Genomic DNA, 72,089 nt, shown 5'->3' on the forward strand with positions numbered 1-72,089 from the left:
TAAAACTTTCTTGATAAGCCAAGACATTTTATTCATTTACGCAACACTATTTTCTGATGTAGCTCTCTCTTGTCACATTCTTTACAATTCCCATTATCGTCCAGTCAACATATTTGTGGTGGTTGCTGCTTTGGGATTATAAAGTCTGGATGACTATAAGTATTACTTCTACTATTCCTGCACAGCATCACCCCAATCTCTGCATTTACATCCAGAGCAGAGGCATTACTTGCTTTCCCATTGGTGGCTTGAGTTCAATGACCTGTGGGGCCTTCTCAGTGATAGCTCACTAATTATGGAATTCTTTCCCAAGTGAAGTTTGTCTAGCCTCTCCCCATGCTTCCTTTTTCAGAAAACAACTGAAGATGTGCCAGAGATTTATAAGTGAGCAACTAATCAGAATTGGATATTTTACATTGCTTATTGTTTTCCTTTTACTATTTTCAAATGATATTTACTTTTTAAAATATATTGTTTTTAAGCTCTATTTTATTGGGTTGGGGATTTTTTTTTTATTCTATTGCTGAGTGCCTGGTTTACAATGACCCGAAATCAAATAATCCAGAGGCACACCAGATATAAATTCCCATCTGGATCTAAAGGTGGTCCAATCAGTGCATATAAGCAGTACAAAACTGATAGAGATATGATGTAAACATTTTTCCCATTAGCTCAATGTTTGTAGTATGTCTTAACAGTTAAGTTCAATTTTAAAATCTTTACATCCACTGGTTCCACTGGGAGATTTAAATGTATGCTTAACAGTCCTATTGCTGAAATTAATGGGACTTATTTAGCTTTGGCTGAATTCTGTTCGTAGATAAGGATGTTGTAACAAATTGAAGAGATAAAACAAGAGTGTTCTTGAACAAACTTTTTTTTTTGAAAACTATGTTCCCATAATATACCAAACTAGCTGATTCCATTTGCAATTAGCCTTGTTCTACTGACATTCCATATCAGAATTCTTTAAAATGTCTTGACTTGTTCTCCTTTGGTGTTTCCATTCAGTAATACCATAATACCATATCCTTCATTCAAGAATGTAAACTCACGTAATTCTAAAGGTGATTATAAAACAACAACAACAGGAAGACAAGTCCTGCTGAATCAGTCCAAAGATTGATCTACTTCCCAGATTGGATAATCAATTGCTTTTAAAAAGCCCACAATGAAAAATTCAGTGGAAAAATAAATCCAATGTAAATGATTGGGGTATTCAATGGCTATGTTCTCAAAACACACTTACTACTGTTTAATTTGATTTAAGGTTACTAATCTTTCTTTAATCCAGCAATAATTAGGTCAAAGCTTGGTTGGATAATGTCGGTCAGTGTGCAATGCAGCATGTTAATTAATTAATTCAAAAATCTATCAATAAGTAGGACTTCTGCAGTGGAGAAATCTCCACATTATGTCCATTTGTGATTGCTTGGCACTATGTAACTAAAATGTTCATAAATTATTTCTTGTGCCCACAGCAGCCTTATCAACATACATGCATACCCCAAAGGAGATCAGCCACAGATGGTCCTTTGTTGTCCACTGTCTTAACTCCAGTTGCAACAACCAGCTAAAATTTCTATCTGTTCCCACAATCCATTTTTGAATGGGAAAAGGAGCTAAGGGATAACATTACAAAGTACCTTTATTGGACAGATATAACACATTAAATTGAAATACAAATGATTACAGTGGATTGAAACCTTTTTTAAAGTAAAAATATACAAACTGTATTCAAAAGAATAGAAACTTTTATACCAAAAGCTGATATTTAAAGTGTCCAGAAGATGAATGGCTAGTTGTGCAGTGGAAAAAAGTTGACCTAGCACAAAATCTTAAGCTGTGTCCATAACAACATATGACATAGTTTTAGTAGATTCACCCCAAAGCCTAGATTCACCTGAGTCATAAACAATGTGGACTGACTGGTCCATAAATTGATCAAGCCTATTTTTACTTATCACAAGGTATGAACTAGTCATAGTCTTTCAAATTCCAATTTCAAATTCATCCCAATTCCATGAACAAAACATGTAGAAAAGATTTTACACATGATTTAAAGTGTTAAAGTAGAAAAGAAGATTAAGATTGCAGGCTGCAGCAGAAAGTGTAATTTCAAATCATTATTCACTTTTGCTCTGGACAGATTACAAGAAAGCATAATATTTACAAAATGGGCTTTCAGGAGAAAACCAATGCTGCATACAGTGCCAAACTATACACTGTACAGAGCCACTGTGAGGTATAATAGATTGAAGATGGGCTTGAATCCTTGTTTAGACCTGAAATCACTAGTCGACTTGAATGAGTCATCCATTCCCTCAGAACATTCTAGGCAACAATTTGCGCAGAATTCCCACGAAAGTGGCAAAATATAACAAACCAATTTGAAGTTAGAAATCTGTAACAGTTGTGCAATTAACATTAAAATGTGCCATGCTATGTAATGGTTCGGGACATTAAAAACATAAATTGTATTTATTAAAGCAAATCTTAAAAAAAAAATAAGTTGAAATGTCAAAACAAAGGTTGGCATAATAATCTACAGAGAAGTGATTTGTTTCTTTTTGATTATATAAATGAAATACTGGCATGAAATCCATGCCAAAGCTTAAATTATTACAGAAATAATTTGCTTCCCTGTTTTTTTTAAATAATGCTTGGGAAGGATATTAAAGTAAGTTATGCAATGGAAGGAAAAAAGTACAATAATCCTTGTTAAACACATCTCCATTATTTTTATAGAAATGTAATGAAATGTTTAATTGCTACCAGAATTTAATAAAGCTAAAAAGTAACTAATATTGGCTCAATACGTCTCTCAACATCAATACATACATCAAAAAGTGTATTACTACTGGAATTTTCTATCAACTGTGTAAGGAAGATCAAACTTGAAAAAACAAATCCCCTTTATGAAGAATTTACCAAACCCAGATAAACCAACACATTCCAGGAAACAATTTGGTCATTGTGACATGAAATCAAATAGATCTTTCTGGTACATTAAACAGTAAAAGAAAAGATCAGCAAAGGTGCATTCCCCATGGTATTCAACTATGTTAAACATCTTATTAGTGTTGTTATATCTGCAGATCAAATGTTACACTTTGGTTTGACTTTATTTCAAAGAAAACCATTTTAATACGTGCATAAATTTCTTGGATAACTAAAATGAAACTTAGCGTGACTAATTTAGAGTGTTAAATTAAGAGAGACTTTCAGTGGGTGCTCTGTGATCTGTATATTTCTGCAAGGGGTTAAACTGGGGATAGAGCCCCCTTTAAAAACTCAACTCTCGGAAATGGCTTTTGAATACCAATAATATGGGCCTGAAAGACAGGGTAACTCACTTTCTAATATTTATCGAAACCTGGGCATCTGTGGGATTGGAGCGCCCTCTATTGGAGTTGACGAAGGGACTGCTAGCAGATGCCCGCCGTGCATTCTCTCATTTACACGGAGTTCACATCCATCCTGAAGCATTCGAATGGCTATTCGTGCAATGTTCTTGGAATCATCCAGCCCACTGTGAGGCCGTCCATCATAGTCCATCCCAAGTTTTTCCAACATGGTTGACAGCTTTGTTTGGCATCTAGGAACCTGGAAAATGAATTGAATCATTACTGTTGTGGCCTGCCTGCTGCCAGGGGAGTTGATGGCATACTCGGACGATGAGAAGGTTGGGAGGAGGAACTTGGACCAGTCTTGGAGTCTGGGGAAGGTTCTGACGAGGGCTCTGCATCAAAAGCAGAGATAGAGCCAGGGAAGTCCAACATTTCCCACCTGCATTTGGAGTCGGAAATAAGTGGGGAGGACAAATAGCTGGGGCCTGTTCCAGCTGTTAGGAGAGAACAACTGAGGACAAGGTGCCGACTCAGGGAGAAAGGCACACATGGATGCTGAATGGCCCCTCCCTGGCTGGAGAATAAATAGGAGGAAAGGGGAGGGCTTCTTGCCGGAGAAGCATTTGGATTTCTTTCGCAAGATTTGCTTATCCTGGTTCGTGCCTCAGAGACTGCTTGCCAGAACTTAATTTGCAGCTTTGCAACTGGAAGCTCCCAGCCTGGCAATTATCTCAAGAAACTGATAAGGTCTGTTACTGCAATTAAGTCTTTGAAGGATTATTGCCTGGACTTTTCAGTGTGTGAATGGCAGTAATTCACAGGATCTAGATAAAAAGGAGGTTTTCGGGACAAGGAGTCTGTTTCTTGGTTCTGCTAAGGCTGAGTCAGAACAATAACCATATTTTTGGAGTAGGACACCAAAAATCTGAGTGCATCTTATACACTGAATACAGCATTTTTTGCCTCCTGCAACTCCACCCCATCACAAAATGGCCATGCATAGCCTTTAGGCTTTCAGAGTGCTCCTGGGGGCTGTAGAGGGCAGAAATGAGTGAAAAACGGGCCATTTTGTTTGCTCAATTTTGCCCCCCCCCCTGCCCCCAGGAGCACTCTATAAGCCTCCTAAAAGCTATGCATCCCCTTTTTTGAAAAAACACAAGTCCATTTTCACAAAAAACTGCCGTTTTTGGGAGGTCTGCAGAGTGCAAAAATGTTTTTTTTTTTAAATTGCCTCTTCAAAATCTTGGTGCATCTTATACTCCAAAAATATAGTACTAGCTGCTCTAAATTCTACCACATGTGTGAGATGGCAGTGGGCTTTTGCATATTCCAGCTATGCTCTGAAGTCCAGCAGATTTCCTACATGAAGGGGTGTAATTTTAAAGTAAACTGATTTAATTTAAATAAATAAAAGGATAATATTTGGCATACCAAACCATTTCCCATTTTTTTTCTGAGAATGTCTCTTAGGCATTCTTAGAAAACAGAAATGGGTAGTCCTTGGTTTTATTTGAAAATATGTCCACTTGCACCAAAGAAGATCAAAAAGGGTAAAGTTGGAGAATTAAGAGCATACCCTGGAGGGGAATACTAGGAAGGATAGTGGAGAGCAAGAGAACCAGTTTTCCTTCAGCAAAGGGATCTTTTACAACAGACCACGTCCTTCAAGCTGCCCATGTTATAAGAGCACATAGGACTCGTTCTCACATTTCAAATAATGCCTATTGCTCCAAAGAATGTTTGTAGGTCTGTTGTTCCAGTTGCTGCAGTTGTACAAAAGTGAGGAATGGGCAACAAAAGGCAACATTCAGATTCTGAGTTTCATAAGTGCAGTATCTAGCAGAGGTAGGCAGGGTATTTGTGCTCCTAATAAAATCTACATGGTCTTCTTCAATATATAGTCCTCACTTAACCGACTTTGAAGTTACAACAGCGCTGAAAGAGGATACTTATGACCAGTGCTCTAGGTTGTAGCCAGTGCAGTGTCCCCACATTCACATGATCACAATTCAAGCAGTTCACAACCATTTACGATGGTCACAGCGTCCCACAGTCAAGCAATTTCCATTTGGGATCTTCGTAACTGGCTTCGGACAAGCAAAGTCAATGGAAAAGTCAGCAGGAAATCATAAATCACAGTCACATGATATTGCGCTTAGGGACCTGTGGAAGTCCTTAAGATCTGATTCACTTAATAATTGTAGTGGAACTGACATCAAAAGTTCCACATAATTACGTGACATTTCATTTAATAACCATTTAGTGATGGTGTTGCTGTCCCAAGTGTGATCAGTGAGAATTGTCTGTATTTTAAAGTTACAGGAGTGATCTATGGACATCACCAGAATCAGAGGGATACTTAAGGCATCCATTTCCCTGCTTAAAATGGATCCAAAACTATAAAAAAGAAGGCATCCCTTTTCCATCTCATTTAGGGGTTGCAGAAGGGCTATTGAATGGCAATATAAAACTCCATTTATATCCTATCTGTCATACAGATCTCAGTAGGGGCAATCGTTAGCCCAAACTTTATATAGTTCTCCTAGCTCAGTGATGATAAACCTGTAACATGTGTGACAAATTTGACACATCACGAAGTTTTTGGTAACACACCAGCATTTACCAACATTCAAAAACTACTTTCAAAAGCACAATTTTGAGAAGCTGAGGAATTGGAATGGTGCAAAGTGGCCTTTTTCAGCGACAACATAAGTTAGGGCTGAAGCGGAGGTCAGACCATGACTCCAGGCCCAGCCTTAGCACTGCTGCCAAGTGCCAATGCTCAAGATGTGAGGTGGGTGGGGAATAGAAAATTGTTTCTCTTTCCTCTCCAATGTGTATGTATGTGACATGCCATCAGAATGAACTTGTATTTTCTGAGTTTTTGACATGCAAAGCCCCAAAGATTTGCCATTGCTATCCTAGCCGCAGCACATAGATAAATTCATTACTGCCAATTATTATAACCCTATTTCTAAATTTCTACTTTTCTCAACTAGAATCTGAATGCTTCAGGAAACAAGGAGACAACAAACCTTGTAGAAGTTTCCATAGGATTTGCGGATATTAATCCACTTCTTAGCAAATGAAGGATACTTCAGACGACTAATACGACACTGGATATTTAAAAATTTACTCATATCCCAGGACCTTTAACAAAGAAGCAAACAAATAAATCACAATATTTTAAGGATGCCAATTTAGCTTTTCATCAGGAGGCTCTTTTAAGCTTCTTTTGCAAATTATTTGAATATTTGTTTGATTATTTACCCAATTTTTCTGGGACAATTTGTTAATCTTTTTTTAAAGAGTCCCTGAATCTTAAACAGACCACCAGTTTTATTTCTGGCAACACCTACTGTTAAATTCCTCTTTCAGTGGCTCAAATATGCACTAAGAATTTTATTTGCTTAAATTTTCTTACGGAAATATTGTCTTATTCCATGCTGTTGATTTTTTTTCTGACATTTTATTGATTATATTTTTCATTAGTTTTGTAATTCATTAATTTGTACAATTGTACTATGATTTTGTAGTTTATTATTGTCTTATTACTAATGATACTTTTTATTAAAATGTAAAAGATATGTCCCAAACATTAAATAATCAACAGATATATGAATGTACTCCCTTTTAAGGTTCTGCAAATGGCATTCTTCAACTATCTTTGTCAAAGAGAAAGTTAGCATATTTATAATCCCCTGCTCATGTATAGGCACTTATTAAAAACAGCTGACTTCAATGCTCATTTATGAATGTTAATGAGTTACCTATGCAGATTACTTTTCTTGAATTCAACAAGTTGTAATCTATTACACGCTGGATTTTAATCAAAGTACCTTTGCTATAACCTTTTCAGAATAGAAAATATTTCTTCTAATCATGTGGTACAGCAAGTAGGGAAAACATCCAAGGGGATCTGACATTCCAGTCACAGTATCCTATTTAGCTTATTGTTGCAAATACAACTAAACTGAACAATTCCAGAGATACAATTCTGTCAAAACTAAAGAATGGTTTTAAGAACACTGACATAATTCAATAATTGCAATTAAAAAGTAAGTATGATTCATCAACTGAACATATGTATATCTCTCCCTAACACATACCCATCTGTTAATATGCAATAGCTGTATTTGCTTCCTAGTTCTTTCTGTTTCATCCAGTCTACAACACATTGCAGCACTTTTGGGAATTCATCAGCCTTCTCTACCAGCTCCTAGAAATATTATGAATGAAAATACAATTACTGTATATTAAGAAACTCAAATATTAATTATACAATGTGAGAATAATATAAAGAGGGCTTCTGTCAAGTCATATTATTAAAAATCTACTATACTCTCTTTGGTTTTCTACAATAACGATTAATGCAACAAAATATCCTATATACATTCTTATTATATTCAGTGAGAAAACTTCGTTATAACTACTGAAGTATCTGCATTATGTTAATATTCTTTAATGGCTGAGGGGGGGGGGGCAGGAGGGAAGGATCTCCTAGATCCAACTCTTGCAAGTTGTATTTTCAAAAATCCTGCAGCCTGTCAACCATCCTGGTTATTCTTTTCTCTTCTTCCATCCCTTCTCAGCTTGGGAAACTGGAAGAAAATTGCAATTTATGGTAGAAAAGACTTTTTTTTTTTTGCTCCACAGAGCTTAACTGTAATGTATAAGAAAAGAACTAAGGCTTTAAGCAGTAGCAAGTTAACATCAATATTAAGAGTCTTTATCTCAAAAGCATCTAAAATGTCTATTGCTCTATATCAGATTAATATCGAACAAACCATTACAAACCAAAATTTATACATGTACATTTTTCTGGTGCTTGTAACTTACTAAGTTACTAAGAATGTAACTAGGTAAATTACCCCAAGCAGTTTTTGCATTAGAGCCGTGGTGGCGCAGTGGTTAGAATGCAGTACTGCAGGTCTAACTCATTGCTCACACCAAGAGTTCAATTCTGAGAGCTCAAGGTTGATTCAGCCTTCCATCCTTCCGAGGTCAGACCCAGATTGTTGGGAGCAATATGCTGACTCTGTAAACCACTTAGATAAGGCTGTAAAGCATTGTGAAGTGGTATATAAGTCTAAGTACTATTGCTATTATTCCTGCAACTGGCCATAAGGAACCAATAAAGTGGTCATCAAGATACAGTAGTGGCCAAAATTGTGGAAACCTTTTGGGAAAAGTGTATTTTTGAGGTCTGATGGCTAATACCACTTTTTTGGGGGGGTTTCAAGATAATCATATTACACTGCTGGAACGGCCTGAGAATAGCCCAGACCTTAACCCAATTGAAAATCTATGGGCCGACTAAAGAAAATGGTTAGTCAGAAGCGACCCAGCAATAAAATCCAGTTAATAGAAGCAATCATTCAATCTTGGTTTCACATTAGAACAGCTGCAGAACTAAAATACTTGGTTCACTCCATGGGAAGATGTTGTAATGCCATAATTCATGCTAAAGGTTACCCAGTATTAACTATAAAAGTATTAACTGATGTGATAATTTTTGTACATCTCATTTTTTCTACATGTTTCACTTTTCTTCTTTATACTGTAACTGCTATTCTAATAGCAAATCCTTCATAAAAGTTATTGCATTACATTCTTCATTAAATTATCTTTCCATTGATATATAATTTTATGGTACTACTAAAAAAAGTGGTGTTATTAGTTGAGTAGAAAATAGTAGAAAATACTCTTTTCCCAAAAGGTTTCCACAATTTTGACCACTACTGTAGAACTCTCATAAGAATTACATACAGTCCTTGGCTTATGACCACAGTTGAGCCCAAAATTTCTGTTGAAAAAGTTGCTAAGTGAGTTTACCCCATTGTATGACCTTTTTGTCGCAGTTAAGTGAATCACAACAGTGAATCTTTGTTAAACTAGTACCATGTTTGTTAAATGAATCTGGCTTCCCCATTGATTTTGCCTATCAAAAGGTTGCAAAAAATGATCACATACTCCCAGAACACTGCAACCGTCATAAACATGAGTCAGTTGCCCAGTCTCTGAATTTTGATTGCATGGCCATGGGGATGCTGCAACAGTCATAAGTGTGAAAAATGGTCATGTCATTTTTGTTCAATGCCATTGTAACGCAAACAATCACTAAATGAACTGTTAAGTCAAGGACTCTATGTATAGTATCCTCTTCTAATCAATACATGTACCATTTGAACAATTCACATTACTGATTGTACAAGCAAGCTGTCCAAGTGCATAGGGCACTGACTGGACATTAGATTTTGCCTCTGACTCAGCCAAATCAGGCATAGTGATTGCTACTAGTATGGTGTTAGAAATGGTGAGGTGTGTTCAGTTTTGCTCAAATTGTTCAGAGAAACTCAGAATTCTAATCTATAGAATAGTTATACATTTCTTTATCACAATCACTTTACTTACAATCATGGTACTGATTTAAAATAAATGCATTTGTAAAGAAAAAGAGAAATCTGAAAGCTTAAATCTGAGCACACCTCATTTACATGCTGTGCTTGCAGCCAGGTATTAGGAGTATATCTAATGCCTAAACGTTTATCTTTTAAAAAGGTTTTGCTTAATGAGTGTAGTCTGACAGACTATTTACCTGAGAGATTCCCGTCAAATTAATGCAGAAATCTGAGAGTTGAGGATTAATCTCTGGTTTCACATATTGCTGGAAAGTGTCTTCCTACAAAATTGAAGTTAAACATTTCATGATGATACAGACAAAACACAGATCTGCTCCTTACATAGCTCATTAATCCAAAGGAATAACCACCAGTCAAACATAACAATATAACAACAACAACCAGTGATACACATCAAGAAATTGCAGCTTCCTGCAATAACACCAGTGGAACTGCAAAAAATGAACTACTCAGAACATTGTGCATCTTAAGAAGGTACTGGATTGATACCTAGGACACTGGCAGCAACCCGTATCAACTATCAGAGCCAGTCAATGATATTTATGACACATTTTTAAATGTTCAGTTGACTGAGTTTCATGTTTAATAAATAAGTTTATAACAACAACAATAATGATTAGTTGAATCTTAGCAACAAATACCGCAGTACCATACTTGTGCTTTAGGTAGGATATTCTGCTGTTCCTGCTGCTATGGTTAAGGGCTTTCTTATAACTCCCACTTCAGTTTCAGGTTCACAAAGAGTACCAAGAGTTATAACACAGAGAAGCCCATAAGGAACGATATACAATCATTATACACTTGTCAAAGTATATTAGGGGCACTGTATTTGGACAGCTATGAGAAGATAACCAAGAAATACAGAAAGCCCCATCTGATGTGATAGGAATACACCTGTGATTCCACGTCATACCCACAATTGATGAATCCTTACTCAAGCCAGCATAGCCATTGAACCATGTATTGATGCCTTTTTTATTATTATTACATGTTGTGTGAATACAGGATGCAGACTATGTTCTTTTCAGCCAAAACAAATCAGAGAACATAGCCATAAGCCACATACATTTCCTGTTTTTTCAATTTATCCTGCTAGGAATGTAGCCCATATTGAAACAACATGATTAATACTAAACAAAAAAATGATGGGCAACTTGCTAGCCACACTCCATAGCAGAAAACTAATGAGTAGGAGCATGTGCATTTGTGCTACGCTTTATGGCTTACCATGATATGCAACTGCATCAGTGTTAATTGCCTGCAGAATATTAGAATCAACATTTTAAAAACAAATTGAAAAGGAGCCTCAGGATGGCATCATTTAGAGCAGAAGAATAGCAGAGAAGGGCATTTGGACTATTCTATTCAGTCATTTTCCTTTTCTCAAACTGTCTACTTGTGGGAATCTAGCCATGTATTTACTTCTGTTATGCTTGTTCCATTTAGCAAGAGAAAAGCGAAGGGATTTTTTCTTACACAAAATGCCTGTACATTAAGCAGCATATATATATAATTATTTTCTTATGGATATAACTTAAGATCTAAAAATGGTTATGGCAGTCAGAGTCATAAACTGCCTAATTTGTTGATCAGAATGCACACAAGGCAACAATACCTTTGATTGCCTATCAGTTTTCAAAATGAAAAACTCAATTTCTCATGAATTTATTAAACTATCTAGTAATTAGGGAGGACAGAAATACTTACTATTTGTAACGTCTGTGTATTTAGTAAAACAATAGGAAATTCGATTATTTCATGTGTAAATTCAGGCTGATTTTTTTCTTCACAAGTTGCTTCAAAATCAATAACACAGATATAATTGTAGTAGTCTTCTGCATTTGGAGGTTGCTTGTGCATTAATTTTTCTTTCTTATAGTAATTTTTCAGCCTCTTCTTTAATACGTCTTTTACTCCTCTGTTAAAAAAAATAGTGGTTATTTCTAGGATATTTTAGTATACTGTTGAGTTAGACCAGAAATGTAGCCTTTCCTAATCCAATTGGACATTATCTCTCCATGAAAATGCCAGTCTGGTTTTTAATAACTTCCTCCAACAGAAATGACAAGAATTGCCTACTCTGATCTGTTTGCACCAAACTAGCCTCAAAAGGAAGTTGCTCCTACTGTGCAATTTTCCACTGAGAAAGAGATAAAACATGAACAGAAACATTCGATGGGATTATAAAATTCCCTATGCTTTTAAGAAATTTAAGAGATTATTTTTAGACAAAATATATTCCAGTTTTTACTTAAGTTGTTTGCAATGACATGAAAAGTTATTTCTGCACAAACAAGTAATCTTTTCATTTACATTTCAGATGAATTAAATGGTCTCTAGGGCAGAGAATAGAAGTAACACTTTCATGTACACTATTTACAAAAAAACAGTATATAAAAAATTGTAATGCTATTACATAACTGACATAGGAAGCTATTTTCTAAAAAAAATCAGACCAAAGTTCCACCTAACCCCAATAATGTCAATTATAGTTGAGAGGAATTCTAGGTGGCCCAATCAAGAGTTTCTTTCAACTCTACCTGAAAATGCCAAGAATCACACCTGGGTTAATTTGTCCATGAAGCCTACATTCACTAAACGACCACTAAATTACTAAACCACCACCAACTGCAAAGTATTATTTTTATTCTTCTTGTTCCAACTTTAATTTAGGTATGCAATTTATTCATAGCCTCAGTCCAAGTTGATATTTAGGATGATGTCAAATTATTAAAACTAAATATTGTACTGTATGTACATATAAAACAACAAATGTATATAAGCCTGTCTCCAAACACATTATAGAAAAGTCAGGTTTTTACTAGCCTCTGAGAGGACATTAGGGTAGGGGCCTTCCTTGCCTAGGAGTCAGGCTGTTAGGATGACAAGGAAATGTTTGCTATTGGAATTCCTCTTATCACTCAACGAAGAAGAAACTCTTCTACCATTTAGGTTTTCTTTTTTTCACAAAAGATTTTATTTAATTTTTTAAATTCAATTTTCACTGAATTCTTTCTTTTTTTCTATCAGATGAGCCTTTCCAAAAAGTTCACCTGAAGCTATTTCCATGTATCCCTTTAACAGAAGATATGGGCCCCACTTTCTGCCTCCGTGCACCCCATTTTCTACCCATTCCGATCCCCGCCACTCAGAACGGGCGGAAAATGGGTTGTGCAGAGGCCGAAAACGGGGCAGGCGGAGGCTGAAAACAGGGCGTGTGCAGGACTCAATGTTCCCTCTAATTTTTTTTCAGTGTGAGCAGAAAAGTATAGTGTTTGAGCGGCATATTTTCATGCCTGAGCACCTGAATTTTTTTCACAGATGTCACCTAAGACAACAACAAAATCAGTATTATTTGAAACTTAAAGTTATGTTTATTCAAGGTACCCGCTTAATTAAAAGTGTTATATAATATCAGTATCACTTAACAACGGTCCTGCTTAGCAACCAAAATGTTGGCTCAGAAACTCTGGCATTGAAGCATGCAAGTCTTAAAGCTGTCAAGTTACAAGACTCTTGCACCCCTAACCCTTTAGAAAAAAAAAACCAGGGGTCTTCAAACCTGACAGCCTTAAGATTTGTGGACTTCAACTCCCAGAATTCCTCCTCCAGTCATGTTGGCTCAGAAACTCTGGCATTGAAGCATGCAAGTCTTAAAGCTGTCAGGTTACAAGACTCTTGCACCCCTAACCCTTTAGGAAAAAAAAACCCAGGGGTCTTCAAACCTGACAGCTTTAAGCTTTGTGGACGTCAACTCCCAGAATTCCTCCTCCAGTAATGTTGCAGCAACGTCATCTGCGTGGATCTGCTCCATCTTCGGGTTTTTTCACAGGGGGCAGGGCTGCCGCTGAAGATGCCAATGAGTCCCCACCGCCACTAGAATAGCTTCTGCCACCTCCTCCTCCTCCAACAGCACCAACATATTTGCTGCCCAGCGCTGCAGCTGAGGTGAAGCCTCCAAAGCTCCCGCTGGTGCCCCCGCCCATGACAGCAGCGGCAGCGCCTCCCCCTCCGCTCGGAGCACCTCAGCTGGGCTCTGGGTTAACCCTGCCGCCGCCTCCACCTCCGCCGTGCTTTTGAGAAGCCATGAGGCCTTTTTTTCTGCTCCCGCCCCCTCCGCCGCCTTCCTACTAGCGCCCGCGGCTAAATGGCTCCTCAAAAGCATGGCGGAGGAGGAAGGGGGAGGGATAACGTGGGGGCCAGCTCAGGTGCTCTGCGTGGAGGGAGAGGCACCACTGCCACGGGCGGGGGTGCTGACGGGAGCTTTGGCAGCTTCACCTCAGCTGCAGGGTTGGCGGCAAATCCGGCAGTGCTGTTGGAGGAGGAGGAGGCGGCAGCAGATATTCCCCTCAGCTTCCGGAGCCTGTGACAGAAATCACTCCGCAGTTAGAAACGGCTGCGCGGTGTTTTCTTGCCACGTGTTCGGCCGCGCAGTCGCGCACCTTAGAGGGAACAGTGGTGCAGGTGGCAATAGGCAATGGCAATCCCTGCAGCCTGAAACAGTTGATGATTGGGAGGTTGATCCAACTGACAATCAGCTGCTGTGCTAATCAAGCTGTGCTGAAATTGAAATTGAAACACTATTTGCTACAAGGAGGCAAATTGCTGGGAGACAGACGCAGATTTCTTTTTTCCTTGTGTTAATCAGGCTAAACTGAAACAGGCTGTCTTCTGTAAGGAAGCAAATTGCTGGGAGGCAGAGGCAAATTGTTTTTCTTGTTTTCCTCCCCAAAAGCTAAGTGCGTCTTATACTTCGGAGCATCTTATACTCCGAAAAATACGGTATATAATGCTACAATTCAAATTCTAGCATCACAACTTCACATAAGATTTCATACTGAAAAATCTGCTTAATGACTTTGCAGTGTGAAATCATTCTTTGCCAACAAACTCTTCCAACGACAAAGCCTTGTGCAGAAATAATTATTCATAATGTAGTTTCTTCTTTCTACAAATGATAAAACATCTCAGAAGAGAGATCCACAAGAGGTGGCTTTATTAGTGCTACCTTTATATATGTAGTAAGAAACACATCAGAAAATGTATGCACTCACACATAGTTACCTCGTGTCAAGTCTGAATTCAGCGAGTTTAGCTCTCAGCTCTTCTCTATTCATTCTATTGATATAGCCATTTGTCAGAGAAATCTCTTTGTAGATTGGATCGCTGAAATCACTTGAATTAGATTTTTTATTATTTTCTTCTTGAAAATCAAATTTGCAGCACTGCTTATGCTGACAGAAAGTCTGTATGATTAGAAAAAAAGTTGTGATGGTTATAATTGTCTTTATCTTCAAAGGTTTGAATAATAATCTTATTCAACATTATCTAGAAACAATGACATTAGGTAATTTTCCAAAGGCAGGAATGATCATAGTATTATATTGAAAACGCCTTTACATATACTGAGAGGTGTAATTTATTCAGTTCTAACATCCAGCTTTTGAAATGCATTCTTTTAAAGACGGGAACCTGTTACCATAATTGCTATGTGAGCCTAATCTTGTTTATGGCCTATCAATTAGTCAAATTTCCTACTTTGTCATCAATGTGGCACCATGTAGATGAGCATAACTCCTATGGTTAAGGAATTTAGCAACATTTCAAAACAGGCCCAAAGGCAATACTATTTTATTTTAAATTTTAGAACTGGGAATAGCATATAATAGGCATCTGTGTTTAACTTGCTACATTCCTTCTTTACAGTATTTTTACAGGTTCTTATATTCTATTTTTTGAAGATAAGCTTAAAGGCTTGTTGATCAGAAGGTTGGTTGTTCGAGACCCAGGTACTGCATGACGGGGTGAGCTCCTGTTCTTGCCCCAGGTCTTGCCAACCTAGCAGTTCAAAAGAATGCAAATGCAAGTACATAAATAAGTACCACTTTGATGGGAAGGTAACAGAAGTCTGTGTTCCTTGGTGTTTAGTCACGCTGGCCATATGACCACAGAAGCATTTTCAGACAACACTGGCTTCCTCGGCTAGGAAATGGAGATAAGCACCACTCCCTAGAATTGAACACAACTGGGCAGGGGAAACCTTTATCTTTTTAAACTTAAAGTCATCAGATAAATATCATCAAAGGAAATTGTAGAAAGTATAATAAAACATCCTGGTGCATTTTAGAGGTCAACAATTAAGAATAGGCAAATATGGTAGATATAATTTAAAAGTTACAAGACCCTTATGAAAAAGTTTTCTCAAGTATGAATTTGAAGAAATTAAACCACTGCATGCTTGTGGATTGGATAAAGGCCGGCCTTAGTTCCACATGAGAAAAAATTCAATGGTGGGGGAAGGAGCCAGTAAGCCTGAGGATGCATTGTAATACCAATGGAAAAGCACAAGGGGCTTTTCAAGGGTAGAGAAACAAGAAGAATGTATGGAGGCAGACTTATCCTTTTCTAAAATCCAAGATAGCCTTGAGTAGAATGAAGTATGATGAAGCAAGAATAACTACAACTGGGACTGCGTCTGTGACTTTCCAGATTAGCAAGAAACCCCTTTGCCCTGTGCTGATGAGCTAGGTTGGGCCTGGAGTTCATACTGTGCTGCATCTTAGGAGCTTCTTGCAGCCACACAGCTGTGGCACACCAAGAAGCCCCTTTGTGCTTCCTAGGCGAAAATGACTTTCTGCTGTGCGGCAAGGTTGGTTGAAGCGTCCAGGAACATCTATGGTTTCATGCTGCAACTGTGGAGCTTCTTACAGCCAGAGATGTAGTGCACCAAGCCCCTATATTCCTTCCCTAACCTCAAGGCATTTTCACACATACCTCCCCTTTCCCTGGCCTTCCTGCAATGTGGAGCCTGCCAGTGTGTGCAGGCTCCACACTGCAGCACATCCACAACTCACGTGTGGGCTCTACTGGGCCTTCCCTACAGCCCTTACCTGAGACTCCCACCAGAGCAGTGGTGGTACAGTGTTAGAATGCAGTACTGCAGGCTAACTCTGCATTCTACTGCCAGGAGTTTGATCCTGACTGTCTCAAGGTTGACTCAGCCTTCCATAGTTGGTAAAATGAGGAAATTTTACCTCATTGGGGGCAACATGTGGCTCTGAAAACTGCATAAAGCTGTAAAGCATCGTGAAGCAATATATAAGTCTAAGTGCGATTGCTATTTCCCACTTAACGGCCCATGCATCTGGAGTTACAATTACAGCTGGGATTGCCAGGACTGCAATTGCTAAGTAATATGTGTCACTAAGCAAAATACATTCAGCACTGTAGCACTGCAAATTTCTTGGGTATTTCCAGGTAACACAAACAGCTTGCCTCACCATCGTTTTTACTAACAGTTCAAGCAAGGCATTGTCACCTTGTTTGCCCATGCTATTTTAAAAAAAATCATGATTTCACCTTTTAATATTAACACTACCCACCCTATGGTTTTCCCAGTTGCAATGTATGGCTGCAAAGGTTGGACCATAAGAAAGGCTAAGTGCCAAAGAATTGAGGCCTTTTAACTATGGTGCTGGAGAAAATTCCTGTAAGTCCCTTGGACTATAGGTTGGATGATCCTATATTCCCAACTTATCCCTTCCAACCCATCCACCCACAGCAACCCAACAGCATGTGGAAGTTTTATAGTATATCTATGATATATTATAGCAGAGACACCACCCTGACAACAAAAGTGTATATAGACAAGGCTATGGTTTCCCCAGTCGCAATGTATGGTTGTGAAAGTTGGACCATAAGAAAGACTGAGTGCCAAAGAATTGAGAATATGGTGCTGAAAGTGTCCTGTGAGTCCCTTGGACTGCAAGGCGATCAAACCGGTCAGTCCTAGAGATTAACCCTGATTGCTCTTTAGAAGGCCAGATCCTGAAGATGAAACTCAAATACTTTGCCCACCTAATGAGAAGGAAGGGGGCAAAAGAAGGGGATGACAGAGAATGAGGTGGCTGGATGGAGTCACCGAAGCAGGCATGAGCTTAAATGGACTCCAGAGGATGGTAGAGGACAGGAAGGCCTGGAGGAACGTTGTCCATGGGGTCGCGATGGGTCGGACACGACTTCGCAACAGCAACAAACTCTCCAACCCTCTTGGAAGTGTAACGAGGTTGGGTTTGTTTGTTTTAGCACCGATTCCTCCTTTGGGCAGTGATCCACCCTGGTTAGATGCAAAACCCAACTGGAAAGACGAAACTCAACGGACTACAAAAAAAACCAAAAACCCAACCCTTTATATGGGTTTTCTTCAAAGGCCCAAGGATCTCCCGTGCAATCGCAAAAAGAAGATTCCGCGGGAGACCCCCGTTCACCGGGAAGCACGAGCGCTTTCCCGCCGCGGTCCAATGGCTTTCAGTCTCTGGCGCCGCTTGCCCCGCCTTCGGCGAGGGAGGAGCTCCGAGCCCTTCGACCGATGACGGGAGGAGCTCTCCAGCCGGGGCGGTTGGTTTTCTGGGCGCCAAGCGGCTAGCCTGGTGGCCGCGGAGGGACACTCACCGAGGCCTCGCGGGTTTCCGCGTTCTCCTCCCCGGTGTGGTCTCGTCGCGGCATGTTCTCTTTCTGCACCTCCATTTGGCGGCGGGAAAACCTCGGGCTCTTGTCTTTCTCGGGCTCCTGCAGAGGAGAGGGGGGGGGGGAAGAGAAGAGGGAAGGCGCCAACCCCTCTTTTTTTCCCCCAACCAGACAAAACACCGCACCGGATTGGGTGACGTCAGGACGCCCCTCACGCTCCTTCAATGGTGGATCGGAGGCGGGGTTCGATAGTGGGAACGCCTCCCCGCAAGGATGGGGCGGCAATGTAATGTGACGTCAGGGCCCGCCGGAAAATAACGAACGTGGCTCCTCTGAGCCGCTCTGGGAACTGGGCGAAAGGCGCGGCCTCCTAGGCTTTTACTTCTGTAATTTCGCGGGAAGGGCCAGGCAGGTTCGGGCCGAAGGGCTCCTCTCGTTCGCTGCTTTCTAAAGTCCCTGCCAGGAACCGCCGATTCCGTTGCGAACGTGGCAAAATCAGATTCTTGTTAAGCGACGATTAGAGAAAGATTTTTTAAAAAAAAAATCAGAATTTTACTCAATCTTGACGTCTGGAGCGTTCACACTGGGAATTAAGGAGACAATGCTGGTCTCTGCCTCTGCAAACGTTACGCTGGAGCAATATCCGGCTTCAGCACTATATTCCTTATTAGGAAAAGATAGCATTTGGCACTTCACTAGTTAGGAAGACTAACTTAAGACTTCAATCCTGGGCACGCTTCATGCACAGAAAGAGATGAAATCAGCCTGTTGTAGAAAAAATAGGAGTTCTGGGTTTCTTTTAATGCTATTGTCTGTGGTTGTCAATCATGCTGCAGTCTGGTTAAAAGTTTGGTCTCTGTCGGGATGTTTTTGAAAATCTTCCTTGAATTCCTACAGTGATATTTACAGCAGGGTGCAGAAAGAAGATCTGGTTGCCTCAGTTTTCTGTTTTGGGTTTTTTTTTATAATTCTTTTGCTGGCAAGCGCTGTATTAGTAGCCGAAACAGGTCCATTTTGGGATGCTGTCGTTTCTTGCTGATTTTTCCAGATTGTCTTTTCATCTGGCAATAGATTAAAATGATCCTTGTTAACTTTGAAAGATCAGTGGATTCAAATCGATGTACACAGTACAAAAACATCAGTATGGGTGACTTCTTGTGATAAAGAATTTATCAGGTTACTAATTTATTACTATCTGTTAACTTCAGTGTGTGAAATTTGGTGTTTTGCAGAATGGGAAAAAAATAGAATGCCAAAATAGGGACATCAAAGTATGAAACATTTAATATTTCACACATTTCTAGGTATACTATGCAATGCCAAAAGGCAAACCAAAGTATAAAATATCTTGCTAGTGACATTTTATTGTGATGTGAGGCACATGATGTCAGTGTATGAAAATGGGCATTTTGTAGAATGCCTGGGAAATTATAGAATGTAAAACATGGGACATTAAAGTATGAAATGCTTAAAATTGTGCTCCTTTCCTAAGAATTCTATGCACCATCAGTTTCTCATACTTTCATGGCTCTCATTTCATACTCTACATACGGTAAGTCTGTCACTGTATAATGCTATATACAGTATCTAGAAACAGTACATAACAGATAAACAAATAACACAGACATTCCATGCTTTGCCTACAAATACCACACATTTCCTAGGCATTCTACTGTTATACAACTATAAAGTTTTCAAAAATTCCTAATAGGGTTTTCCCAGTGAAACGAGATTCTTTTCTTATCTTCTATTATTCATTTATACCAGAGAGCTTAGCATTATTTTCATATTAGTTTTGTGCACCACAGTTTCATTTTTTAAATTTGGCATTGATCAGGCTACTAAAATGCATAGGTGAAACCTATTCTTATAGATAGATTATTTTAATAATACATACTGTCAGAACAATATGGTGAATAAATATTACAGTACTTAAATAGTTTTTGCACTGGATTTTTTTTATATATATTAACATAGCTTACCTGGTTTGAATGTTTCCTTAGAAAAAGATTTCTTCCTAATAGGCCATGGGTGTGTGTCTGGATAATGGAAGTTCTTAAAGAAAATATGAGACTACATTTTAAATGAGATTTTAAATAATACATATAATCCAAAAAAGTGAGGAGGGTTTAATACAGAATTGAAAGACTGCATTATTTATTATTGCATTATCTAGGGCACAATTAAATACAAGATCTTGCACAAAAAACAGGAAGTACTGATATATATTTGTAGTGTTTGATAATTGTCTTGTGCTTTTTCTCCTTTTGACATCTTTAGACTAAAATTGGCTTTTGAATTCATCAATTTATAATTACTTCTAAAGAGTGTCACTTACTTTTGAATGTTTATCAAAAAGTCTGCTTTTGGCTTCAGAGTGGCCGTATAAATACCTGTAGGAAAAGCAGATAGACTGTTGGATTCAAGAAGCAATTTACAATTACTAATGGCTAAGGATTCTAAGTCTAAGGGATGTGGTGGCTTAGTGGCTAAGACACTGAATTTGTCGATCAGAAAGGTCAGCAGTTCAGCGGTTCGAATCCCTAGCGCTGCATAATGAAGTGAGCTCCCGTTACTTGTCCCAGCTTCTGCCAACCTAGCAGTTCGAAAGCATGTAAAAATGCAAGTAGAAAAATAGGGGCCACCTTTGGTGGGAAGGTAACAACATTCCGTGAGCCTTCGGCATTTAGTCATGCCGGCCACATGACCACGGAGACATCTTTGGACAGCACTGGCCACATATGTGTGAGAGGAACCTTTACCTTTTTAAGGATTCTAAAGTTAAATAAAAAAGGAACAAGGAAAGTGGGCAACCTTGATGAGTATCATGCTGTAATTCAAATGAATCTGAAATCAGTTGATTTATTATAACTGGGTCACTGGGCTGTTGATAATAAGCTTTCATCCATTTAATAAAATTTCATTCATTACTTGCTGAAGAAAATTAATTTGGACCATATCCGAAATGCAGCAAGATCAGTTTTGTTTTGAGTATGTTAACAATTTCAAATTATTCAGTATTTTTAAAATAAATCTTAAGGGAACAAATGAGGTCCACAGTTCTCTGGCCAAGAAAGCAATTACTATCTTTGTATCAGCATTAATTAATGAAATTGTTCTATAATTTGTACAGAACTATTGCAGATTTTAAAATAAAGGTTTGACATCTTAAATACTTTATGACCTTTCAGTTACCATAAAAATATTCCCTTGGGGGGGAACAATAGTTAACATTTTCTCATAAGAATCATAATATGCAGTACTTTGTTTTAAATAAAGAGTCATTTTATTGATACCTCTGGAGGTAGGAATTCACCTTGAAAGGCATATAAAGTTTCTTGCCTCCTTTTGGAAACCAATGGATGGATGTGTCGACTCCAAATCCAATGTGTCCTTGAGCTCCTGAAGAAATTGGCATCTCTGCTTCAATGAAAAATGACAGAAAATTAACAAAATCTATCCATGCAAAGCTTATTAGGCCTTTTCATCTGTTGAATTTATAAACCAGAGCAATAGTGAAATACCTTGAAGGGAGTCTTCTTTCATTTGGCCACCTTGAATGTAAATATTGTTTGTCACAGTAGCCATGGAAGCAGTACCGTGTGACCTATTCATAAAACAAGGAAGCCCTGACAAATACATTTCAATCTAGAAATCCCAAATCTATATCATTTTCCTCTTAAAATTCTTCTTGGGAGGAAAGCCAGCCAACTGACCCTCTATATAACTCCCTCTGAATATTTTTCCTCCTAAAAACGTGCATCAGAGTGGAGTTTCATGACAACAGTGCAGTAGAAGAAAATAGAATTTACTTGAATGGGTAATCTGTCAGCACATTTGCATTTGACTGAAGCATTGGTACATAAAGCACATTTCATGCTAACATAAAAGAAATATAACCTGATTATAAAAATAACCTTGGTCATTTCTCGGCAGTGTCATTTGTCCCATTTCCTTTTTATTTGTTTATCTGACTTTTAAAATACTCATGTCCCTTGGCAGTATGTCAGAGAAATCTCATGTCCCCCCGCAAGCATTTAGAAGGGCCCATTTCTATAAACAACCAAGTGGAAAAGTTTTTTCTTTTGCAGTTCTGTAGGAATCCACTTGGTACATAATGGGGAGGGAGAATAAAGGCTTTATGTATAGAAGTCATAGAATCATAGGGCTGGAAGGGACCCTGGAGATCTAGTTCAACATCCCGCCCAAGGCAAGAGACCTTAATTGCATCCCAGCTAAGTGGCTGTCCAATCATTTACATTTTCATCTGCCAAATATCCATTACATTTGAAGGTCTTCTTGATTGGGAGGTGCTGGAAACCCAGTATAATTGATCCCACTATCTGTAGGATAAATTTGGTGTTTGATAGTTTACAATGGGGTGCAGAAAGATAGCATTTCACATAATGCTCAGCATATGGCTTCTTACACAGACATGCAAACGTACATGGTGGTCTGTGATGTTTTAACGAGATTCTTAGGCTTATTCTGTAATTCAAATCTGAAACCATTGCCATTTTATTTAACAGAAACCAGAATCTATGACTTCCGACAAGCTTTTGTTTCCAACTCTGATTTCTGCAAACCCAAAATAGCATCCTCATCTTAAATTCAGACAAGTTGAGTCCATGGCTTCTGAGCACCATATGCAGTGGGGGGAATTTAAATTTTTTTGCTACTGGTTGTGTGGGACTGACTTGGGCGTGGCATAGCTTGTTGGGCATGGCATGGCTTGGTGGGCATGGCAGGGGAAGGATACTGTAAAATCTCCATTCTCTCCCCACTCCAGGGGAAGGTTACTGCAAAATCCCCATTTTCTCCCGATCAGCTGGGACTCGGGAGGCAGAGAATAGATGGGAGTGGGGCCAGTCAGAGGTGGTATTTACCGGTTCTCCAAAACTATTCAAAATTTCTGCTGCCGGTTCTCCAAAACTGGTCAGAGCCTGCTGAATACCACCTCTGCAGTTGGGGATAACTTAGTAGCTCAATCATGCTTATTAGAATTATGAACGTACCTGCTCAATAACAGCAAATGTTTCTATAAATTCCCTAGACTGCCCTTTTTTAAAAAATTGATTCACCTACAAATGTTTTGTATGTGTGCGAGGAGACTCAACCATGTACCTGTAGTCTAGAGGATAGTGTCTTTTCCTATTGAAATACATTCTTAAACATCCCACTCCACCCTACTCTGTTCAGATAGCCATTATATTGCAGATACAGTCAAGCCTCTAATTTCCCCATCCCAGCCTTCCCCAGACACATAGATACATGTTTAATGCTGTACAGTCTTCATCAGGGGGAGCAGTGTTAAATAAAATATGAGTCTTCAGAATGTATCTTTCTTCATGCCTTACTACAAAAACTGCAACATGACGGGGTGTCCAGGGGGCTGTATAGGCATTTTAATGATAGTCATCTCCATTTTTATAAGTGATTTTTTTTTCTCAGTTCTATCCCACATTTGAAAGAGACTAATTGGAAATTGTCAGACAAATGCACGGATGCGCACCCAGCATGTATTGAGAAGCCTTTCTTAAACAGTAAGAAAGAAATAGAACTGAGAAAGAACCTGAAGTGGTACAAAAAAAAAAAAAAACAACCCCAAGAAACAGAATCTGAAGTGGAATGATATCTTTGGAATGAAATCTAGAGATGGAAAATATTGCTGGATGAACAGTGATAATGCTGGTTTCCTTGGAAAAATGTTTGTACTTTGTTTATGCCCTCGTCACCTCTAGGCTTGATTACTGCAATGCGCTCTACATGGGGCTGCCCCTGAAGAGTGTTCGGAGACTACAGTTGGTCCAGAATGCGGCCGCGCAACAATATCGGGTGTACCTAGATATACCCATGTTACACCTATCCTCCGCGAGCTGAACTGGCTTCCCATCGGTCTCCGAACGCGCTTCAAGGTGCTGGTTATTACCTTTAAAGCCCTACATGGCTTGGGACCTGGATATCTGCGGGACCGCCTCCTGCCACATACCTCCCAACGACCTATAAGATCTCACAGGCTGGGCCTCCTCCGGGTGCCGTCGACCGGGCAATGCCGGTTGACGACCACTCGGGGGAGGGCTTTCTCTGTAGCTGTTCCAGTCCTGTGGAACAATCTGCCTGCGGAGATCCAGACCCTTCCCACTAAAACCTGGCTATTCCAGCAGGCCTGGGGCTGTTGACCCCAAAATGAGGTCCAGCCCCATCTAGAACTGAGTGTATGGTGTGTTGTTTTTAAATCTATCTTTTTCTTTTCCCTATATTTTAGGTTTTGACTTTATTTTTGTATTTGTAAGCCGCCTGGAGTCCTACGGGATTGGGCGGCATATAAATTTTATTAAATTCAAAATTAAATTCAAATGTTTAGAGAAATACAGTAAGGTTGTTGATATCAGCAAACTCTTTAAATATGTGGGTTTTTTTTTTTTTAAAAAGCAGTTACTGGCTACTACTAAACATGGCCCACAAGTATAATAAGTAACTGAATACAAAAAACTTTTAAAAAACATGTGGCAATGTTAAGGTGCAACGTTCTATTTTACTATGCAGTGAAGTCAGTACGTGAATTTCCATTTATATCTGAGAATAAACACTTTCCCATGAAAATATTGAATCCTGCTTCAAGATATAATATTTATGAAATTTTGTTTTTCAATTTAATTCCATCTTTTCTGCCCAATCCAATATTATGGTTCACTGTAGTCACCCAGATGTTCAGACTGGAATTGACATTATTATTCACCTATCAAGTTCTTCCCAAATACCTGGGATAGGCAGATATGGACATTTAATGAAACTGAAGGTATTGTCGCAAGATGTAAGCTGTTCCAAGTAAAGCTGCCTTTTGCAAGTGACCAATGGTGATTTTATCACTGCCGATGGTGTTCAAATGGGGCTCTAGTTGTTTTGGGATTGCACCCAAGGCGCCTATTATTATTGGTACTACCATTGCTTTCTTTTGCCAGTCTTTCTATTTGCAGGGCTATGTGTTTTGTTATCATCTCTAGTTCTTTCTCTTCTCTTCTGCTGTTTCCAGATTATTATTATCAAATAATTTCTCACCCATCTCACAGATTGAAGCAACTCTGAGGAAGCAATACTCAGAAAAATATGAGAAGTCAATATGTGATGGCCTCTGGAAGATTCTTAGTAAGGCTATCTGCAATGGGATCTTTTGATTCCAAGGATAACGAAATGAGAACAGTGCTGGGTCTATGGACAACCTATTTTTTCTCACAATGATTCAGCTTATCTCAGATGGTGGTCTTTTGAAATGTGAAACATTTGCCTCTTCAAAATTTACTCTGTAATTTCAGATATTATCCTTTATAGTTTCCAGATAAATGTTCTTCTTGTGCCATATCCGTCATCAGACATTGGCGATCATGTTGGCAATATTATTTTTGTCAACAGCCACATGAAAAAGTGCTGCTGAGTTTTGTCCAAACCAGTCCCTTAGGTTTTAAAACCATGATGTTTGTCTTCTGCCTGGACCTCGTTTGCTTCAATTTTTCCCTAGAGGATTAAGTGAAGTATGCCATATTTTTCTACAAATGTTTTCTGTGTGTACTAGGAGACTCAACTATGTAGCTGTAGTCTAGAGGGTAGTTTTTTTTCCTATTGAAAGACACATGTCCAAAATATAGTCTAACTTTCGCTTTTTAATGGCTTTGATGATTTCTCTTTGCTTTCCCAGGTGGCTTATCACCTCCTCATTTGTGATTTTGTCAAGATAAATGTTAGAAAGGTTTAATTTCTTCTTCCAGGAGTAGCCAGTACCATGTCCTTTCTCCCAGATGTGTATAGAAACTGTGCTAATACTGTACCTCTATGTATGTTTAATCTTTTACCGTAACATATACAAAGGTGTTTAGAAGAAATGGAGAATGTTGTTTTAATTTTTTTAAATAGAAGATAAAATGATGCAAAGCTTATTTGAGATAAATATCTCAAAATTTCCAAAACTGAAGTATATTGTCAAAAGATGCGCACCAAATTAATTATTTTGAGGTTAATAAACAGTCATACATTACTCATTTTTAAAATGTTTATTGTCAATTTTTGGTCTAATTTTTAAAAAAGGTATTTTATTTTTCTTGTAAAAAATTCCTGTACCATAAAATGGAGATGACTAAATTATAGAGAATTATAATGCCCTCAAATGAACCACCCCTCAATTATTTTATACTCTTTAAGCCTCCCCTCCAGGGGCTAATCCTAAAGATGGTTGAAGAAAAATTGATATTTTGAGGAATTAAAAGAAAAACACATTTATTTTGGCAGCATTGTGATGTATAACCAGGAAACAGTTTTTCCTGTCAGAAATGGATACCAGGGCAATTTTCCAACAATTTTCAAAGAAATGGCCTCCACATGGCAGCATTTCATGATCTTCTCGGAACAACTGACAGAAATCAGCTATTGATGCAATGATAACAGAGTCCTATTGAGACACTTGGTCAGCCAAATTTCTCTGCTTGTCTGCACCATTCTATATCAAAACATCTTACAGAGCCAAGAAGGGTTTTAAAACCGCAACAACTATTTAAACTCGGGCCTTACAACAGAATGCTGAACCAGAAAGTAGATAAGGCCCAAAGTCCACTGGCAGGGGAGGAACCACCTTCAAACTCTAGTAAATATTAACTTTCACAAGTGACACAAACTTCATTTTGGCTTTCAGTATGGGGACTAAACCTGGCCAGTCTGGAAGTAGACCAGACAGGAGTGTTTTCAAAACATAGTGCAGTGCCCTTCAGATCCAAGGGCGAGAAATGAGCTCAAAAAGTCCATTACGCTGTAACAGGGGAAGAAAAAGATGAAAGATTTAAAACACTGCTATAAATAAAGAGTTGGATTGATTTGCTGGGGTTTTTTTTTCAGTAGCTGATTTTCATTATTTATTTATTGACTTGCTTGTTTATTGCCTACTTCCAAGTTCTCAGGACATCTTGTATCTGCAGTAAGAACAGATCAACTGAAATGTGTCCTTCACTGTTGGTTGTTAGCTCAAGTTTTTAAAGAAACCTTGATTGTTGAGCCCTACATACCCTTCAAGTATGTAGACTGAAACAATAGATTTTTAAGTTTTCTTTGTCACCATTTGCCAGTATGATTTGATTGTCCACCCAGCCATCCTTGTCTGTCTTCAACCCCTCTGGAACAAAATGCTAATATACATATGTAATCCCCATACCACTAGGGCTAAAATGGGACTGGAAAATACTGATTGCAATATCTCAAAAGAAGAAAATACAATATCGAACATTGAATTTTATTTGGAAGGCCTTCTTTCTATGATGAATGAAGAGTATTCCTAGCTAGCATTTCTCCTACTCACTTTAGCAGGCAGGGCAGGGTTTTATTCATGCCTGGGAAGTTAGAGAGAAAAATCCCTCAAGTTCACAAAGTATTGTGATCTTGAAAATGTGCCATCACACTCCCATCCACACCATGACTGATAGTAGCATGAAGGGAAGGGCAATGTTCTGGAAGCACTGTACCAAACATTCCAATTGGAGGAATCTTCAGTGGGATGGATTAATAGTATATATAATAAATATATATAGTCCTCGACTTATGACTTAGTTAAGTGACCTGTGCTTTACAACTTTTGCCAGGCTTGTTAAATGAATCACTGCAGTTATTAAGTGAATCATGTGCTCATTAAATGAATCTAGATTCCCCCATTGACGGTGCTTGTCAGAAGTGGCAGAGAAGGTTGCAAATGGTGACCAAATGACCCTAGGATAATGGAACCATCATAAATACATATCAGTTAACAAGCGCCTGAATTTTGATTGCGCGAACCTTGGGATGCTGCAACAGTGTGGAAACTGGTCCTAAGTCACTTTTTTTTCCAGTGCCATTGTAACTTCAAATTGTCAGTAAATGAATGGTTGCAAGTCGAAGACTACCTGTATGTCTCCTAGAAGTCCATGGACACAACTAGTCTCCTTGTTGGAGACATTGTAGAAATCAACTTTAATGCTTCAATGTGGGAGCAATATAGAATATCCCATAATCCAGGAACTCTTTCCCCATTCTTCTTGGATTCTATAAATATTTAATAGTATCCTTACAACCTTTTCCAACCAGCTGTGCAGCTTAAATAGAAAGATGATGATTGATAACCTGAAGCATTTCTAGATGCTTCTCTGTGAATATTTATGTGAAATACCCAAGCATTCATGGTGACTGATCTCCCAACACTGGATCTTCTTGTTAAAGACTGGCAATAATCACAGTAGTAATCCCCTTAATATAAAGTGTAGGGAACATCTTAATTCATGTGCTTAGTCTGCACTGCAGTCATTGATGAAGTCTTGGCCAACTGATATTTTCATATATTTATACTAGACAAGCTATTCGGACCATGGAATGGACATGCAATGCAAAGGTTGCTGAGACCTATTTAATATAAGTTACGTTAAATATAATAAAATATAATAAACTAAGTTCACTTTGTGAGTGATCAGGATATTTTCTATGTTACTGTTTCCTTTTTTATTATTGTTCCCCAAGTAAGGAACATAGTGATGGCATCTGCCAATGGCATTTTGAAGCTTGCAAAATGGGGTGTAGAGATTTGTCATAGTGCTCAACTATGAAGGGTTGATCTTTGTTGTCAATCAATAAACTTTCGTGACCCTGATGAAAGATGATCATGGCAGATCTAAGGGAAAGGATTATCTGACCTTGGAATCATCTAGGGCCGTAATGATGAAACTATGGCACACGTGCCAGAGGTGGCACACACAACCCTCTCTGCGGCCCCGCACGCCGTCGCAGCTGCTCTTCTGGTTTCCAGTGCCGGTCACTTGGACTTCAGATTTTCAGTGCTCCAACACACACAAAGACCAGCTGGCCGGCGTGCATGTGCGCGCTGGAAACCCAAAGACCAGGTGGCCAGCTTGCACATGCGCACCGGCCAGCTAGTCTTCGGGTTTCCGATGCTCTGACAGGCGTGCACACGTTCCAGTTTGGGCACTTGGTGCTGAAAAGGTTCACCATCTAGGGATTGGTTGACTGTTTTGTCAGAGTAAAAGAGAAAAAAAATGGCGGTAAGGGTTTTGTAAAGGAGGGGAGGGGTTAGCAAGCAGCAGGAAATCTTCATCTCAAAATATCTTCCCATTTCCTCTGAAAGTATACCATGAATCTTTCATTTAAAAGTTCTCCATTCTCCATACTGGAAGTGGGAGATTAATTCTCCGAGGGTGGCAGCTCCCCTCAGATCTCTGCATCAAAATTAGCACTGTGAAACAAGCACACTCTTGCCTAGACGTTTGGGATCCTGATGAAGCATGTAGATATTAGTTTGGTGTGCACTTCAAGTAGCCTTTAGTTAACAATCAGCTGAGGGCTCTGTTTACAACCTCTGTTTACAAATACCATTTTCTACCTTTTCCTTTCCAAGATTGCAGATCCCATCAACATAGCTTTGAGAAATAGCTTCTCGGAGAAACAGCCTTGAAGTCCTGGAAAGCAGAGAGCATGAGGATAAGCAAGCTGAGGAGACCACTTGCAAAGGGTGAAAATCTGATCCACATATCACTGGCAGAGCCAGAAATAGCAGCCTTCCTTCCCAGGAACATCACCTTTGATCCAAGGGTCCCTTTGTCCACTTCCAAAATTAATGATCCTATCATCTCAAAGTTGTGCAACTAATACCTGCTATTTGTGTCACAGCCAAATTATGAAATAAACATACAGGTGAAGCCGCTTGAGTGATTGTGCATCCTGGAGAAAGCACTTATCCAGGGGTAGAGCTCAAGAATTGGTTGCCCTATTTGTCAGAATGCTCTCCAGAAGCATTGAAGGAAATTGTAAGACTACCTGGGTTTCTCTCATAGCAGAAGATAAAAGAAGAAGAAAAAGAGCTATTTTTGTTGTACATCAGAGTAGGTAGGACCAGAAACATTTCACAAAGTTGCTCTCTTTTTCTTTAAGGAGATGCAAAAACTACCTCCTCTTGACAGAGCAAGTGAAACAAGTCAAAACTATGGATACTCTCTTCCAATGCAAGAAAAATACATTATTTCCAGTCACTTAGGCAATTATAAAATTACAACTAATAGTAAATATTGTTACTGGAGGAATAAGGGAATAAGAAAGAATTAAGCAAAGGAAAAAAAACACCCTAGTAATAGAATGAATCAGCCCATTTTATTTCTTCCTGTCCAAAGAGCTGTAGTTGAGATGACCAATTTCAAGGTCTCTGGTTTGAAAATGGACCTGTTCATTCCTGAACGCAGGATGCCTTATCCCCACCTAGCTATGATGGAAATAATACCCCTAAATTTCACTTTGCTTGAGAAAGATTTTTGACTCAAGCAACTTAAAAAAACCCACTCCAAGTTACCCTATTTTGATCTGGTTCTGGGGTGATGCCGAGGCAAAGACCAACTCTATTATTTAGTTTTGTTACTCACCTTGAAGATTTAAGATGGGGTATAAAATGATTAAATAAATGAAAGCTCTTTTATATATTCACTCGCCTTCTGCTATTGCTTACAATTCTCCTTTTTTGCTCATTTCATTATTTGACTAAGTTATTGTTTCTCGACTGTGGCAACTTAACTCTGGACTTAGTAGTTCTTCAGTATACTGTAGTGTTTTCAACTTTTAAGAGACAATATGTTACGCCTACCTCTGGCCTGATGATTTTCTAGAGAGATGCCATGCTAATCTTAACCATCAGCCAGCAGATGGTAGAAGGTATCATAATAGAAGAAAGGGAAAGAGTCTCAGATGCCAGTACAAAATCTCCCCCTTTTTACTCTATTCGGTGTTAAAAGAGCCATTTCCATCTTGGCACTCTGCAAATGTGTAGATAGTGGCTACAAATTAGTAAGAAATCTCTCCCCCCCACCCGGCAATCAATCCAGGTGGACTGTCCACTTATCAATTGGTAAGGGGTAACTGAAACAAACTGGATAGTCTAGCACAAAAATAAATGTGACAATTATATTTCTTTTCAGATAATCCTCAAACAACATCAGAATAAGAATCAGGCCAAACTTTTCAGGCGTTGGTGGGAGAGGAAGGTAAAATAAATGGGATACTTTTAGAGTCTTAAGATACTTGCAGCCTGTGATCTTCTGCCCTGAATTCAAACCTCCTTCAAAAACCAACAATCAGTGTCCAATATTCTTATTATCCCAATATGCATATTATTTCAATATAGTAGTTGCAATAATGAGCAGGGGCAATACACCAGTTTGATGATGGGACAGTAGAAAGAAAAGCTCAGTAGCTTTTTCTCATTGCTTAAATAAGATTTATCTTGTTTGCCAGATACATACTGTATATCTAGGTTAAAGTAAGCAAATGTCAAAGTGTATTCATATATATCTTGAAATGAAATGATTTTTTGCTTACAGTTAAAAATACTGAGAACTTCCAGGCCTATTGTTTATAAACATGGATTCTGTCCTACTAATCAAAATTGTCAAACAGGCAGCTACAGTTCTGATGATTCGTTAGTGCTTATTTATTTACTAACTAGAATGGACTTGAAACTTTTTAAAGCTGGATATGCAGTATGAAGAATAATAGTATTCTTCACGTATACCCCAAACCCAGCATATTCATTATGTGGATATTTATAAAACCAATGGACAAATTTAACTGTTGGAAAAACAAACATATCCAATCATTTGAGGAAAACAAATCAAGTTAAACATTTGGGCCTGCCAATTAAGCGGCACCAATTTCAGTGTGGCGAAAAATTAGCAATTTAATCTCTTGTTTCAACTGACAAACCTACTCTAACATCAATTCACCTCTATGAATGATTCTGTATTACTGAAACAGGTCAACTTTTTTCATAAATACATCCAGAATGGAATTTTCTTGGCTATTCTTAAATCTTTTATTGGAAAATCAACCTGATATTCATTTGATTTCTGGAATGAGGGAATGAATATTACTTTGGATGTCCTCTTACTTCTGTTTGAGTTTTGTAATTGCTTTTTTAGGTGCTTCCAACTAAACCTCCGCATTAGTGCATCACTATAATTCTAAGTAACAATTTGTGAACAAGTATGCAGAGGGAAAAGTCTATTCAGCTCTTTTCAAATTTATTTTGCTTCTGTGATGGTGCTAGTGAGTATGACTCCAGGTAAATGGGAGAGAAGAATAATGTTAATTATTTCTTATTTTAAACTCAGTCCAGCAGTCTAGCCTGCTGTACAATTTTACTTGCTGCTGGCAAAATGAATTCTAAAATTAAATAAAAATGAAAGGAAGCAGATAGTATGTGCAAATTAGGCTGGATGCTATTTCAGTGACCGGCATTTCCTGGATTTTCACATAGCTCAGCAACCTTTTAAGAGCTGAGCTAATATTAAGGCTAATTCAAGCAGGCTTCTAAAAAAAATGACCATGGACAGATGGATGTTCTAAACAAAGGAAAAGAGCCAAATGAGCAAAAGAAAGAATGTCTCCTTAATTGCCAGGCCTTTTGCAGGAAATGCCAGACCAAATCCAAGAAACTGAAAAAGTAAAAAGTGGGAGGGAGGGAGGGAAAGGAAGAACATTTCCAAAAAGGGTTGCTCACAACAAATGGGCCTATCCTGAAAGGGATTTATAGAGCTTTTAGAATTTATAATCCATACAAAGCTAATCCCAGATTCTGCAATGTTATAATTCTGGTATACTAAACTTTACTCTGCTTTTGCTGCCATCCCACATAGTTAGAATCAGATTTCAAATTAACTTCCAACCAATCCAAAAGGAATTGCAACACTAGCAGAAAGAGACTGAAATGAAGACAAGAAGTAATAAATCTGGGAAAAGTAGGCGTACAAATTAAAGATATCTGAATAAATAATAGTATCTTGTGGCATGCTAATATTCTTCAGAACAAGTTAAGAAAGATGAAGAAAATATTGTGCCATCAGGCAAATCTTTTGTTTCAAAGTACTAATTTCTACCCAGCAGAACAGGAGAAGACCCATGACTGTACAGTAGAATTTTTCATTGGTTGACAACAGGGGAAAGTTCAGTTGAAAATCAGTGACATGGAAGGAGTTCACCTACTTTTCATTTCTAAGTTACCATACCTTAAAAGTACATGGCAAGTAAGAAGAGGTTTGGAGGACTATACATGAAGTTACATATGAGTTTTGCCTTCACAAGTAGCTACCTTGCATATTCAAGCTTCAAATGTCTCCATTCTGCTAAACTATCTATGTAGGGAGCAAGCCTGTTTATGGCAAAATAGTGAGATGTTTTTATAAACTGAAAAGAAAAAAAAGAGTGCATTCTCTCTTTTCCCAGTTCTTCCTTTTTAGGCTGTTTCTGTGAAAGCAACAGGAACAATTTTGCAGATGTTTACCTTTTGCAAATTTATTTGCATGGCTACATTAGGTTATTTGGCTGTAGGTATATGAAAATAAACCTAGCTTTTTGGTTCAGGAATTCAAAGGAACGTAACTAGTAGTGCTTAACTAAGGCTGAGGGAACTCCAAAATCTGACTTGAGCTCCCTGATAACAATTTATCCAAGACGTGTTTTTTTCAGTGAAAATTCCATGATGTATTGAATTTATATAAGGATCATTGAGACCATTTATGTCATCATGATGACTGTACTTGTGGGTGAAAAGGAAGATTGTTGGTATTTAATAAATTCGGCTCCATTAAATTTATATAATTCTGCCCAAGATTATCTCTGTGATACCTCAGACAATAAGTGAGGAACAGGTGTACATGTGTACATATTTAATTTCCCTATATCTCTTGCTGTACTGCTATCCTTGTGCACAAGCAACAGCTAGTGCTATGATTTAATAGACGGCATGATTGGGGTGAAACACACAGGAGAACTAAAAAGATATCCCACAGACATAATAGAACTGCCCAAGCACCATTCTGACAGTCTGTCTTGGCTTCTAAAGATATGGAAGAAGTGAATAGATGCTAGACTTCTTGCCTGCTGGAGAGGCCAACTGAAGCTACCAGTGATAAATTCAACACCTACCTGCACAGAAACCACCAAAGTTAACAACAATTCCTTTTCATTAGATATTTCTTCAGGTACATCTAATAGTACATACATTGAGAAAAAGCTTACATTCGTGAGTCCAAACAAGTGCAAAACACAGGTCAATAGTGTTCTCAGCGAACAATGGTCTTGGTTCTTGTGAGAGCCTTCATACTGCAGGGTAATCAGATTCAACAGTAGATCAGGATGATGATGCTTTCTGTTTCTTCTGAACATATCAGTCCAACCCCAATCGGTGAAAAGGATCAATTCATGTAGATTGCAGATTTGTGTCCACCCCAATGCACAGCCTTCAGCACACCTGCTCTCATTAATCTGTATGTTAGAAGAAGGCAGAACTGAAGTATCAAAGTTTGCAATGTTTATGGATATATATATATATATATATATATATATATATATATATATATATATATATATATATAATGTTATATTTATGCTGATAAATAAATAAATATATATATATATATATTCAATTACCTTATTGTTGTCAGAGCCCCAAATAAAATAAATGACTGTAATAAAATTAAGAACAACTAAAGAAAACAGGCATGTTTATTCTTACTAAATCAGATCAACATCTATTAAACTGAGCAACTAATATCAACCAAATCTTGGGTATCTTCAGGAAATCCACACACAGAGCATAATAGGAATAGCCATTCTTTGTACAAAGCTATTGTGGTTGATCTGCTTTCTGTGATCCTTAGTGAAGCTAATCCAAAAGAATAACAGAAGGGAGTTGTGGTTCAGTATTACTCCTATGATCATAAAATCAGTCAGAACTAAATGCTATTATGATTTTTTTTTAATATAGCCTCTTTCTAAAAGAAAGGTGACTCTGAATTTAAAACATTGTCCTTCCTCCATTCAAAGGGGATTTTATATACTGAAACCAATTTATCTGCCTCCATCATCTTGTTCTGAAGTAACAGAATTGAAAGGAATGAGCCCTTCCATTTTAAATGCAAAGTATTAAAAAGTCATCCTTTCAGGTAAATACAATCCACTTTACACATTCAATATTTTTTTATTAGAATAATTATAGCAATAGGACCACCTAAAATACTCGTTATCAGCAGAAACTTTGTTCATATTGATAGTCAGACCTGTTCCAGGTAGTTAGTAGAGAAACTTTTTTATCAATTAATGTTTGGTTTAAAAAGTATTGCTTCACTATAGGAATGACTATATAAGTGAAGACTGGGGAGGTAAACTTTTGAGTGATCACAGGCCAAAATTAATGATCATGGCCTTTTGGGGGCTGCAGAAAATCTTTCAAAGACATGTTGATGTCTTGGAAAGAACAAGTTTGAATATTAATTCCCTCCCTCTTTTTTCCAGGTATTTAAGGGTGGGAACAGGAGCAAAATAGTCAAAAATAAGGATGATTAAAACCCTTGAAAAAGTGACACAAGGGCTGTATACTGGCAGTAACATTTTGGATTGTTCTAGGGGGACTGTGGGAGGTTGAAAACAGAAATAGGAAGAGTTCTCAATTTCTGGAATTACCCTGCTTTCATTTCCATTCTTATTTTGGGAGGAAAAAATAACATTTCCTACCAATCGTATTGGTGCTAAGGTACAATATCTGAAAGTAGTTGGAACTGTAAATGTTAGAATGCTATATATGGCCTGTTGGATACTCATTTCCTAACTCAAACTGGTTAAATATGCTTTGGAAGATATTGGGAAGAATTTGCTTAGTTCTGCAATTTTTTATACTAGTATTCTCTAGATACATATACAAATAGGAATTGCTTCCTCTGACACGTCTAACTTATAAAGGTGACTATGAATTACTCTCTCAAAGAGTTTACTCCCCAGGCAGTCAATGTTTGCTCAGATTATGAGCTGTGGATAGAATCCAAAGCACAGGAAGCATAGAAATACTACAATGTGTACCATAAAGTATAAATTTCAAAAAAATAAAATTAAACCACTCTCATAAAATTCTGATAAACCCTACCTCCCCCCCCCCCCCCGATTTAACTTTAGTGTGTTTCCCATTTGCAAAAGAAGCAACCCCACTATACCTTTATTTCCCAAGATGTGATATTCAGGCCCCATAAATAATTAGATCCATCTCTGGGTGGTACTTCTCCGAAAATGCTTAGCAAGGGTTTAAGGGGCATTTGCTGTGTCCTTATAATAGGGGCCAAGGCAGGCGACTTCCAGCAGTCACTTGGAACAAGGGCTGATCACTGTTGGAGTAGGGGGATAAACCAAAGCCACATTCACTCGCTCGTTACCATTCTTCGGACAGATGATCTCAGTTACTCCCTCTGGCCTGGGCTGACTTAGCAATTCTCCTGAAATAAAGGGAATAGAATAAGCTAATATAACAATTTTGAATTTAGATTTAGATTCACAAAGGTGGTAAATTTCCAGCCAGCTACAGGAACATGTAATTGAAATGTAATTGACTAGTTGAAGATGAATATAATAAGAAAAAATTACCCAATATAATGACAATATTGATAAAATCAGATGGCTAAAGAATTATAAATGTCCTTGATGAAAGTTAATATGCATCATTAACGCTACCTTTACATTACTTACAGCTTTGTAAACGCCAGATATATTTTCCTTAATTGTCCATTTTTGCATGAGGAAATACTAGAAAGAGACTGAAATTCAGAAGACATAGAGATGTGCTCCCTAAGACTAAGGTTTCAATAAATAAACTATAATTAATAGATATAAAAAATCTGGAGGCAGACAAAATTACAGACTCACAACTTTAATCTTTCTCAATATAGAGATTTCTTAGATATTAAAATATAGTGAATTTGTATGAAACAATCCCAAACTACTAGACTAGATCAAGGTCTATTCATGTCAATGTTTATTGAAAGTATATCAGCATTTGGCTATTTATGTAGTACTATGTTACACAAACATAAAAATAGAAGTCTATTTCTACAACTCTCCCTCAAATCCCTGGCTGAATAAGTAATTTGCGACAGAATTTTGAACAATACATTAAAATATTTTAAAGGGTGAAAATACATAATAATATTTATCTTCTGATCAGGGAATAACTTAGCTGTCTGAGCATCTGTGCTATTTTATTTTTCATTTTATCTATTCTACATAATTCCACAGCATGACAGAACTTCTGCCACAACAGTAAGAGACACTGGCCAAGTGAATTAAATAAGCCACATGCAATTGATAAATACATGCAATCATGTGTCAAACTATGAAGATGAAAAATAAAACTTAATCAGCTTGAAATACATATAAAATCAGCCTGTGACTCCATCAAATGGCCACTGCCAAGTGTTAATATGTTCTGCATTCTCATTTTCTGTTCTGCTCTGACTTATGTTAAATTGGCTTTCCAAATAAACTGAGAATAAAAGCTGACAAAAGTTAAAACTAGCAATCCTGACACAGTGTCTCTTCTTGAGGCAGCAAAACCTGCAATTCCATATTATGGAAGAAAAACCCACATATGGAATCTGGACTCAGGTTCCCACAACTCTCAGCTGTTTTTTTAAAATAAGATGCTGTGCAAAGTGGATTTAAGAGATGCAAAGATAAGCATTATAGCGTACAAATGAAAAACCACAGAAATCTTAAGAAAGTTAGGTGAAACGAGATTGTGCTCAAGTAAACAATTCCAAACATGATAGGAATGTTATCTGAATGGAAAAAAATAAAACATTAATAATCTCTTGCTTTACTGAATTAAACCCCAAGTGAGAAAATATACATGCTTTACAGATCAGTGTCACAAAGTCAGGTTGCCCGAGCAAATTACTGACTTCTGTTCTTCACAAAGTAAAAAAAGGGAGCGGGCTGTGGACCTATAAATGCATTAGTCTTCCTTACTGACAAAATCTCTTCCATTTAGAACATAATAGCATTCTTTCAAAGGAATGACACACTGCACTGAAAACCTCCCTCTGGCTGCTACAAACCATTTCATAAACTTAAGAGATCATTTCAAAAAATCTCTTAGCATGTTTTTTAAGGCGATTGCCGGGGCACCTATCAAACAGGTTGACAAAGGAGGGAGAGTTGTTATCATGAATAAAGTGGATTACAGAATAACAGAGTTGCATGGAACCTTGGAAATCTTCTACTGCAACTCCGACTAGAATGAATGTATGAGGAGTGTCTGTTGTTTTTAAATTGTTTTGTCGTTATGTATTTTTTTTTATATTTCTTGTAAGCCGCCCAGAGTCCTTTGGGATTGGGCGGCATATAAAAACTCCAAATAAATAATAAATAAATAAATAAATAAACCCCCTGCTAAAACAGGAGACCCTGCACCATTTCAGACATATGATTATCCAATCTCTTCTTGAAAATTTCCAGTGATGGAGCACCCACAACTACTGAAGGCAAGCCATTCCACTTATTAATCATTTTAACTGTCAGGAACATTCTCCTTATTTATGGGTTGGATTTCTCCCTGATAAATTTCTTGCAATCGTTCTTCATGTGTTTAGCCTCCAGTCCTCTCAATCATCTTTGTTGCTCTTTTCTGCACTCTTTCTAGATTGAGGCACAAAACTAATACACCTCAAAATTAGGATGCAAAAACATCTCCAAGGATAATTGTCAAAATTATCCTTGCACAATAGTGCATGAACAACATAGTTAAGTACAATAAATGCAAGATTCAAATTTAGTTCTATTGCTATTATGACTGCATAGCCAAAATTCTTTCTGTACTGCCATAACTCCCACTGCCTTATCACTGAAACTTGTCACATAAGCTAAGAATGTTTATTTTCCAAACTCCAAAATTAAATAAATGTAAATAAATCTAAGTACGAGTAGTCCTCGACTTATGACAATTGACCCCAGAATTTACATTGCTAAGTGAGAACTCTGCTAAGTGATTATCTAATTTTATGACTTTTCTTGCCATTTGTTAAGTGAATCACTGCAGTAATTAGTAATACGATTAAATGAATTTGACTTCCCCATTGACTTTGCTTTTCAGAAAGTAGTAAAAGATGGTTCTATCACCCTGAGACACTGCAACAGTCATAAATATGAACCAGTTATCAAGCATTTGACTGTAAGTCATGTGACCATGGGGGTGTTACAATGGTCATAAGTGCAAAAAAATGGTCATAAGACACTTTTTTTCAGTGCCGTAACTTTGAACAGTCACTAAATGAATTGTTGTAAGTTGAGGGCTACCTTTAGTTTTAATGACCAAAATGAGTGGGGTAGATGCTTGCCTCCCATTCAGAAGGTTGAGAGTTTAATACTAAATAGCAGCAGATATTTGTCTTCACAAAGAAAGCATTGGATACAAAGAAAAAATATCTGCTGCTAATTCTGTGTGGTGTCAGGAAGAGCATCCGGCCAGTAAATGCTCAGCTCCATCCAGTTGTTTTGACTCTGCCTCGAATTAAGGGATTACAGGGTCTTGAAAAGCGAGATTTGATAGTAATTTGGGTTGTCATTTTGAGACCACCTGCAGTTTCCCTAAGATAGTGATGGCGAACCGTTTTTGGCTCGCGTGCCATAAGTGGGGTGGGGGAGCGTGGGGGGGGGTCGTGCGTGGCCATGCCGCACCCATATTGCAACGCACGACCCCCCCATGTGCATGCATGCATGAGCCGCGACCCCCTCATTTTTTGCATGCTTTTTTCGCCCTCCCCAAGCTCCAGAGGCTTTATAGGAGCCTGGGGAGGCAAAAGCAGCCACGGAGGTCCTCCAGAGGCTTCAGGGACCTTCAGGAGGCTTCCCTGAAGCCTCCGGAGGACTAAAAATGATCTTCTGGTTTGCTCATAGGGCCGTTTTTAGTCCTCTGGAGGCTTCAGGAAAACTTCCTGAAGGTCCCTGGAGCCTCCAGAGGGCTTCAACCATCCCTATGAGCAAACCAAAAGTCCGTTCCCGAACTTCCGGTTTGCCCATAGGGCCGGTTTTCTGCACTCCGGAGGCTTCAGGGAAGCTTCTGAAGCCTCTGGAGGGCCTCCGGGAGGGGCGGGGGGCTCTTTTCACCATCCCCAGGCTCTTATAAAGCCTCTGGAGTCTGGGGAGGGCGAAAAATGACTTTAAAAAAAAGGCTGAACTTAGTTGGCCAGTGCGCACATGCATGCTGGCCAGCTGACAGGGCAATACCTCATGTGCCCTGACAAATGGCTCAGGTAGCACGCGTACCATAGGTTCGCCATCCCGGCCCTAAGACTACCAGTGGTCCCAAGGCCAGATACATGGAACTAAAGCCTTGGCTTCTCTGCCATAAGAGACCTATTTTCTCTTGAAAATGAAGCTAATTGTGAAAGAATTATATAGGAACTAAAGCTGTGGATAAGATACTTTACCACAAGTATCTCTCCTCAAAAAAGTCTATCAGTTTATCAGGCATACTTGGAGCTTTCACTTCTTTGAAGTAAAGAAAGATCTTTAGTGGGTTGTTCACAACTGTGTTTAGTTGTTCACAGAACATTTGCTAGCAGTTTACATTCTCCCTCCTGCACTTCACATTCTGAAAATCTGATTTGAAACGTTGGGAAATTCTCTGAAACATCTGGTGGCATCATGAGGAGAGAAAAGCAAGGCCAAATCCCATTGCACAATTGGAAGCTCACTTGCATAACATTCAACGTAATTCATTCAGTGTTTTAGTTCCAAAGAAATCTGTTCCTAGAGAACTGCATTAGTGCTTGTCCTAGCTTGTTTTTACATAACATTATTATTATAGCAAGCTTTTATATCTTGTTTCAACTGAATGTGTTCTCAGCATTTTCTTTTTCTGAGCCAGAACATCTACTAGTTTAATTTTGTATTCCTTTTATGTTCATCAACTGAAACACTTGTGGTTTAAGAAGAACATTGAATTGACAAATGTCTTTTAAACAATTGGTTCATAGGGAAATTCATTATAGTTGAGTTCTCATTAATCTATTAGATCAGTCTGGACTAATGCTAACCTACCACATATTTAAGAAAAAAATGTCTAATTTCATTCTAGTTGTCTTCACTGCCAGTAGAATATTGCCTTCCAATAGCATTCTTTCTTATATATAAAGATATATTTTATATTATATATCTACATATCTGCCTACCATTTTTCCACATAGTTTGACAATTAATGCTGCTACAATTAAGTTGGTGTTGGCATCTAATTTTACAGTATTTGTTATTTTTATGGAGAAAAAAGAAAAAAAGAGTAGGAGAGTTTCCTTTTTACAGTGTTTACATCCATCCAATTTTTGCTCATAATGTTCTTGATTATTTAAAGGCAAAAATTTGCCTTGAGAAGATGCTTAAATAACTCTCGGTTCAGGGTTCTTCAGACAGATCACTTAATGAACATGATGAAGGGGATTATCCCAGGGCTGTCAAACTCGCAGCGCATAGGCCAGATGTCTCACACTCTGGCCATGCCTACGCCTGGTTTAGCGAAGGGGGGAAACGTTGTGATATGTCACATGATGACGCCGTGACAACCCCTGGTTTACTCTAACAGTCTAAGCCTCCATCAATTTGGTTTCCTGTAACTACTATGGAGAGAAATGCCAGGTATTAGCATGCTATAATGCAACTTCTGAGCAATATATACTGCTCCAAACAAAATAGGCGCACTTTCTAAAATATTTAAAATATATTCTGACCCCTGAAAATGGGATAAAAATAGGGTTCTTGACATGAGAAACACATATGGCTCACTTCTGGTTTAGAGAAGCTCATCTATTCAGCTGCTACCACATCACACTAAACTGTAATGTGGTTTGTCTGCTTTTGACATATCCCAATGTGCAAACTCAAGCAATGTGGTTGGTAAGCCATAATTTATGCCTTAATCTCATCTGTGAACCAGACCACTATGGCCATTTAACAAATCATGGTTGAAACAAATAACGGCTTGTTACTGTATGTAAATTATCGACTGTATAGATATATGCAACAAATCAAATTCAAATTTAAAAGATGGAGTACAAAATTAAGAGTAAAAAAATGGTCCAAAAGTAATTGAAAAGTAATTTTGTTTTCTGCTTTCAAGAATACATGTACATTATTTAATTCCTACTTTTCAATATGGCAAGCATTCAATTCTGACTTACTATTTTTGTTTTGGTTTACTATTTCTATTAAGCCAATAAACCATACCAGTTGGGGCTAATTGAGGTTGTAGACTAAAACATGGAGAGGGATTACACATAAGATACAGATATAGTAATTTCAGGAAGTGTTATACAAATGAGTATCAAATAAATAACTGAAGCAACTTAAATAGGATGTACAGCACCAATTTATTCTTGATGTTAAAGATAAAAATAAGCTTTTTACCAGACAGACTTCCCCTACATAGTGTACTTTTAGGCTCCCAAAAATATTCAGGTATTTGTAACTTTGAAATACATACTTGTGTGGTACATACAGATTAAAATATATGTAATAACTGCAATTAATTCCAAAATATTTCCTCACAGAGCAGACTGTGGCTTCTTAACTGGAAGAATGGTTCGATCTGGTACCATTGATACCATTTTTATCTAGTTGGGTAATATAATGTCTGCAAGGAAACAACCAAGCTCAGAGAGCATCAAGGACCCCACTATTAGATTTGGAGTAACCTGCCAAGAAGTTGTGTGGATATTTTGGACTTCAGCTTCATCAGCTCCAGAAATAGAATACTAAGATATTATGGGAGGTGTAATCCAAAACATCTATAATTATTTTGCCTATTCTTGAATCGCTGCATAAAACATTTTTGTTACTATCAGGATGCTGTATTTCTCTGGGAAAGAACAGAGAAGTAATATAAACAGCCACAGTTCCTCATAAAAGCTTTTTACTAAAGATGTTAATGTGTTCCATTATTCATGGTAAGGATATCAATCTATCTAATGGTTTTCAAATGGATGGCTTAATAACTGTTCAAAAGCTGATCAAAATAAACAATTTACCATTATCTTCTCGGATCACAAATCTACCCTCTATAATCTGTGGTTTCTGTTTGCATATCACAAAACAAGCTTAGCAACAGGGAGCAGATTTCTTTTAAAATAAATCTAATTAGAAAACCCATTTATCTACTGGTAATGGCAAAAGGATTAGTGATGTCAGGCATTACACAATTGCAGAAATGAAATCAAAATAACTCCAAATTATCTCTTAGAAAAACTTAGCCTATACTGTAATCAATCATACCTCATTCACGATAATGTGGATGAATAATAATACTGATTCACAATAATGAAAGACAAAGTGGGCTGGTACCAACATAGCCCAGGCATCCTTTTTACTGCCACTCTATAATCTTTTCCCACCTTTTAAAAAAACATTATTCTAATATTTTAAAATTAAATAAAATGATATACTGCAAAGAAAAACACCATATTTAGCTAAAGGAATGTGTTTTGACTCCACAAAGATTCCATTAGAATAATTCACATTCTTGTAAATCTTTTTTTCATGAGTCATCTTGTTCCCTATGATGCAAACAAGGTCTCCTGTGGCAACCATTTTGTGAATGTGCCTACCACATGCGCTCAATATTTCAAATATGCTAGTTGAAACAGGTTACCTACTCCTGAGACATGTGATTTGCAACCGATGGAAATAAATGTAAAAGAATGTTATACGTTTTTAACATTTCACCCCAGAAATGAAGACTAGGGTCCTGAGAGCCACTTTAGGTTAAATTTCCTAGAAGAATCATAGTCACTGGTGCTATTTTTATGATGACAAGATCAACATTATCAAAAATTTGTATTAATCTATCATTAACAAGGCATTTAATATATTTCTGTTGAAGTACAATTTGTCTGTGTGAGACTCTTCACTGGATGTTTCTTTCTGTTTTATAAAGTCCCTTTCCCAACAAGCTGCAAAATATTTTCTCTATTTCATTGTTAGCCTTGGGATGAAACAGCTTGATTCTTGCATTTTGGAGATCAGCTGAACAATTTAATTCCAATAACAGAATAACTTTATGGACCTATTCATTAGGAATAACAGATAGAGATCTTATAAAGATGGAGTTCTTTCATTTAAAACTCCAGCGAGCAAACAAAGTTTCACAGTAGCTTTTCTGTTAGAAAACATAATGCCTTTTCTGTTGCTTTATGTAAAGATTCAGTTCTGAAACACCACAACTGATGTTAATAATTTCTCTTAATTTTAATGCTTTTCAGTATTTGCAGCAAAGTAGGAAAGTCCGTTTTGAGTTAAGCCCAACTCCTACCGGCTTCCTAGACAGGCTACATATGGTTTTCATAGCAGCGGTATGGATGTGTTTTTGCTTTCCCCGTCTTCCAAGCTGATTTTTCAACTTCTCAGTCTAATTTATGGCTTTGGTTATATTCATGAAATCATCAGGAGCTGTGTTTGATTCAAAGGCATTTTTTACCTTGACCTGTAGCTATAGCTACATTTAAAATATACCTGCCTGTGGAAAATTAGTTGAACAGAATAAAGGCCAAAGTGACACTTTCCTGTCTTCTGATCCTAAGGCTAACTAATAGATCTAACAGATTCCAGTGTGGTTTACTATAACATCTTAGTACAAAATATCATTTTAAACAATCTTGTATAAAACCATGTGACAACCCAGAATTTGAATAAAATTAATATTTCATGATAATTTTGTAGGCCAGTTTTGATATGATAGTAATTCAGAACCCTTCAGAGAGGCAAATTTTCATCTTGTGACTGGTGATTGCACTTTTTATGCTATTTATTTTTTCAGAGCCAAAGGAATAGGACAGTAATAGTATGATATTCATCAGAATTTTCTGTCCGTTCATTCTTTTTCCTAGTTTAACTGTGGATAGGTTTTTTTAAAAGGATATATTTAAATTATTTTTTCACTTATTTTCCCACTTTTTTGAAAGCTAATGCACAACTGAAATAAATGGGGAAATTGCAATTTACGCCCAATTTTTCAGCAATGAAGTCTTGGCTATATGAGCTATCAAAAAGGGAGTTATAAACTATAAGTAGTGCTCAGATCACAACGGATCAAGGGCACCTTGATTTAATTCCTTGCTTAGCTTACGCTGGAATGAAGATCTCTACTTCTTACTATCCTAACAAGGTAAAATAGAGATTGGTTTGTTTCGTCACTATCACTAACAAAAGGAATTATATGGGAACAGTTGGACTGCAGCCAGCTTAATTTGCTTGCAATAAGAATTCTGAATTGGAATTCCAGAATTTCAAAATACTGGATCTCAGTGTTTCTTGAATTAATTGCTATTGGTTGGATGGGATTAAATTTATACATTTCAAGATATTCACAAGAGTATGTTTTTAGGCCTCTTCTCCACACTCCTGGCAGCAGGCTTTCTTTCAGATGGGAAGAGATATTACCACCTGGAACACTGTGGTCCCTGAATTGCACTTTTTATTTTTATTGGTTGTAGTCATCGACTTACAACCAGAATTGAGCCCAAAATTCCTGTTGTTAAGTGAGACATTCGTTCAGTGAGTTTTGCTCTTAACAGCTATTAAGTGAATCACTGCAGTTGATAAATTAGTAACCTGGTTGTTAAGTGAATCTGGTTTCCTGTTGACTTTGCTTGTCACAAAAGGTGATTACATGACCGTGGGATACAGCAAAGATCGAAACTGCAAAATGATCACAAGTCACATTTTTCAGTGCTGTTGTAACTTTGAACGGTCATTAACCAACTGTTGTAAGTCAAGAGCTACCTGTATTGTCTCTGAAAGAAGGCTAAGAGGGAGCAACAGTTCACTGCTGCAGCCACTGTTGGGGGAATGATGAGCAGGGAAGAGGATTCTTCTCCCTTTTGCTGCCTGCCCGCCCCCACCCCTACCAACCAAGGACAAATCTTCAGCTTTTCCTCAGCTCTGCTGCACTCTTTGTCCCATGCTACTGCAACATCCAGTCCAAGCGCAGATTCTTTCAAATGTGAAGATAGCTCTGCTACTGTTGGGAGTGTCAATGACATATGATAGTAAACAAAACAAAAAGGGGGGGGAGGGTCAGCAAAGATAGTAAAAGCAAGGGAGGTAAAGGTGGCTAGAGGACAGGGAGACAGATAGGAAAAGGAAGAATGGGCAGACGAAAGAGGTTGTTGTGGGAAGATCATTGTGATGGTAGGTGTTGGGTTGCAACACAGGGGTTACCGGTGGGAGTAATGACTGTGTGGAAAGTTTTCCAATAGGTGATTATTCCCTTGGAGATGCGGAAACTCAAATTTGGTGTAGTGGTTAAGCATCAGACTAGAAACCACCTTTGATGTGAAAACAACTGGGTGAATTTGGCCCAGTCCCTGTCTTTCAGCCCTAGGAAGAAGGCAATGGAAAACCACTTTCAAAGTCTTGCCAAGAAAACTGTAGCAATGCATCTAGGCAGTCACCCAGAATCAACACTGACTTAAAGGTGCTCACTCAGACCTTTCCTTGATTCTAAAAACTTGATTACATGGGAGAGTGTGGTCTTTCCAGCCAAAGGAAAAATAGCCATGGAAGCACAGAGCAGCCAGATAGGTGACAGCAATCATGCAAGAAGTCAATTGGAGCCTTAAAAGTATCCAATCTCCCTCATTCTTCCTATGCACAACCCAAAATACTTGCATGAAGAAAGACTTGTTCCAAGAACCGAGGTGGTGCAGTGGTTAAATGCAGCACTGCAGGCTACTTCAGCTGACTGCAGTTCAGCAGTTCGGCTGTTCAAATCTCACCGGCTCAGGGTTGACTCAGCCTTCCATCCTTCCGAGGTGGGTAAAATGAGGACCCGGATTGTTGGGGGCAATATGCTGACTCTGTAAACCGCTTAGAGAGGGCTGAAAGCCCTATGAAGCGGTATATAAGTCTAACTGCCATTGCTATTTCTCATTAAAACATTTTTGCTGAATCACCATCTCCAATGCCAGGGTAGGGAGATATAAGGATGAGCTTTCAGAATCAATTATTTAATCTAGAAGCAGGAAGTTAAAAAGAATTCCCAATGACTCTAAACTAAATTAGCTTAATGAGCGTCACTTGGAGCCTGTACAAGTGAATAGTGTTTGGGAAATATTACAAGGCTGGAATACGTACGCATTCTTCCTGTAGCAGAAAAGCAAATAGCAATTTCCACACTGTTTCAAGAAGCAGTTAGCAAAAAGATCAAAGACTCTCCATCCTAATGAACTTACCAATAAATGAGGTGCTGAATGACTGCTAGGGATCTGACAGCTAGCATTATAACATAATAACCATCACACACTTCACAAGACTTTCTCAGAACCACCCATCTAGGTTTAGGTTTATTGGACTTATATGCCGTCCTTCTCCCAAAGGACTCAGGGCAGCGTACATAACATAAAAACACATATTACAAAAGTTAAAAGAAAGATTAAATAGAATATTAAAAAAACCTAATAGACATTTACAAAGAGATTTAGAAATTAAATTAAAATTAACAATTAAAATTAATAATTTATTTTATTCAGGCCAGGCCGGCTTGCTGGAAAAGCCAACTTTTTAGGGCACACCGGAAGGACCGGAGGTCGGGAATTATGTGAAGCTCCGGGGGCAGCTCTTTCCAAAGGGAAGGCACTCCCACAGAGAAGGCTCTCCCCCTGGGAGTCGCCAGCCGACACTGCCTGGCCAAAGGCACCCTGAGGAGGCCAACTCTGGGATCGTACTGGACGGTGGGAGGCTACTGGGGGCAGTAGGTGGTCTTGCAAGTACCCTGGGCCTAAGCCATGGAGCGCTTTAAAGATCATAATTAACACCTTGAATCGCACCTGGAAAACAACGGGCAACCAGTGCAAGCCGCCTAAAAGGGGTGTAACATGGGAGCACCTAGGTACCCCCATGACAACCCACGGGCCGCATTCTGGACCAGCTGGAGCCTCTGGGTGCTCTTCAAGGGCAGCCCCATGTAGAGAGCGTTACAGTAGTCTAGGCGTGAAAGGACGAGGGTGTGAGTGCTGTGAGAAACTAAAGTCCTTTCTCTTCACATAATATGGATGACAGATGAGATAAGAGAGTAGTTACTTTTTCAGGATAGCTATGCTCCTTGTTTCTTTTAATAATTCACCTTGTACACTAGAGCAGAGAAGGGCATCCTCTGCAGGTTCAGAAACTGCAGTTAAGCCTCTCAAGGTTTTAGAGGGCTACAAGAGATCATCTACTGATACAAAAGGATGTCCCAAAAGGGATGGTCAAATTTTCTTTGGGTTTTATTTTGGTCTTTCCAGGTACGTAAAGGTGAAGTTTGGAAAGCAGGAAGCTTTGGGAAATAAGTCATTTGGATTTCCGTTCTGCAATCTTACAGCCACTTCATTGCTGAATTTTAAGTGAACAATTTCATGGCATTAAGAAGAGATGCAAATGTGATACTGGGATGCTATATACAGACAGCATATTGCTTTACCACACCATAAGAGGTGTTGTATTCTAGGAAATTGACATGTACAGTTAGGCCTTGAAAATAATGGATAAAAATGATCCTGGACATCTCAAATATGATATCTCACAATATTTTGATGTGATGACCTCAACTTTGGGATGCTCTTTTGAATGTTTCTTTGTCAGCATGGTCATAGAAACAAAATTCCTATTCAATGAAAAACTAACCATATCTTTGGCTACTGAGATGGGCAGCATATAAATTTAATACATACACCAACCACCCCCACTGATACACACACACACACACACACACACACACACACACACAATCTCCATTGGGCCATGTCAAACCCCAGAAGTCTACATTCAATGACTATTCACATATACCTGTTCCATTAGATAATCCCATTTTAATGTGAAATTAAACAAAATCCTAAAAGTGCTATCAACATATTAGGAAGTTCTTAATCTTTTTGCAAATACAACTGAGAATGAGAACTGATACATCTTACCATGAATAAGCCCTATGTTCTAGTTTACACAGCTACCAAATAAAGAAATGTGAACTATTAAATGGGATATATTCTCATGAAAAAAAAAATCCACATTTATAGAACCACAGTTCTGCATCCTCGCATTGTCTACAATTAAAAAAAAAACAAAGATTACAAAAACAAAATTTAAATTATCACTGTATCCTTCAGAGTTATTTACCAAAAGCACATACAAGAATAGCAATGATAAAATACCATGCAATAACATTTCTAGCAAGGTAAAAACATACCATTTGAACAAAGTAAAATCTGCTCAATTCTTTTCTTCTCCATCTTAATGAAACACATTTTCAAGTACTTGAATGGCCTGAAATGATCAGATGTTTGTCTTGACTTTTTGCCAGCATATTATGTTCTGTTTCCCAAAAATACTCTTGGTGTTCTGATTCAAGTCTCCATTACAAATCCAAAAAGTACCAATCATGATGTAAAAGCGATAGATTCAAGACAACCCATTATCAGAAAATCAGTTTGTCATACTGTACTGAAAATTTAGAGTGATCATCACACTATGTCATGTCTCGGGTATGGGGGAGGGAAGAGAAGGTTTATTGGCTCTCCTACTCAAACAATTAAAAAATGGGATAGACATAGCATTTTGCAATTCTTCAGAACAATGACTCACAGTCTTACTTAATTTATGTTCAGAGGTCTTCACAACCATTTCTGAGATTCTGGAAGAGGTTAAGCTAGAAAAAGGAATAATTCATGCCTCAGTGGCTCCCTTTAAGGCCTATAAGATAATGTAATCTTGGGCATGGCTGAGAGCTGCAAAATATGTGATATTGCCTGGTTGTGCAGAGCAAAAAGCTTTAATATTGTGGCTGATGATGCCTAGCATAAGGCAATGGCAGCATTGATGGTATACAGTGCTTTTATACATTCATACATTCGTATTTACCTTTTGCCCCCAAAGGTGTGGATAGCAAGTATCAGCCACTAGCATACTATCTGAATGTATAATGCACACTACCTCCAGCCTCAACCAGGAAATGGTACCAGAATTTGCCTTAGCTTTCTCTTTGGGTTTCTACTTTGATCAACTAAAGTGTTTGTGTGTGTTTTTGTGTGTGTGTGTGTGTGTGTGTGTGTGTGTGTGTGTGCCAAACCCAAATCAGTCAATGATGACTTTTGATAGTCATGGAATAGAATTACTATGTTTGAACAGAAACGTTCCATGCTGAACCATGTGCCCAAGATGAGCATGATCTGTGAACTGCCCCTTAGTAACTGCAAGCTTATACTCCTGCCTATAAATTCTATATATTATGTGGGAAGAATATACAGGCCTGTTTAAGATTTCATCCCCATGATAGGAAAGAAGAGGGTCCATCTGAAAGCCATCTTTCTCTGTAGTAATTCCCATACTGTCAAAGGCACCACACCTTAGATATATCTGTTGCACTTTATTTTGTGCTACAATGCACTTAAAATAATTATGTCTGGCTCTTGGGGAGCCACTGGTCTGCTTTATGGGTAGAGAGCTCTTAGTGCAAATTGCCAATATACAGAGACTGGAGAAATACAAAAATATTGTTAAATGAATAAACATCAAAATCATTAGCTATTTATATTGGCTTAGGAAAGCTATGCAATGCTTTAGAAGTGTATACAGAAATAGATTTTGCACAATGAGAGCACACAATGAGAAAGTATAGTAATGGAAATGCTGGATTAGGAGATGTGAGAACCTCATATGGTTTTCAATGAGAGAAAAATAAGAGGAGAGAATGTTATGTATAATACTTGAGTTCCTGGATGAAATGCTAGATAGAAATCTAATGACTATGATAGGTATATCATAAATCCATAAACAAAGCCTATATTGAGCATGTTCAACAAACTCTTTCAAGATATGATCAAATTTCCAGAAGAAAAAAATAGGCTCCACTTTACTTAATGGTTTTAATTTTTCCCTTAACGTGCAATTTAGATGAAAGTCCTGATGAGATATGTTTGCTTCCGTTATACTGTTTGAAAACCAATTAATATTGCTTTTTTTTAACATTTTGAGGCTGTTTGCTTTATGAGCATTCAAAAACATTCAGAATTATTTTGCATATTATTCATCAGGCCTGTACAACTTATGACTGCCTGAGGTGAAAGCAACAAGCACACACCCATCCATTTACACACAGAGAAATTAAATGGGGAGTCAATCACATGGTGACACTGGAAACAGGACAAGCCACATGGTAGCAATATATAAAGAATTTGTTTTAGGCACGAACATATAAAAAGAAGTATTGGGGAATAGAAGAAATTTCTAATTGATGCCCATTGCACAAGGCTTGGATCCATAAACATTATAGGCCTATTAAGATGTAGAGTAGCAACACACACACACGCGCTGGGGAAGGGAATAACCTGTATACTTAATTGCTGTTTCCTGAGTTAATTAAATTGGCTGGGTTCATACAATGATTCAATACAACGAATCATAAATTAAACAGCAATGTTCCCCACAACCTTGCCAACCATATTTTAACTCAACATATTGTGCAAACACAACCATAAACAATTTGCAGAAGCACCTGTAAAAAGGATATGGATTCAGCGGCAATCAAAATGTGAATAATGCCTGGAAATGAATACTCACAGAGCAAAATAAAGCAGCATTCAGGTTGCATTCTACATTCTACATAAAGTTTAGAACCTTTTCTCACAGTGCTACAGCATCTACTCAACAAGAAAGAGTATATTAATGATTACTTACTAAGCAATAATTTACCACAGCAATATAACTACTGAATACATCAATTAGAAGTTACCAAAACTATTTCAGGGTTATTTTGGGAAAAGATAACAGATAGCCATTTACACATATTCTATTACATACTGTAGATCCATTTGACATTTGGTAAGGTAATATAGATGCCAAGCTATAGTGCACAAAAATTTGAACACTCTTCATGTTTACCTACTTCACTGTGGACCAATTTCAATATATAACTACTATAGGTATCTATATGCTATTATGTCAGGTAATACAAAAAACTTTTATTATATTTCTACAATTTACAGAGTCCTTCACTTACAACCTTTCATTTAATGACTGTTCAGAGTTACAATGGCACTAATAAAAGTGTCATGATCAGTTCTCACACTTATGACATCGTCCTCACAGTCACGGGTGATCAAACTTCGGGTGTTTAGCAATTAGCATGTATTTATAATGGTTGGCACATCCCAAGGTCCTGGGATTGTTATTTGCAACCTTCCTAGTGAGCTTCTGACAAGCAAAGTCAACGTGGGAAGCTAGATTCACTTACCGACCACATGATTCACTTAACAACTATAGCAATTCGTTAATCAACTATGGCAAAAAAGATAGCAAAATGGGACACAACTTTAACAACAGAAATTTTAGGCTCAACTGGTCATAACTTGAGAACCAACTGTATTAGAACACTGGGAAGTGCTGAAATTCCACATCTGAATTAAGTAAATTTGCCTGTACAGAGCATCAAACCTACTTTTGGATATATTTTTCTTCTTTTTGCAACAATGGGACTATCATGATGTAATCCTCTACATATTCTTGCTAGGCGGGATTTTAATCAAAAAATTCATGCAGATATGTGGTAAATGGCTCCCTATATCTACCTTTTTACAGGCAACTACCTGCACTTATTGGCAAACTGTAATCTAAACACTGCAGATTTAAACTTTGGCAGCACATAACTGGCGGAATGCACAAAAGCATAGGAGTTAATTAGATGGAAAATAACCAGGAAATCCCAAGACTGTAGATTTGACTTGTATATTCAAAAACATCCCAGAAAAAGACAACTGTGAGACACTTTTGTACCATTGCCAATAAAACAAGTTGGCAGTGCCCATATATGAATTAGGAAACTGAACTCAATGCAAAGGAGACATTATCTTGACAATCAGTTAAAGTTTCTTACCTGGAAAGGTATGTGGGTGGGGTGACCCTCTTTTAAGGCACTTGGAACAGAGGACATGCACACTATAGTATAAGCCTGGCCATTCTTGAAGCAGTACATTTAGTTCTTCCACCAATGGGGTTATGGCTTGCCAAGCTGTCCATATATTTGGTAGAGATGCATGGCTAGCAATAGACAATGTATCTGGTTGTTGGGTGCCTTTGGCAGGCCTGTAACTTATAACTACCGGCACTTTCCCTCTGTACGCATAGATCTGATACTTTCCATCTGACCGCTGAACCACATGGCTGTTAATCTGCACACTGTAGCGAGCAAACAATCCAGGGGGAAAAATAAAGGGAAAGTTGTACTCAATCTGCAGCTGTTCTGCCCCAAAAGACTGCCCACCCAGGGTAGTACCATTGATCCATGCCTCTGCATGAGGCATCTCGTTCTTCACATAGCAGGGGAACTTGTACCACGCTGTAGCTCCATTCAAGGGTTTTGATTTGGGCTTGTTAACCCCGTAACAGAGTCCCATTTTTTCTAACAATTCCAGCAGAAGCTGCAAGTCCTCTCTGCTTTGGATGTGGGGCTTGAGAAGCAGATGAATAACATGGGCAGGGAGAAGGCCATGAAGCAGAAATCCTTCCACATAGTGGTGGAGCTGTGTGGCCTTCATCTCATCCATATGGGTGCTGCTGAGCAGTTTCTGGAGCAATACTGAGGCATCATGCTGGCAGAAGACATTGAGAATGTCAATGAGCCTGGGCAGATTGTGGAAAACATATTCTCGTAGGGTCTGGTGCTCCTCAAAATACAGCAGTTTGCCACTCTCATGCAAGTAGGAAAGTGCACTTTGGAGACGATCCTCAGTCAGCCCTGCCTGCAGGCCAAGTCGAGCAGAGTCCCACCAGCTTAGCCACAGCTGTTGAGCTTGGGGTTGGAAGTGCAGCTCCTCCAGCATCTGCCAGGATCTTGGGAGAACCCGGTGCAAATTTGGAAAGATGTCTCTATGCTCTGCCACTGAAAGGAGCTTCTCTCGCAATCGGCGGACCTGAACACAATCCCAGCAGCTTATAGGTAAAACTGGGGAGAGGATTTGTGGACGGTGGTTGAGCAGATATTGGAACTGAGCTTTCTTGCGCCGTAGATTCTTGTCCGATACCCCATAGAAAGCAACATGGGGGCTAGAGCAGCGCAAATCAAAATCCTGCCCCAGAGCTTCATCCACCTGCCGGGCCAAAATCTGGAGGCCTTCATAGTCACATTTCTCCTGCCAGGCAATCTGGCGGTGGATGTCTAAACATTTCTCCTCCACCTCCCGTTCAGGACACAGGTCTGCATGTGTTCCCACCATACATACCACGGCATGAGGCACCTTTGCCCCCAGCCAGTGAAGAAAGTGTCCCACAGAAGGATAAAAACCTTGTGGCATGTAAGTGCTCAGATTTACTACCAACACATACAGGGCTCCAGGAGAGAGGAAGAACGGCTGGATCACATCGTAACTTGGGTCTCCTGCTAGCTCATATACAATGAAGGTTAGACTTCTCTCCACATCTGCTGTCCAGTCTACCACTTCAATACCTTTGCTGCTGCCTGGCAACCCTGTTACATGTGAGCCTGGAGGCCTCAGGGGATAATTCCCCAAGCAGGTTTCTCTATGTATTTTAATTGATGGGGACAATGGGATATCATCCTGCTGCTCAGCAGCAGAGCCTCCTGCCTGGGTCTGACCAATAACTTTGGGGGACTGACTGAACACATCCCTCTTCTCAGTGGAGTTATACCCTAAACAGGAACATTTCAGGGGTGAGACAGACAAAGGGGAAGCCTTGGGCTGTTCCACAATGGGAAAATGGTTTGGCTGTGCTTTTGGAGACAGAGGTTGGGGCAGGTCTCTCAGGGGTTGTATGAAGCACCCCCTGCTTTGGGTTCTTTCAAAATTTTTGTTAGCTGAACCAAAAGATGACTCTACCTGCTCCTCTTCCTCTTCCTCCATGAGGCACTTTCTAAGCAGAGTTTTGCCTGCATTTTTCAGGCCCATGAGGACTAGTTTGAGCCGGGGCTTAAGGGCAGGCTGAGAATGAGCCAGTTCCTTCTGGTAGGCAGCTATGTAAGGGATGCCTTTCATACAGACCTCATAGGGGGGTTGGATCAAGGGGTTGTCTTTGATTTTCCAGAGACTCACACGACTGAGTTGGCCAAACCCCTCTGGAAGGATGGCGATCTGATTTCCCTGAAGTACCAGTTCCTCCAGCTGATGAAGCTTGACTATGGAATCAGGCAGGTAGCGGATGCGATTGTTGTCCAGCCAAAGCGTGCGGAGTTGGCAAAGCTGGCAAAGTCCAGCGGGCAACAGGGTAAGCTGATTGCGACTGAGGTAGAGCTCCTCCAAGCCAGGAAGGGCCAGCACAGCTGCTGGGAAATCAGCCAGCAAGTTGGATGAGAGGTTCAGCATTTTGAGACGCTGCAGGCTGCCAAAACCAGCAGGCAGGACACTCAGGCGGTTCCCATCCAGCATGAGGCTCTCGAGGGTACCCAGCTGGCACAAGCCCTCGGGCAAGGCCTCCAAGCCAGTGCCACTGAGCCACAGGATTTTCAGGTGCCGAAGACATGTGATGCCCTCCGGAAGAGACTGCAAGAGTCGGTTGCCAGAGCAATCCAGCTCTTCCAGGGCGTCCAGCTCCAGCAGCGGTTGAGGGAAGGCAGAAAGCTGATTGTGGTCCACGTCCAGGGTGCGGAGCTGTCGCAGGTGGGCCAGGGCCTCAGCAGGCAGGTGGCTAAGGCGGTTGAAACTCAGATCCAGCTCCTCCAGCTGTCGCAGTTCGCCCAACCCGCTGGGCAGCGTCCCTTCGCCTCCCAACTGGTTGTGGCTGAGGTTGAGCTTACGGAGCCCGCGCAGGAGCGCCAGAGCCTGCCCGTCGTCGCGCAGGCAGCGCAAGCGGTTGTGGCTGAGGTCGAGTTCGGCCAAACGGCCCAGGTGCCGAAGGGCGGCGGCCGAGGGCAGATGAGCTAGTCGGTTCCTCCGCAACGAGAGGACGCTCAGGCTGCTGCCCACGGCAGCGCACAAGCCCTCCGGCAACTCATCCAGGCCGCGCCCGCTCAGGTTCAATGCCTCCAGCGGCGAGGTCGGCGGCGGCGGCGGCGGTTGTTGTTGTTGCTGCTGCTGCGAGGATTTCAGCTTCGGCGGTGCCTCCGGGCCGCTCTCTCCCCGGGAGCCCAGCTCTAGCTCCAATTGCTGGAGGTTGCTCTGCAGCTTCCTGGCGCGCAGGGCGGCGTCTCGCCAGAGCCGGGCCGCCTCCTCCGGACGCTCCATCTCGGCCATGGCGCTACTGCCGTTGCGCTTCTAGGGCGCAGCGAGACGGGAGTAAAAACGGGCCCGGGCACCTTCGGCCCCGACCGTCTTCGTCCGTCTCCTCCTCCTCCAAGCCGGACCGCGCCGCACAAACCTGGCGGGGGGCTCCGCCGCCACGCTCGCCATGGAGAAGGCGGCGGCTTCGGCTACAAAAGGCGCGCGGCCCCCGAGAAGCCCCGTCTCCTGCGCCTTCGCCGCCGCCGCACCCAGCCGAGCATCCTTTCTCCCGGGCGGCCGCTCCCAGCACAAGGCGACGCCGGTGGATGCCCTAACTGGGACTGAGGAGCCGGAGGTGGTGGTGGCGGCGGCGGCGGCAGCAGCTGCCGCGGAGGAGCAGCGAGAGCAGCCGTAGCGCCGCCTGCCGGCACGTGACTGCCTGCCGGCCTCCGCACCCGGAGCCGCCCTTGAATTCAGGAAGAAAGGGCGCGTCAGGGCAGAAAGCGGCTGCTTTTCCTCACGTCCCTTTATTGTCGCGGGTGAGGAGCCCCACCGCATCTGCCAATCATCCTGCGGGGGCGTAAGGAGAGCTGGCGGAGGGGTTTCTTGAGGGTGAAAGGGCAAATTCACTCCGATGTAGGTGGTTTACCTTTCGTGTGGCGTCCTTCCTTTCAGAACTAGGCTAACCTTCCCTGCTTGAGAGTAGAGGCTCTGCAATAGGCTTAAGATGGTCAAAGAGGAAAGAAAGGCCTCTAAAATCCAGGGGTGGGTGGGTTTGTCTTGGAGAAAAACACTGCTCCTGTCCACAGCCTCACCTCTATTTCCTTTTTTGGCTTTGTGGATTGCATCGCTTCCTGACCTGAAACCTTATTTAGGATCGCAACAGCCTGCAGAAAGTCGCCCACCTCTTTCTTAGAAGCTGAGAATGATATGACAACATCGTTCCCTCCTGATGGGTTTGTGCCTCACCTTATTACCAGCAAATAGGATCATGTTACAATATTCCTGCAGGGCAGCAAGCTGAAGAAAACTGCACAATTTCCTCTTGTCCCTCCTTGTCCTCTCCCTGCCCCTGCGGGTCAGCTTGCCCAGTCATTTTGTGAGCTTCACAATGAGAATTTAATTTCACATCTTTTCAGACGTAATATGGCAAGGCACTTTTACCCTACTTTGCATCACACCCTATCACACCCTGTAACTGTGTGGCATCAGAAGTTAGTGTTTTGTCCATGACTGAGCGGTCATGGGTCCTAATAATGAAGGCAGAACATTTGTTTGCCTCCTAAGAAATATGATTCCATCTCCATCTGCAACATCAAAAAACTGAGATTAATGAACCCTGCAGCTATGTGTTGCACAAAATGCTAATCCAAGGTTAATTGGCCCAAGGTTGACATTATTAATGCAATTTTATGAGTTCACACAATACATTGGCTGTATACACAATGCAACATTCTTCAATTAGGGATCAAATGAACTCATTTTTTTTGGATTTATACATTGAACTACAAATAACCAACCTGGTTGGGAGGACTTGAATATTTCCAAGTCACAAAACGCTAAACAAGGTTAATATTAACTCAGCTTAGCCTAATGTATGAAGATAACCTCTACTTTTTTTATACCACCAATGAACTACATTAACCATTTGTCAGTTTCTAGTGAGCATCACATGTTAACTTAGTTATGCACATGCAATTAATAGATGTAAATAATATGCACTCTGCCTATTTTCACTAAAAAGTGGTGTGATCATTCAATGAGAAAGTAGATACAAATAATTGTAATAATTGTAAGAAAAGCAAAACAGAGAAGGGTAGTGCTTCTCAAATGTTTTCCTTCATTACCCAAAACCAAAATTCAGCAAACAGTTTTGTTATGTGCTCTTCATGAAAGCCTGAATGGAAAATCTTACATATAGGTACTTTGAAACAGCAATAATTGCATCTCAACCTCCCTGGCTAATACAGGATATTCACTGTGAATTGTTAACCAGAAAGACTCCAGATGGTTCTTTTCTTCATATAATATTTTGTACTGACTGCTTGACCTAAGCTCAATCATTTACTCTGAAAAACAATGAGTTCATCATTCAAGGAAAAACCACTTTTACCCAATTGTGAATAATTTACTCAGTTTGGGAAGCATTTATCACATTTGCAACCTCATGGTTTGTACAGGATAGTTTTATTAAAAGAAGTTCATTCAAAATTGGATCTAAATTCTGGAAACCAGCAGAGATACCGAGGGAGGGTCTTGCTCAGACTTTCTGGAATGAGTTCCAGCTTGCCACCCCTGATGAAGTGGACAAGGCCATGGGAGCGATGAGTGCCTCCACCTGTTTACTGGATCCGTGTCCCTCCTGGCTGGTCTAAACCAGCAGGGAGGTGACATGAGGCTGGCTCCAGAGAATTACGAACGCCTCCTTGATGGAGGGATTCCTTCCACGTCCTCTTAAGGAGGCGGTGGTGAGACCCCTCCTCAAGAAGCCTTCTCTGGACCCAGCTATTTTAAAAAACTATCATCCAGTCTCCAACCTCCCTTTTTTAGGGAAGGTTGTTGAGAAGGTGGTGGCCCTCCAACTCCGACGGACCTTGGATGAAGCAGATTATCTAGACCCTTTTCAGTCTGGTTTCAGGCCTGGTTACTCCACCAAAACCACTTTGGTCGCACTGACTGATGATCTCTGGCGGGCCAGGGACAGAGGCCGTTCCTCTGTCCTTGTGCTCCTTGACCTCTCAGCAGCCTTCGATACCATCGACCATGGTATCCTCTTGCGACGGCTGGAAGAGGTGGGAGTGGGAGGCACCGTTTTACGGTGGTTCTCCTCTTACCTCTCCGACAGGTTGCAGTCGGTGTTGGTCGGAGGACAGAGGTCGACTCCTAGGCCCCTCAATTATGGGGTGCTGCAGGGGTCGGTCCTGTCCCCCCTCCTATTTAACATCTACATGAAGCCACTGGGCGAGATCATCCGCCGGCACGGGATTAAATACCACCAGTATGCGGATGATACTCAGCTGTATCTGTCCGCTCCGTGCCAACTCAGTGAAGCGATGGAAGTGATGTGCCAGTGCCTGGAAGCTGTTAGGGTCTGGATGGGAGTGAACAAACTCGCACTCAATCCTGACAAGACCGAATGGCTGTGGATGTTGCCTCCTAAGGACAGTCCATCCAGTCTGTCCTTAATCCTGGGGGGAGAAAATCTGTCCCCCTCAGAGGACAGATTTGCAATTTGGGGGTCCTCCTGGACCCGCAGCTGACCTTGGAATACCACCTGTCGGCTGTGACCAGGGGGGCCTTTGCCCAGGTTCGCCTGGTGCACCAATTGCGGCCCTATTTGGACCGGGAGGCACTTCAGACAGTCACTCATGCCCTCGTCATCTCAAGACTGGATTACTGTAATGCACTCTACTTGGGGCTGCCCCTGAAAAGTGTTCGAAGACTGCAACTAGTCCAGAATGCAGCTGCGCGAGCGATACTGGGTGTGCCAAGGTACACCCACATCACACCTATCCTCCACAAGCTGCACTGGCTGCCCATTGGTCTCCGAACACGATTCAAGGTGCTGGTTATCACCTTTAAAGCCCTACATGGCCTAGGACCTGGGTACCTACGAGACCGTCTTCTGCCACATACCTCCCTTAGACCGATAAGATCGCACAGGATGGGCCTTCTCCGGGTGCCTTCATCAGGACAATGCTGGCTGGCGGCGCCTAGGAGCAGGGCCTTCTCTGTTGCCGCTCCGGCCATATGGAATGAGCTGCCCCCAGAGATCCGGGCCCTCCCCACTCTCATGGCCTTTCGCAAAGCCATTAAAACCTGGCTTTTCCGGCAGGCCTTCTGATTGGGTGTTTGTTGCATTCCTTTTTTAACTTCATGTATCATATTGTTTTTAAGTTCTTTTAATTTCTTTTCATTTCTGTAAGCCGCCCGGAGTCCTTCGGGATTGGGCGGCATAGAAATCAATTCAATTCAATTCAATTCAATATCTCCATGTTATTGCCCTCATTTGAGAGGGGAACCATAGCAGATCCAAAACTATAAACAAGAAGATTGTTTTGTTCAAGATAGATTAAGATATCTATCTTAATCTTAACATTGGTATAACTGGGATAGGCTTCTGTTGTTAGTCAGAATGTGGTTGTCTAATAGCAGATTCAGGATACAGTAAGATCTTATTACTGGATTCTGCCCAATGTAAGTTAACCTGCATCTTATTAACTGGCTTTCTGCATGTGGAGAAAATTCTATATATTAGAGGGAGAGGTATTGGTCCACCACTAAGGCTGTTACACATGGAATGGGAAGATACAACTGTATTTGTCCTCTTAGCAGGATAAAGCCCTGAATAAAATGATTACAATCTATCTATCTATCTATCTATCTATCTATCTATCTATCTATTTATCATCTATCATCTATCTATCTAAAATTTCCCATTGATGGACGTGTTCCATTCCAACTTTGGAACTCAACAAAACTTTAATTCTGCTCTGTATCTCCTGATGGTTGAGATTTTATAGAATTCAACATCATAGATGTTTGTCATTTATATACATTCCTATGGTAACAAAGCAAGGAAGAGGGCAAGTTGGATTTCAGATCTTCCATCAGGTCAGTTTTGATTTATTCCTATGAGAAAATCTTTGAGGAGGATGATTTAGGAGGAATCCCATACCATATGGTCCATAAAGCTCTTAATTTTCATCAGACTTCTGTCGTGAGTGATTGAATCATAGTCCTTCCTTAGCTACATTAGTCAATGGATCTTGCCTAGTCATTTATCTTTATTAATCCTCTTCTCTCTTCAGTAATCCTGTTTTTACAATACCATTTTTAGCAAAAGTGGATGCAAAAGACTAATTAATTCACTCCTTAAACTTTCACAATAACTACGGTATACTGCATTCAAGAAGGGTATTATTCATTTATGAACACTGCTTCTCTTATTCAAAGATTTACCTAACTGTTGGTATGTATATTGCTTTTCATCAGCTAAAATATACAACTTAGAATAGGGAGCATGTGGCCCTTCACATTATTATTAGTATTCCAGACCTTTCACTATTAAGTATGCTTGCTGCGTCCATCTGTCCAGATGCCACAACAAACTGTAGCTAGTGCATAAAACCTGAATCCCATGCAGGGTGATTCATATAACAAAAATGTGTTTTTTCTATTAAATCTGAATCAGACCTGCAATCATTTGTTCTATATTAGTAATACATTTTTGTAAATGCAAAAGTTTGGAAAAGATAAAAAAAGGTTTTCTACTTCCTGAGGCAAATCAGTTTTAGGGTACAAAAATAAAAGGTTCAATGTACATAAACGAGAGATGAAAGTTAATTTCTAATAAATCATGGATGTGGTATAATTAAATGCCTCCTGGCAAGCACGTGGCTCAGGTGGAATAGCAAAAAATAGGTAAGAATGCTAATTTATAGTTTCTTATAGATGTGGTAAGGATGATGTTAAACTGGGATAATGGGCTAAAAGAATGCACTTTGCTTCTTAAAAGGTTATTTTTGCTACATTCCTTTTATCAGAAGTCAGAGCAGCAGAATTTAATGTGTAAAATAAAATAAAAAAACTTCCCAAGTATACTAAATCCAGTATACTACTCGTGCGCGCGCGCACATACACACACACACAAACACACCGTCCGAAGCTGGTTAATGGCAGGCATCAGTATATTGCTTTTGACACCTTGGAAAGAAACTGGTGCCGGGAAAATATGGCAGATTAACACTCCTCCATAAAACAGCAGAGATGATCCAGTGGCAAAGACTCACAGCGCAGCACTATGCCCGAGCTAACAGAGCTTCTCCAGATGACATAACAGCCAGGAGATTGTGCATATGAACTCCAGGAGACAACTTCCCGCAAGGAAGCCCACAAGGTCTGGAGGGATTCTGCGGGCAACTTGCAAGTGGAGCGCCCTAATCTGCAGAAGAGATCATTCTCACAGCCTCCCTAAAACCTGCTTAAGCAATACTGGTTGTGTTTGATCCACTCCCTAAAGCACATTTAAATTTAAAATACGAGGAGACTTTCAAAGCAGCAAAATACCTAATGCTATCTGGGTGAGTGTACCTTCAATCCAGGAAAGTCTAATGTTAGTGTTTGGGAATAAGAGCTCAAGTTGTTCGATGCATGAATTGGGTAAAGTATGTGTGACTATAGACATACAGGCATTCTGACACATAGATGTGCAAGGGAATATGCATAGATGAGAGAAAGATGTTCAGAAAAGGAGAACATTAAAAAGGTTGAAATGAGATGTTTCTTGGTGCTCTTTGAACTTGGCTGTTTTTTTGCAGATGTTTCATTACCTAAACTAGGTAACATCAGAGCACTGATGAACAACTGGGCCAGTTGTTTTCAGACAGGTATTAGAACTGGATATAAAGAAATCAGATCTCCAGCAACTTTTATCAGTGTGAACAGTAGCAGTTTGTTAATTAACACTGATCCCACACCCTTGAAGGACGATGCATTTGGCAAATTGGCAGAGAAACAACTGCCTTAGCAGTTGCTTCAAAGAAAAACAATCATCAGTGTTAATTTGAGCTTGCAAAAGCAGCCAAACGTTATTGCAAAAAAGTTGGTGCATGTGCTACTACAAACGGCTATATTTACTATAGTGTGGCATTTCCCTTCCCCCCCTAACAGTTTGATTCCATTTTAACAGAAAAACAAAGTCTCCCCTCCCCCTCCCCAGGTGTCTGTTAGAATTATTGAACAGAGATGGTTGTGTATACATATAATTCACGACACTTCAGCACCTCAAGAAGGGCATATGCTGAATCCTTACAACAAATATTCCTTTTGGGTGCCATCAAGAATGGAAGAGATTTGTGGAAATGAGCAGGTTTTTGCTGTCTATGAGAGACGCAACGTAGCATCCAGTCAGCCTTTTTCTCTGCTGAAGTATTTTTCCTCATATATGTCCATTGTTTCTTTGATTCATTTTTCCATTTCCTGCCTTCTTATGACTGGATTCACATGTGATTTGCCAGTTTTGGTTTAAAAAATTGTATGACCCTAGTTAGTTGGTAAACTATGTTACTATTTGTGCCATACACTGACCATACACCTGTGGTCAGTGTATGGCACAAATCCAGCCAACCATGCATACATAGCCTTGTTGTTTCCATTCATCACCTTGCTTGCTATGGAAAGTCCTAGTAGCAAAGTACTGGTCCTCTTCAGCCCTGTTGTTATATAGCTCTCCATTCAGTTCTAGAGTTCCATTTCTGCAAAACACAAATGACAACTGCTTCATGTCATACTACACATGCTATTGCAGGTAAACCTCTGAATTTGGTGAAAGTGTCTCACAACGTGAGAAAATAATGGCATCAATGGTCCCACTTGGCTGTGATAAATACATATCATGCAAATAGAGGCATAGGTCATTATAATTATCCTCATTCTTACATTTCTAATGTTACTCTAGATGGACTGATTGACATACAGAAAAATACTGATATATTGTATTTTTATTCTGGCCTAAATACCATTGACGTACATTTCTGGACATGCTGCTGTTCATAACATCACTCTTAATTAATGTTTAACAACTCCTCCCATTTAATCTCATTCTCGGGTGTTGTATGAACAGAAATCTGTCATACTGTAATATGCTACACATATTAGTGAACTCAATCCAGATTTTGTGGTTGGTTTTTAAAAGATGATTAAAAAAAAAAAGAAATTCTGTCAATGTCAGAAGCAAAAGAAAAACAGTTCTATGTTTCAGCCTACAGATATCTATTGCATGGAAGGGAATGAAAAACAGATTAATAAGCAGTTCAGAGAGTCCAGAGCTCAGTTAAAATGCTTTTTATCCTTGAACTGGCAGAAAATTATAAAAGCACAACGTCGTCCCTACTGCCAATACATATCCTGTTTCTGTTCTAGTATCCAATTGGATGATTTCAGATATGCAAGCTATGTTAAGCAAAGTTATTCTGAATATCACCAGGAGCAAGAAATCATCCATGGGTTTATGCATCTTTCCAAATTCACTACTGATACAAACCCTCTGGTTGAGGGGCTTCTGCAGGTGAAGTTTGAAACTATGTACATCCGGCACAAGTCACAGCCTAAACCTGGTACTCTCCAAGCCCATTAAGGATGCTGAGTAATAAGGGAGAGTCCAGTTCTTTCAAAACATTCCATCTCAAAGCTTGCCAGAGAGCTAATGCACAGTTAATGCTTCTTGAAGGCAGCGGGTACAGCCGAAGAATCCTGCTTTTTCAAACCTTCCAGCAAAACAGCCAGAGGCTGAGATGTCCCTTATGCTCTGACTTGCAAGCCTACTTATTTGCTCAATAGGCCTGCAATTACAGTGCAATGCATCAATAATTAAATACGGTGCTGAGACACTAAGCTAAGGGATTTAGTCCTAATACTCAGTTTTTCTGCTTTTATTCCTAATATTCACATTACCTCTCGTCTAGGATGGCTGGATATAGAGAGAAAAAGCTGGTATTTTTAAATGGTTGATTTTCTGAAAGAGAGTTCCTCTGTCAGTCTACCAATTACTTGCTAAAGAGTAGACTCTTGAAATGATTATATGGACCACAAAATCGGTTTCCCCCAATCTGCTACCTTCTAGATGTGTTGGATTACAACTGTTCAAATTCATCCTTGTGGCAAATTTTACACTGTTTATGCTATCTTTTCCAGAATCCACAGGGAACAAAAAGTAGCATCGAATATATCCAACTTCCTTGCGGTAATTATTTCATTAAGTCACCCCATGGCCTTATTTCAAAAATCAGATTATGATCTCTTGTAATCCCAAACCTTTTAATAATAAACCAATCATTCAGTAGGGGCAGTTGTGTTTGTAAGTAAAATATTTTTGCTCACTCCTAACTGATGCTGATAAAATCAGAAATAAGTGAACAAAATAATTTGAGCCATTTGAGCAAGTTTTGAATGCTCATATCTCCAGATTACATTTTTCAACAGAAAATTCTGCAAGATTTGATCAGGGTTCCCCCCACCCCCAACGGTACCCCCTATTGAAGATTGCTTCAGAGGGGAAATGTGTCTGCAGTGTTCTTTTTTTTTGTATTTTTTTTAATTTTCAAAACAAACATACAAATCCTCCTTCTTTACATACTGTAGAAAGTGTATCAGCTGGTTACAAAAGGCTTTTGTGCATCTCTTCCACCATCATCAAATATAATTCATATTAATTCAAATATCTTAAATCAAATATTTATTATCATGCCTCCACATTTACCGTATTTGACTATAATTATTTAAACATCTTTCATTCTAAAATATACCAAGATTTAATACATAACCACATGCTGGCATTTCATTTACTTATTTATAAAATCCTCCATTAACATTAAATCGTCATATCCTGTTTTAGCTAAACATCCATAATATTTAATATCAAAATTTTCTAATCCTCCATGTATATAATTTATTATCATTATCCTTTCTTTATTTAACTATATCCTATATCATAACATTTTCTCCCTATTAGTTAAAATGTAACTGTGTCTAATTTTGTTTTTTATTATTGTTATTAATAATCTTTATATATAGTCCAAAAATATTTCTAACCTTCCCTTCTCATATCCAATTATTACTTATCATAACAGCTCAACATTGTATACATTACTATCATTATCAATTTTTATTTAACTATACCTATTATCACTGGATTTAACTAAGTTTAGCTAATTTTGAATTATACTCTTCCATCTATCAACCTGTATCTCTCCAATAGCAAAACAATCTTATATCTACTGCCATTTGTGGATCCAATTCTCCAAACATCTTTTTAAACAAGTCTGTATGGAGTCCTCTTTGCACCTTCTTGTTTGTAGTATCCCTCATATAATGTTGATGCCCTCCTTCTGTTTCCTTTGTTTGTTCCTTATCTTTAATTCTCAGCAGTGTTATCAAATATTTTGCAAATAGTATTTCATAGTCCATAAGTTCTTTAATGCTTTCTTCTCCTTCTATGTCCTGTTCTTTGAAATAAGTCTAAAACAGTTCTATAGAGAAAATACATGTGGAGTAAATAGGACTTGCTAAGTGCATCAGGTTTCTAATGACAGCCCAACCAGTCCAAAATTTCTGAATATGGTGCCTCAACATGTGATAGGATTACAGCTGTTAAAAGTGTCAGTTTACAGCACATCTGAAAGATGACATATTGAATTTGGTTATCTCTATTAATCATTGCACTCTGTTTTTTTCCTATTTCTGTAAACAGGAATTACAGTAAAGCAACCGGCGTTCAATTTCACAAGATCTCTCTGTGTGGCATGTCTCACTCTTTATTAGCGATTTTTCTTTGCTGGTTCCGTTCAGAATTGTTCCAGAGCAAACATGCTTGCTGGCATATTCAGAAGTTGGAAAACTGTGTTCTTAGCTCAATATACTATTAATGAAGTTGCAGCAAGAATGGATTTGGCATTGTATCAAAAAACCCTTTATTGATTTAATAAAATAAGATTGAAATGTATTATGTAACACAAAACTAAAAGTCTAAATAACTCATAGATGCAACATCATGGTTTGCTAATGCCACATGCAAGAGATAATTAAAATTGCATGATCTGGATAAATTCGGCCAGTGGTCGTCAATAAGATTTTATATTTTGAATAGCAAGTCCTCAGAATTAAACCCAGATTTGTTTATGTCATTTGACACATTGCCAACAACATGTGATTAGCACATACTATCAAGCTTCACACCCAAGTAGGCAATACATCATAAATATGTATAAACTTATTTTGTAACATGACTCTCAGCTACACTTGGCAGATGACTCCCAAACATGACTCGGCTAGTGTAGGATCTGTATTGCAAAAAAAAAAAAAAAAAAGGAAGAAACAAAAAACTTTAACATTGCAGCCAATTACCTACAGCAGTACAAAACAATCAAAGCCTTATATAGTAATGCTCCAACATTTAAAATCATCATTTCTTTTTGTCTTTTCATGTTATTGGACGCTTAGCTTTGGTAGCCTTGAGTGTTGAGATGCCTTTATTTATGTATGGACACCTTGGTTCTAGCTTGCTAATCTTTGGGGATATTCTAACCATATAGATCAGTGATGGTTAACCTTTTCATTGCTGCGTGCCGAAAGCGCATGTGCGCATGCACCCATAATGCAATGTGTGCGTGACCCGCACGCTCCCCCACCCCTGTGCATGCATGTGCATCTCCTGCATGCACCCCATTCCCCCGCGCATGTGTGGCAGATACCCGAAAACCAGCTGGCCAGTGGAAGGTGCACATGCTTGCACAGTGGAGCTCAGCTGGGGTGCCAGTTCGTCTGCCATAGGTTTGCCAGCAACAGATATAGATTCTATCCAATTCAACTGTATAGAAGAGGACAATGTAAACAAATCATGATACTGAAGATCATTTTAAAAGTTTCATATCATAAGTGTGAGGAGTACTGTAAGCTGTGCAGTCCTGGGTGCTTGCAGATTTTCATTGGCTGACTAGGTAACATCATCAGTGGTAGTGAGTGTGGGGTTTGCTCCCTGTTTATATACGGTAGCTTGTCCTCTCAGTATTGGTGGGGATGTTGTTTTCTCGTTGGTAATTCCTTGATGTGGGTATTGTTTTCTGCTTGAACGTTTGTCTTGAGTTAATTCCTGCTTATCTAGGGATAGGCTGCTGTGGCGGATATCTTCTGGTCTTTTTGTTTCCTTCTTAGCTTTTTTATTGTTTCTTCTGAATAGTGTGTAAATGTAGTTTAGCTTTATTGATGTCTGATTTGTTAAAATGCCAAGCTTTCGGGAATTCCCCAGTGTTTTTGGAATTATCCTGAAAGCTAATTATTTATACAAAAATAGAAGTTAATGGACAGTGCTATCAAATATATAATAGCAGGAAAAGATTACATTTCTTTAACAAGAAATATGTTCTAAAGCAGTGATGGCAAACATTTTCAGCACTGAGCGCCCAAACCAAAACATGTGTGTATGTGTGCATGCCCGAAGACGAGGTGGCTGGCACATACTGTTTTTTTACTGCTTTCGGGCTGTTTTTCCAGCCATTTTTTGGAGTGTTTGGGGGCCATTTTCAGGCTATTTTCTGATGCCCTGGCACCCATGACTGGAAACCAGAAGAGCAGCTGGCTACAGCAGTGTTTCTCAACCTTGGCCACTTGAAGATGTCCGGACTTCAACTCCCAGAATTCCCCAGCCAGCATTCGCGTGCCATAGGCTCACCATCATGTTTCCAAAAGGTTACGTGAGTATGGGAAACAACCTCCAGGGATTCATATTTAAAAATTTCATTTGCACTTTCTCATAAGCCAGTTCTATAACAAGCCTACTATATTTGATGTATTAATTTATTTATGATATAACATAGCATGTTGCCTAATTAATAGATTCAAGACACTTGACTAGAACTTAAGAAAACCCTTCAAACTCCACAATAAAAAGAAACTTTAAAAGCAGTGCCATTAATTTGATTACTGGACTTAGCAATCAGAAATCATTTTAATTACATTAATTAGAAAATAAAATAAAAATAGAACATTTGCTCTTGAAGGTATAGTGAACAAAATATGATCTTCCTCAACTTTCTAAAGATTAATAGTGACTTTTGTTAACCAACCCATTTCCTACATAGTATCATATTATTGGGTTATATGGGCTTTGGAGGTCTGTCTCAGTGCTAAAACAAAAACTAGATTGAAGATAAAGGGCAACAACTATCTGTCACTGTTTGGAGTGACACAAATACACCTCCATCAGCCCTCTATTTGGCTGTAATGCCAGCCTTGACCACCCCAATGCCAGGATGATATTGAATCCTGCTTATTATTAAAGGGGTTAGTTGTGCTTCCTACTTAGGGACATAACTTTGCAAATAGAGTCAATGAAGCAGAAGAATCCTGTTAACTAAAACTGATGGCATGATCCCTGCCAATATGCCAATCAGAATTTGATTTTCTGAACCAGTAATTTGACCCTGTCCAACTAAATGGGAACACATGGAAAGGGGGATAGTGTTGGCACCTGGAACTTTGAGCATGTTATTAAATTGCTATGTGCTACTTAAGCACTAATGCCAGACACACAGGAATCCATCCCAAAAGAAAAAATCCCATCAGGTCACTGGTCTGATTCATTTGAATTAGGGATGCAAGTCCTCTCCTCTGTAAATAAATTGTCACTCAAAAGAGCATACCTCTTTTTCTGTTTTATTCCATGGAAGGAATGCTTAGCAGTCATCCCTCACTGTTAGCAACCTTTCCCCCCTGAGTATTCAAATGGATTTTATTTAAATGAGCAGCTATTTTGTGTGTGCCTTCCAGTTGATTCCTGGCCACTGCCTGACAAATCCTTACAGTTTTTTTGGCAAGATTTCCAGGAGTATTTTGCCATTGCTTCCTTCCTAGGGCTGAGAGAAAACGAGTGGCCCAAAATCACTCAGCTGGCTTCATGCCTAAGTCAGGATTAGATCTTACAGTCTCCTGATTTCTAGTCTGATGCCTTAACCATGACAGTAATTGGCTCTCACAAATTAACTGTTAGCAAGTGGAAACTCTAAAATCACTTGGTTGCAACATTTGGTGTGCTATTTGTAAAGATGAGTGGTAGTAAGATGACTTCTAAGGAAAAAGAGTAACTTTAATATACCCAGATTAAAATATTTGGATGTCTATCACTGCATATAATGGTTATTTTGTTTGATACTGGCCTAAATCCACAATAAAGTTTGGATGTATTTATTTATTCACTTATTATTCATATGCCACAGAGGAGAACAGTGATTTTGAGATTAATCTATCAGATCACTTTACTCTATTGCAACATGTGGAAGAAATGAACATTACAGAACAAAATGAACAAATAGTCAAAAACATCCTTGAATCTGCTGCATCTATAGCACCACTGGAAGAACACTTTATCTGACGAAACTATTGATTTAATGAAAAATAATGGACAATGAAGAATACTGGAAGCTTCACTAATAAACTGGAGTATGTTGAACTTTGTAAGACCATAAGAAAACAACGTGAAGCTTGTGAAAAAGGCAATTGAAGAAAATAAAAGGATTAATAGAGCAAAATGCAAGCTTATAAATACAAGAAAGAACTTTTTTGCATTAAAACAGGAGGATGGCTCTGTGTGTAGAACAAGACAGGAAATGTTAGAAATAATTGGAAAATTCTATTCAGAGCTATACAAAGATCAAGACCACACAAAAGTAACAACATCCACGAAAGTGGAAATGCTAGATATCCTAGCGGAGGAAGTATCAAGTGCCATACAATCAACAAAAAATGGCAAAGCTTCAGGAAATGACTATGTTACAGTTGAAATTCTGAAAGCTGGTGATCACAGTTTACATAAGATACTAGCAAAACTATACTCGAGATGCTTCAGAGAAGAAAACTACCTGATGCATGGAAAAATGCTGAAGTGATTTTTATGCACAAGAAAGGGATCCAAGATTATTTTAAAAACTATTGCCCAATAAGCCTTCTTTCAGTCATCTACAAGATTTTCACCAAGATAATAGCAATAAGGAATATTGAGAACATTAAATGATGCACAGACAAAGGAGCAGGATGGATTCTGAAGTAACTACAACACAATGGATCACATCCAGGTTGTTCAGCAAGTCATTGAAAGGCAAAGAAAGAAAAAATAAACATCTGAAAAAGAACTAGATGCAATAGACTACTACATATACCTTGGTCAATGGATCTCAATGGACGGTGATACAATAAAGGAAATTGAATGGTGTGTTAAATGTGGTTGGCAAGCTAAGCATAATTTTCAAGAACAACCTCCCCCTGTACCTGAAGCTAAAAGTTTTTGATCAGTGTGTGCTACCTGCTCTAGCATATGCCAGTGACACTAACTCACAATCAATACAAAAACTAAGCATGGTGCAAAGAGCCATGGAAAGATACAAGACAAGATAGAAAGACATAGATTAGAGAACAAACAAAAGTATATTATCAAGAGAGTAAAATAATTTAAATGGAAATGGGCTGGTCACATAGAAAAATAATTCATGGGAGGCGGACCAGGGTCAAAGAATGGATCCCATTGATAAAAAGCGTCCATGAAAGAGACCTAAAATAAGATGGATTGATGACATCACCACATTTTGCAGGCCCAATTGGCAAAAGAAAGCTCATGACCAAATTGGTTGGAAATATGCGGAAGAGACCTTCATCCTGCAGTGGATGGACAATAGCTAATGATGATATGTCATGAAATCCAGCAAGGCTCTGAACACAACAAAAAGCAGTGGAATATTTAAATAGAAGCCATCATAAACAAAGCAAAAGTTCCCAACAACAGGTACAATATCCAATCCATCACAGGAGAGCCAATGTAGTCTGGAGGGAATCTGTCTCCAGGAAAAAGAGTTGCTTAAAACAAAGGAAATTGCAATTGACTTGTTCCCTTTTCTAAGACAGATTGATGGTCTCATTTTCTGCACAATTTTATGATGGAAATCACCCAACCTTTTCTTGCTGTGGCCAGAGCTTTTTAATGACTGTTAATATTTGTGCAGTATTCTGTAGTTTCTGAAATTGCAGATACCCAACTAAAACTAATTTCAGATCCCTTTGATCTTTTGGAGTAAAAATTGCATTAAATAATTACACCAAAGTATCAGATTGGAAGCAAAACACCATAGTGGGTAGCTACAGCTAGGGGCTTTTAGATCCTATTTTTAAAGTTTATTTACAATAAAAGACTTTGTAATGGGTAGCTCATCCATAAGTCATTAGCAGTCTAAACAAGAGGATGCTACACATTAGAAAGATTTTTAAAATGA

General features: G+C 39.1%; 2 protein-coding genes across 2 annotated transcripts; both read right to left on the reverse strand.

The window, feature by feature from the left end:
- Positions 1-1,630: 1,630 nt before the first annotated feature.
- Positions 1,631-20,092, reverse strand: ERI1 (exoribonuclease 1). The gene is made up of 7 exons (XM_032213637.1): positions 18,224-20,092; positions 14,837-15,018; positions 11,480-11,690; positions 9,949-10,032; positions 7,460-7,569; positions 6,386-6,500; positions 1,631-3,606 (listed from the first exon to the last, which is right to left on the reverse strand). The coding sequence occupies exons 1-7, from the start codon at positions 18,296-18,298 to the stop codon at positions 3,367-3,369; spliced, it is 1,017 nt and encodes a 338-aa protein (XP_032069528.1). The 5' UTR covers positions 18,299-20,092; the 3' UTR covers positions 1,631-3,366.
- A 9,827-nt stretch (positions 20,093-29,919) lies between these two features.
- On the reverse strand, positions 29,920-56,693 carry MFHAS1 (malignant fibrous histiocytoma amplified sequence 1). Its single transcript, XM_032213189.1, has 3 exons — positions 53,001-56,693; positions 36,280-36,555; positions 29,920-34,558 (listed from the first exon to the last, which is right to left on the reverse strand). Exons 1-2 carry the CDS (start codon positions 56,308-56,310, stop codon positions 36,425-36,427), a joined length of 3,441 nt encoding a protein of 1,146 aa, XP_032069080.1. The 5' UTR covers positions 56,311-56,693; the 3' UTR covers positions 29,920-34,558; positions 36,280-36,424.
- Between the last annotated feature and the right edge of the window lie 15,396 nt (positions 56,694-72,089).

Source organism: Thamnophis elegans, chromosome 3 (assembly GCF_009769535.1).
Source record: "Thamnophis elegans isolate rThaEle1 chromosome 3, rThaEle1.pri, whole genome shotgun sequence".
Lineage (NCBI taxonomy): Eukaryota > Metazoa > Chordata > Lepidosauria > Squamata > Colubridae > Thamnophis > Thamnophis elegans.

Bases quoted from the DNA above. Each gene is read 5' to 3' on its own strand.
- ERI1 (XM_032213637.1), bottom strand. From the start codon at position 18,298: ATGGAGGTGCAGAAAGAGAACATGCCGCGACGAGACCACACCGGGGAG. The intron at 15,019-18,223 runs GTGAGTGTCCCT...CTAATCATACAG, and splicing joins CGGAAACCCGCGAGGCCTCG to ACTTTCTGTCAGCATAAGCA. The intron at 6,501-7,459 runs GTATGTGTTAGG...TCTTTGTTAAAG, and splicing joins TATTGCATATTAACAGATGG to GTCCTGGGATATGAGTAAAT.
- MFHAS1 (XM_032213189.1), bottom strand. From the start codon at position 56,310: ATGGCCGAGATGGAGCGTCCGGAGGAGGCGGCCCGGCTCTGGCGAGAC. The intron at 36,556-53,000 runs GTAAGAAACTTT...CCTTTATTTCAG, and splicing joins CCACCCACATACCTTTCCAG to GAGAATTGCTAAGTCAGCCC.